The sequence below is a fragment of the Schistocerca gregaria genome, chromosome 6 (genome assembly GCF_023897955.1).
Source record: "Schistocerca gregaria isolate iqSchGreg1 chromosome 6, iqSchGreg1.2, whole genome shotgun sequence".
Lineage (NCBI taxonomy): Eukaryota > Metazoa > Arthropoda > Insecta > Orthoptera > Acrididae > Schistocerca > Schistocerca gregaria.
Window position 1 is genome coordinate 413622509 of NC_064925.1, and position 72089 is coordinate 413694597.

Genomic DNA, 72089 nt, shown 5'->3' on the forward strand with positions numbered 1-72089 from the left:
GGGCAAAGTCACTTGTGAGGTCATACAGCAGCAATGGAAAACAAGGAGAAAGAATACTGGGCTCACACATTGGAGGTAGGCACAGTGCTATAATAAGGGTCACCATGTATGCAGGGTGAGGGTTGGTGTTCATGATTTTATTTCCAATTTTGTGGCCAAGGCTAGGGTGAAGTAGCCAAATTTTCTAAGTTGGTCTCTCGCTTTGTGGGTCCAAGCTAGAACATCCAGATGCTCAACATTCTCAGCCCCTTGCTACACAATATCGTCACGGGCAAAGATATCAAGCTGCAAGTTTCTCAAATTAAAATGAAAAGTGAGTGCGTTCAGTTAAAACATATTAAACTCTATCTCTACGGATGTAGACTTGATCTATACAAGAACGTTGCTCTGACCAAAATACCACTCTCGGATTGATGAAGTTCAATATGTCAGGACTGAAAGGCGATAGGCCGCGCGCGAGCCTTCAGCCGGTGTTTCCGCTTTCCCTAACAATCTGCAGTTGCCTCACCAAATGCTTGTCAAGAGGCCTGGCACAGAAAACCGTCGAAGATTCCGCATGACTATCGCGATTGAGAAATCTATCCGAGCCTCCGTAACTCAGACATGATTTTGATGGGTATCTGTAAGTCATGGGTGTTTAGTAGAGTCTGGTGACATAGGACCTGATTTTCGGAAAAATATGATTCACACAACTCCGAAGAGTGCAAGAGCAGAGAGGAGCCAGAATTATCGCACAGTCAGCTTTACAGGTCAAGCACCCGAGTTGGTGACTAGACTTATATATACAGAAGAAATGAAAAGAAAATTGTGGGATGTATTAGATGACGATCAGTTTAGCTTTAGAAAAGGTAAAACCACCAGTGACGCAATTCTGAGACTACAGTTGATAATAGAAGCAAGACTAAAGAAAAATAGGGGTAAGCTTTAGAGAGAGACGGGTAATATTTTATATGTACAAAAGCCCAGAGGGGATAATAAGAGTGGGTGACTATGAGCGAAGCGGCCGGAATAAAAAGGGTGTAAGGTAGGGACGTAGACTTTCCGTCCTACTGTTCAATCTGTACATCGAAGAAGCAATGATGGAAATAAAGGAAATCTTCAGGAGTGGAGTTAAAATTCTGTGATACGATCCGTTTATGACATTGCTATCCTGATTGAAAGTAAAGAAGGATTGCATGATATGCTAAACGGTATGAACTATCTATTGAGTACAGCATCTGAACAGAGAATATATCCAAGAAAGACGAAAGCGATGAGAGGTAGCAGAAATAATAACAGCGAGAAACATAACATCAACGTTGATGCTCACGAAGTAGATGAAGCTAAGAAATTCTGCTATCTAGGCAGAAAAATAACCAATGGTGAACGGAGCAAGGACGTCAAAAACAGACTAGCAATGGAAAAAATGGCATTCCTGGCCAAGAGAAGTCTACTAGTGTCAAACATAGGCCTTAGTTTGATGTAGAAATTTCTGAAACTGTACGTATGGAGCACAGAATTGTATGGCATTGATACATGGACTACGGAAAATCACAGCAGAATAGAATCGAAGCATCTGAGATGTATTGCTACAGAAGAATGTTGAAAATTATATGAATTTCTCAGGTACGGAATGAGAAGGTTCTACGCAGAATCGGCGAGGAACAAAATACGTGGAAAACATTGACAAGGGGAAGAGAAGGGATGATAGGGCATCTGTTAAGATATCAAAGAAATGTTTCCATAGTACTACACGGAGTTGTAGGGGAAGACAGAGATTATAATACATCCAGCAAATAACGGAAGACTTTGGCTGGATGTACTCTCTGAAATGAAGAGGTTAGCACACGAGTGGAATTTGTGGCAGGCCGAATCAAACTAGTGAAAAACCTGATGACCCAAAAAATAAACATGGAGTCCACCACTACAATACCATAACGGTTCCCATAGCTTTCCCGTGGGACTGATGCGACATAATCAATGAACATTTTGTCCATGGGATCACTTCCTCGCGTGGACTGAAGTAAGCCTTCTGTAGAACTGTTTTTGGGTTTGGCGCATTTGCAATCTTCACACTTACCCACTAATTTACGTACATCTTTATTCGTTGTGGACAAGAAAGATAATGTTTAGCTTTCATAACCGTTTTATTCACTTCCAAATGACCGGCAATAAGGGGGTTGTCAAAATACTTAAAAATGGCCAACACTAGTTACTCTGGTAAACAGATCTTAAAGGATCTGTCACTCTGAGCCGTGGTAAAAATTGCTGTTTTAAAGAGCGCGCTGCAGCGCGTAGCGTGAAACAGTCGCCCTCCGTTTGTGGTGGCGGTGGCGCCGCTGTGGCAATCGCAGCTTTGGTGTCTCCCTCTGGTGGGAAAGGGGAAAGGTTGCCTCTTCACGTGAATTTAAGGGGCGCTATGAACTCGCCATTTGGTCATTCTGGGTCAGTCTCTCGTCCGCATTTGTTAGGCAGTAAGAGAACTCAGCGAGTGGTCGCCCGGTCGGGGATTATTTGCTGCATCTTAGTCTGCGCGTTAGACCGGCAGTCTGCTCGAGTTTGCTCAGGCAATGGTCATTGGCGGTTGGAATGATTGGTTGGTCGGTCGCACATTGAGACACAAGACGACTTGTCGGTCTGGAGCGTCGGCGCATGTGAGGTCGCCACGTGAGCCCAATGGGCCGCGGCTTATAGCGCGGTGTAGTGACTTCGCGGTCGACACGAGAGCAACAGGAGTCAACCCACGACATGAGTCTGGTCGGTGTGAGCTGTGACGCCGTGAGACGGGAGATCGGCGCGCCTTCCTGCGTCCGTTGAAGCGACTGGCAGGGGACGGTTCGGGAGAGCAATTTGGGATTGCTGCCCCAGGTCTTCTCGAGAAATCGCCGTTTATTAAAAGTTAAGTGATTGGTGATATGTTGTTTGGTTTACTCTTGTTACATTCTACATGTTTTCTTGGTGAATTCACCAGTCGTTTGCTTTGGGGGCGGTACTCTCCCTATCAATCTACCGTACGTTAGCAACTACCTCTGTCATGTTTGTCGGATTTGGTGTGTTAACGAATTTATTGGTTGGAGTGTAACGGTCTAATATCTGAAATATGTTTCGATCTTTGGAAACTTTGTTATTATTGCCTATGATCTTAAGAGGCGGTATCTGTGTACTATAAAGCATCTTAACTATGGTCTGGCCAAACTTGTAGAATTCTATATAAGATTGCATATCATGGGCTCTTATTTAAATGATCATTTTAGTATATAAAGTCGCCGCCCTTTCACCTTACAAGTTAAAATCGAACTACTTAAACCTAACTAACCTAAGGAGAGCACAAAACACCCTGCCATCACGGGGCAGAGAAAATCCCTGACCCAGCCGGGAATACAAACGCGGGAACCCGTTACGTGGGAAGCGAGAACGCTACCGCACGAACACGAGATGCGGGTGCTAATGTTCTTGATGAATCGCTAGTAAATAAAATAAATTCTTAAGAATATTCTTTGAAAATAAATCACGGTAAACGCTCTTAGACTTAAAACATATACTTCTTTTCTCAGTTCATTACCTGACACCTTTCCCAGTATCAGGATTTTGTCTCATCCCATGATTCTATGGTTCCTGCATCTAATTTGTCCAGCAACTTCCCAAAGAGCTCATGTACCTCAGAAAACACGATTGAAACCCATTTGGAGTCCAGTGAATCATATTACAGCTGTTATTCCGTTGCATTCTCCTGGAACATACGGCTAAATGAATCTGTTACCAGATTATTTGCTCCCTGGATGTGCCTGACAAGGAAACGGAAGGTGTAAAGATACACAGCCCACCTCGAACCCACCTCGCGATTGGTCCTGTCTTCCTGGATCTCGCGACCACCCAAATCAAAGCCTGACGGTCTGTTCCGAGGACAAATGGCAAAGCTCCAAGTGGAACTTGAACTTTTGGAATGCCAAAACCAAGAAGACTTCCCACTCACACGGAGTACTTCAGTTACATGTGGGACATGGCTCTGGAACCATAAGCTAAACGATCGCACTCCATCGTTTTTTTGTGGAACGACAGCAACGACGCTAGAATTAGAAGCACACGTTTGGACAATGAAGGATCGTTCATAATCCGTAACATCCAAAACATGCAGAATACTCAAAGATACTAAAATTGTCTCAAAGACCGCGTGCTGGGTTTCCCCCATCTGGAGACTCAACCCTTTCTTCCTCAAGCCATTTACTGTTTCTGCAAATTGGACAAAATTCGAAGCACAGTTTATAAAAAAAATGTGAGATCCGGATAAAGAGAGGTATTTCCTTCTTCTCTAAAGATCTTGTCTCTTTCTCTGATATATTTTAACAACACTAGGTGAGACCAAGGTCGTAAAAAGGGAAGCTCCCTTAGTTCCAGATTTTCCATGGATGGTTTAACGGTCAAACCCACTTCCTGCAGGCTAATAAGGACTTTGCTGCACACTGATTTGAATCACGCGTCACCCAAAACAGAGTCTAAGAGAAATGATAGTACTGCCGCTTCGGTGTATAAACTGAAAGGAACACTACCGAACTGGTACAGCTTCGAAACGGTGTAAAAACCTGTAGCACGTATACAGTCCTCAATGAGAGAAATCTTCTGGAACGCCTTGTTCAAATTCAGGACGGTAGTATACTGTGCCCCCTGCAAAGGAAATAGAACAGGTACGGAAGTCCGGGAGCGGTACAGATTTTAAGACGGCTTTTTGGTTAGGAATTGTATAATCAACTACCGATCGCTAACTACCGGCTTGACCCTTCGGTGCCTGAAACATGGGTGACGCTTACGAAGAGGTGAAAACCCGTATCACGCCGACTCGATGCCTCTCATTAATCAGCTGTCACAAAATTTTCATTTTGGGTGGCGCAACCGTTATGGACGTTAGCAAACCAGAATATCGTCCATCAAACCGATGTTATACAGAATCCTGGTGGTGACACCGAGTTTATTAGTCATCACGTCAGAAAACGGCCAGTTCGACCCTAACTCGTGACCATTAACTTTATCACAAAACCTGCCTTTCTATGTCATCCAACATTAACGGAATCTCTACCACATCAGCCACACTCTTACAGAACAAACCAATAGTCAACAAATACGTCAACTGAAGTATCACTGTTGTGGAACGTTAATGCATTCGCAAATTCCTCACAATGTTCCAACACCCACAAAACTTCTCCCACTTGAGGTAATTCATCTACCGCCTTTCAGCCCTGACGTATTAAACTCTTTATCGGCGGCTAGGGTCCTGTCCTGTACAAGGACGTCGTTTTGGCCACTTTTGGGGTGATAGTAAACTCCATAAATTTGAATAATCCAAGATTGATGATACCTTCTGTGCCCTTCCCTATTAATTCATGATGTATTTCGGTGAGCTTGTTAAGATAAACTTCGTGCTTTTCTCCCTAGCATCGTGGTAGTACAGCCAGGTTCCCCTCAACTGTATCGCTGTACTTGTTGCCTGTACGGTTCATTCCAAAATAACTGATGCTCATTTCTTTGGTGAAGATTTTTTAATAAGTCCTGCTCTTTTCATTTAAGTTATTATCGCCAACTGCTGACGAAAAACTTCTGGAGATTGAAATTCTGTCGTGTCTCCTATTTAAAAGCAGTGCAGTTTATCTTAAGGATAGCTACCCTTTTCATTGAAGTTATTCCGGACCAGCTTTAGTACATCTTTTTTGGGCATTTAAAGTTTGTTTGGTCTCCCAATAAAAATATGGGGATTCATTTTTAAAAAAGCTACTATTTTCAAGGCCGTCATTATGTTCATTCATATGGTAAAATAATTTTGGAGCGTTGATGACTTGTCTTCTCGCCTTTTACTGTAATTCTGGTGTTACTGTAATTTTGGTGTTGCAGAGGACTGTATAACCCATTGCAATTCTGAGTTGCGCCTGCAGATAGTTTGCTTATAATCGTGTGTAGTCATTGGGCATATGGTTTTATCAATTTATGTTGCCTTACAATTTGTTATGTACCAGAATTGGTCCTTACTTTGCTGTAAATGGAGTGCACTGTCATAAGTTGTTAAGATTAGTTTTGCGTCTGTTGTAGTTGACCTTGTATGGGATCTGCCCACCTACCAGTACGGTCGTGGATGGCAGCGCTGCACCACCGATGCTGTCTGTTCCATTATCACCGCATAAGCGAGGTCTCAATTTTATTCATATAGCTTCGTCTTATTCTAAACATACGTCACCGACGGGCGTAACACATTTGTTGTGTGTTTACTTCTAGTTTACGGTGAATTTTAGTAGCTTTAATGATTTTCAAGTGTACAAAAAAAGGTTATTTTCGATCACTGCCAAAGTATTATAAACAAAAGACAGGTTTAGCTAATATGGGAAACTTTTTCTTGTTAAGAATTTGGTAAAAATTTAGTTTTTTCGTAAGAGTAAGGGGAGAAGAATTTGTGTTAATGTTCTACTGAATAAAATAGCGTTGGTGTTGTCACCGGCGAATGCTCTTCATTGTTGTCTGGCCCACTCGCAATATTTGTATCCATGCTGTGCAAACAGTAAAGTTGAGCAGTTAAGCATAATGATAAGGCCGGTGGCCTTGGGATACTCCTAATACATTAATATTTTTTCTGTACATAATTAGCTTATACTTTGTGTGTATTTATTAATTCATCTACATACACTAATTAAATTACGCCACGTAGTGAAGTGGTGTTACTTATGTGTCTGTAGGATCGTTTCTGTGTACGTCAACTCTTCTCGTGACAGAATATGGTGTGTGTGAATATTGTCCTTATTGAGTAACACTGGAAGTTGCGCTCGACACTTCCAAACCAGAAACTACGTTTACTGATGATTGATTAAAAAATGTGACTCCTGTAACCCTTAGGCACCCTGTAATATCAGTAACTATCTTAGATACTTGTATGGAATATAAATTTTATTGGTGTGTAGTATCAAATCCCTGCAGTTGAGAGGAGAGCAATGGAGTTTTAAGCAAATCGTTGCCCGCTTTAGTTCCTCGCAAGTTTCAATCGATGTTCAGTTTGATCGTCCTCTGTTTTCACTTCTTTTCATTCAAGCGAATGACGCGCTTTCACTCACAGCTATGTTATAATCTTATATGGCTGTTTCATTTCCGTTAGGTAAAAATACAACTGCACTATGCAGCAATGCAGACAGGTAAAATGCACTACGTGTGTAATTTGTTTGTTAGTTGGTCGTAAGCCAAATGAACTCACTATTATGTGTCATTTGTAATGATGAAGAAGGATAATCTGTGTACTGAAAGTTATGGCAGTCTGTGTATAATATTTCTGTGGGTGATGGGCATCAAAAAAGATAACATTCTCAAATATTTGTCTAAATGCAGTCATACATGTAAAGAGAGAGAAATAATCGTACATCTTTGATTGATATTATTAATTTTATTTCATTACTTGTTTAAATGGAGTTCAATGATATTAAAGCTTCATTAACATTCTTTTACATGGATGCTTTTAAAGTTTCATTTTATCAATTCATTTAATAATTCATTCACTTTAAATATCTGTGAGTCGGTGTCCCCATTCACTTTTCAGACAAACAAGAGATTTAGTCTTGATTTTATCTGCCCGAACCACCAGCACTGTCACTGATGACATGGCATCAATGGGATGTCCTGAGCCAGTGTACTTGGTTCCACATGAATATGTTCACTGGCTAGTGAGCCGATATCCCAATCCACTTTGCAGTTATGCAAGAGTCCCAGTCATGACATTCTCCATCCAGCAGCACGAACACCGTGTCGAATAATGGGGCATCGGTGATTTGCCCTCCTCATACACTGTTCTAAGTTCCTAATGAATATGTTCACTGGCTTGTATAAAAGCTGTTGTCACCACCCACTTTGCAGTCACCCAAGACTCTTAGCCGTGACATTCTCTGGCCAGTATCTCTAACACATCCCCAACGTTGAGGCATTGTTGGGATATCCAATGTAATCAGTTCCTCACGAACATGTCTATTGGTTAGTGAGTCATTATCCCTATCCCTTTGTTACCCGCACAACAGTTCTTGCACTGACTTTTTTTCATCCAGCACCTCCAACACCCACACTGACGACGAGGAAATGGTGGGATGTCCTCGTCAGGAATACGTTTAGTGGGTAGTCAGGCGGTGTGCCCGGCCCCCAGGTGGGCGCACAACGGTCTTCTCCCCGACTCTCTCCGCCCAGCACCTCCGACACCCTCTCCGGCGGCGAGGGATCGGCGGGATGTCCTCGTCACACTCCACCACAGGCGGCTCATGGATCTCGGCAGTCGTAACAACCATCCAGCCATCGTTCACCTGCACACAAAAGCAATTCTTCCCTTTAAAATTCATAAGACTTCCTTTACGCAACTACAGTACCAATAATTGTATAGTGTGACTCGTATGGACAAAGTGTACATTAAGAGAGAACTTCTGTCTATTATTGTGTGTGATCGAAAGAAAGGGAAGTGTGTTCAGGGGAAATCATTAACGGTGACAAGGATCATAATTATTATCTTCCAGTATTAACTATACTTGTGCCACTTTATATTGGTCTGAGAAAAGGGTATGTTGTATGTAATCTAACTTAACCGTTAGCAGCGAGTTATCAATGAAGTTGTGACTTTAGTGCCGCCTTACCTTCCCGATGACTTTGCCGCAGGCTACATCAATGGCAGCAGGCGGTGGCCGGGACTTCTCCGCCTGCGCTGCCAGCAGAACCAACTCGTCCACGTCTGAGCGCAGCCGCCAACGCGCGGCGCTCATCCTCTGTGGGAGATTTGTTTCCAAGGTCACAATTCATCCATTTGTTGATTTTCAGTTTTATTTTCTATCTTTTATGTAACATCTAATATTTTGTGGGCGTTTACTCGCACCATAAGTTAAATTACTCTCCTGTTAGTGTATTAAATTCAGCCGCCTTGCAACATTTATCGTTAGACAGAAAGGTCTTAGCTTTGGTAGCACATACTTGGATTGTTTTCCAGACGGTCATATGGTAACAATACGACAGTATTTTACCTAGGGTCTGGATCGTTAATATGTTGTACTTAGAATAGGGATTGAAGCAAACTGCTTTTAAATTATCTTCGCTTAAATCATCCGTGCTGATAGTCCCTGGTCGGTGTACAAAACTCTCTAATGACTTTTCGTCTCCGACTGCGACAGATATTCTCCGAGGATGTGTACGCACATTCAGTTACAACAGTCGACTTGTAAACCTGCAAGTGGCTAAGCCGCACCTAAAATCATCGCCTACTCAGTTGGTCCAAGTATCAGTTAACGAATCATCATCATGCACAAGTGAGATCTGATACAGTTCTTGCGTTAATTGTATCAGAAGTTAGAGTGAATCTTCAATAGTGATAAATGCTGTACTAGCAGGAGTTGCACGTAGTGTAAACTACGTTGTTACCGATTTCGGAACCAACAGAAACCAGTTTATGAATACATTTCTCCACATTTCGTAAATTCTTGTGCAGCTCTTGTGATTTCGAATAGTTCCATCTAATATTAAATCTCAGAAACTTAAGTGATTTCTGACTATTAATGTCCTGCGTAACCTCCTTTTTTATTTAAAGTACATTCTTCTTGTATAAAGTACAATTTTGAGCGGGCCAGTGGCAACAGAGGTCCTATGAAACGGATGTACTCGTATAGAAAGCCGAAGGATATTTCGTTTTATTAGCGCTACAAGCAAGTTTAACGAAGGCACAAAGGAATAGTTGTTATTCTATGATGACCTATTTACAACTAAGAGTAGCTAAGATAGATTTACTAAATCCAGAAGGTCTTGCAGTAATCAGAGGTCTCAAGTAATTATCTTAGTAAACGTGGGTGCACTTAAGAGTCATTACTGTTTTTCCAATAAATCTCGGTGGTCCTCACCTCTGGCTTTCCAATTAAATCGACGTCTATCAGGTCTCCGTAAAAGTCTTCCTCTGCCTTCCGCCGAGACCGGAGGCAGAACACGCCCAAAAGCCTCCGGAACATCTGCGAAGAAAAAAATAGATATCACGTCACGTACTGATCACACGGAATTACAGCGTGTCCATTATTGACTGTTGGACGGTCAGAAAGATTGGAATGAGAACAGGGAGAGGTCTCTACGAAGATATTTTACTAATCAGTATTCTAGTAGATGGAACCTACAGAAACGTCGAAATGTCTGATAATGGAGTGTTTTTAGGAAATTTAAATATTAGCGCATGAATGATTTACAAATTCTGACCAAAGTAACGGTTTCAGTTAGTATAATAATACATGTACACCGAACATGTTCTAAGAACCAAATCGATGATTGAAGCCTTGTCGGGTTGTGGGGACTTACAGTTCCAATTAAAACAGGTACACAGTTTTCGAACTAGTATTATGATACGTGATGTATAGAGTGGGGGGGGGGGGGGGGGTTCGCATTGCATTTTAGAACAATGTACGAACAGTACGCATGATTTCATGGGACAGAACACAGCTTTATAGTTGCCAACGCTGTACGTTTTCCTTTTTCTTTTCCGTTTCTTTCTCTGTTCTTCACGTTCTTCACTGTTCTTCACGAACAACGGTTCTCACTAGTTACTGTTGCCCTACTTATTTGGCTCTCTGTACAAATTTCCACAAATTCTTTGCCCTGCCATTTTAAAGCCACTTCCACATGCAAAGAGTCTACCACCAATTTGCCAATAAATTGCGCCAAAAGAGGACAAGGTACTTGTGGCAAACGGACGAATGTAAAGCATGTATCGGATAGCTTGATCTATCGACTAGAAGGAATAGTTGCGTGAGGTAGCATTGAGTTATTTGCACTCTATATGGCTTTAAAAGAGTTAAAATTACATTTTGGTGAGATTAAAACGGAGTCTATGATATATTTCGGGATTATTGTAGTTTATGTTCACCTTACTTGCAAAACCTGTTGCTTTCTCCTACGTTTACCTAAGGATATGACCGTGTGGGAAAAAAGTGGATACATCTGACCTCCCACGGTGGATCACCACCTACCGTTCCCTCGGGCCATTCGAGACTGGGTCAGAAAAAGGGGCAGATGGCAGTGGTATATAAAGTACCCTCGCCACACGCCAGACAAGATAGTGAGCTAATATTGCTTTACCAGGTATGTCTGAACAATGCTGGAAGTTTCAAGACTCTACGTCACCTTTAAGTTGATTTAGAATCAATTGTGGAACCTGTACCGAAGAGGTTGACAGACAAGGAAGCGATCTAACAGGAACGTGCTTGAAAGTGGTGCTTTTCTGGTGATGTAATATAAAGGTAAATCCTAAGAAACCATGAATCGAGCTCAACGCAACATACAGATCCTCAGTAATTTGATAAACGCGTCTTAACTCAAGTATAGGAGTCTAAAAACTAAACTCCATCCGAACAGGCCAGGAAACACCAAGTTACCGACCGGCCGCCGTGTCATACTCAGCCGACAGGCGTCGCTAGAAGCGGATATGGAGGGGCATGTGGTCAGCACACCGCTCTCTCGGACGTATGTCAGTTTACTAGACCGGAGTCGCTGCTTTGTTCAAGTGGCACTGAGCACTATGGGACTTAACTTATGAGGTTATCAGTCCCCTAGAACTTAGAACTACTTAAACCTAACTAAACTAAGGACATCACACACGGCCATGCCCGAGGCAGGATTCGAAGTTGCGACCGTGGCGGTCTTGCGCTTCCAGACTCTAACGCCTAGAACCACTCGACCACTCTGGCCGGCGAGCCGCTGCTTCTCAATCAAGTATTTCCACAGCTTGCCTCACAAGGGCTGAGTGCACCCCGTTTGCCAACTGCGCTCTGCATACCGGGTGGCCACCGATCCAAGTGTTAGACCAGCTCGACAGCAGTAAACTTCGGGGATCCGACAGGAACCACTGCGACAAGGAACTTGGCAAGTATGATGTTGTTGTTGTTGCCTTCATCCGGAGACTGGTTTGATGCAGCTCTCCATGCAACTCTATCCTGTGCAAGCTTCCTCATCTCCCAGTACCTACTGCAACCTAAATCCTTCTGAATCTGCTTGGTGAATTCATCTCTCTGTCTCCCTCTACGATTTTTAACCTCCACGCTGCCCTCCAATGCTAAATTTGTGATCCCTTGATGCCACAGGACATGTCCTACCAACCTATCCCTTCTTCTAGTCAAGTTGTGCCACAAACTTCTCTCCTCCCCAATCCTATTCAATACCTCCTCATTAGTTACGTGATCTATCCACATTATCTTCAGCATACTTCTGTTGCACCACATTTCGAAAGCTTCTATTCTCTTCTTGTCCAAACTAGTTGTAGTCCATGTTTCACTTCCATACATGGCTACACTACATACATATACTTTCAGGAAGGACTTCCTGACACTTAAATCTATATTCGATGTTAACAAATTTCTCTTCTTCAGAAACGCTTTCCTTACCGTTGCCAGTCTACATTTTATATCCTCTCTACTTCGACCATCATCAGTTATTTTGCTCCCCAAATAGCAAAACTTCTTTACTACTTTAAGTGTGCCATTTCCTAATCTAATACCCTCATAATCCCTGCCCCAGAAAGCCCAAACTGAGATTAGTAATCAGTGCTTAACAGTCGACTTCAGCATCAATGGAAACTGGATTGCTGTCAACTTACTACAGCAGGCTAAGATAAACAGTACTGAAATATACCCCCGCCATCTTTTGCTGTTAAGGTCTTTTTTTTTTTACACACTAAATCAACTTCTAATTTATTCTTAATCTCTACATATAAGGCACTATTTCCTGATTCACGCTATAACACTACGGAAAAATCTCATTTAGACTGCTCAAATTATTTTGCGTTTAATTTTGGACCGTAGTTTTTAATTTCATTACTGAACTGTCGTCATTTGAGCATCTGCTTATAGCAGAGTGTTAAAACATTTCTCCCTGTGGATCTTTATGCCGTAGCTGATGTCTTTCCAAGTATTGACTAGGTCACCCACGTAGAAGTTGAAAAGAGCTGGAGACAGGTTACATACTTGTCTAATTCTGTTTTATTGTTGTTTATTTATGCAAGTTCTTTATTCCCCATCATAATTTTTGGCCATTTGTAACAGCTTCAAAAGAGTTGATTAGACGAACTGGGTAACCTTTGTTTGCAGGATGTAACGTATCACTCGTCTATTGTATTTCTCAAAAGCATTTTCATAATCTACGAACATTATAGCATCTCTAATTAAATTCTTTCATCGTCTTTAACCGTTGCCTTACCCTAAAATATACTGTCAAGACAGGATAGTTCTCTTCTAAAGCAAAAAAGCGCATGCAACTGTACTCGCTGTTAAATAAAATGCTAAATAGCTACTGGCGAACCTCCCATGTCGTATGTCGAGGCACTTGAAACTCTTTTGTTCCTGACGTATCATCCGAATTGTGTGGGAAATCTATTGAGGGGTCCGTGGTTCCGCGACTTTTCGCGACTGACCACTTGTGTCTGCAAGCCTCAGCGGAATCGAGAGCATCAATGATGTTCAACGCTGCCTGTGGACGGAGAGCCAGGACAAATAAGTCTCATGGATCGCGATCATACTAGCTGTAAGATTCAGCAACAGCTAAACCGACTGGACGTGGAAGTAACCATTACATGAACAAATTTCATGTTTTTTCGTTTGTTGCTTATACACCACAATCAAATATCATTTGTTTACACTACAGAGCAGATGTGTATGTAGTACATCTGCAAAAATAGGGCCATGGGGACGAGATGTAGGAAACTCATATTAGTTTGTAGAATGACAGACTTCACGATTCATGCCACTTCACAGCACCCAATAACTGTGATGCATTTCTTCAAACTTATTCTGACTTTTTTTTCTGTCTCGCTGGAGATACAAGGTATCAGTTAGTTCATAGGGAGGCAAAGCTGCCGCATCTTCTTCTCGCAGGATACACCCATGTTGCAGACCAGCAAAAATTAATTGTGTACCTATATTTGCTGCTGGTGAATCACGCTGAACAAAATAAAGAACCTTTATGGTCTACACTATATGCAGTACGTAACATGATGTAGTATTCTAATATGTCCTAAAACAACGTCGCTAGCTAGCCACTAAATTCACTTGATAATGGAAACAAAAAACTATCGGCATTCACAGAATGCAAAAAATTCCGGGGGTATATCAATTACCGAAACCATGCCCGACAATACTGTGAAACTACTCTCGAAGTATGAATATCAAATCTGATCACCGGAAAGGATCGTTTCCTTCGGTAAAACACACCTGCTCGAATAAACATCTGAATAAAGGTGGATACGAACGATTTCAAATTTTAGATCACAGCGATTAGCAGCATTAGTTTACGCTCGACGTCCACAGCAAATGATAATATTGCGGATAAGAGATGACGGAAACAAGATGTTGGCTCGTCACTTACTGTTTCGTGTAGTGTCCCACCAAACGCTATCTTGTTACGTTTCCCTATCTAAAGACGGTCCTCAAAAAACAGTTCAAATATTCAGTCAATGTCCTTTTCTCACCAACTACAGTACGAAAAATAGCACTACGAAAATCATAAAATCACAGACAATATGTTTATGCCACACGATACACCATCGCAATGTTGCCTCTCATCGACCCCCTCGTGTTGTGCGATATTTCATTTTTGAAAAAATTGTCTAAGACCCACACTAAAAAACTTAGATAGCTCCTCACTGTACCGCAGCGCTTTACTAGCCATTGGTAATACGTGGCTTATCTGTCTTCGTAACCTTCGCCAATGATAATGTTAGTATCGAATTAAACATTTCAAAATCAGATTCATTTTTTCCCTACTAAGCAAGATAAAAGAATAATGTGTACTTGAAAATTTCCCAAATCGAAGCTAATGTGCTGATAGAAGTCTTTTTAATTGAGTGCAGCCGCACACAGTACCCGCAGATGCATACAGAATTGTGCAATAAATTTGCTTTCAAAGCAAGACGTCGACCTACATGACTACAACATATATTTTTGACAGACCGATACCTTAGATAATATTTTTCAATATGCGGCGAAATGCGAGTGGTAACTACTTGTGAGTATGAACAGATGCGAAACAGTCACGTCTTGTGAAGTTTCAGTAACACTGAACTAATAGTTGTACGAAATACGATTGCATCAGACATTTCCCAAGAACTTCTGAGATTTATAAACCGACGCACTGAGTTGGTCTGTGGGTCGTCAGGATATGCAGATACGTCCCTTTAGACCTTGAACAAAATTAGGACGGAATGGAGTAAGCGTCGAAAGAAACTAAAAAACGAAAGCGATGGTGTCAAGGGGCCACCGGAGTTTGCAAGGAAGACACATTCAAAACGACGGTGAATTAATTATGGAGGAATGCATGCAGAAGGCGAAGCTGTGTTCCGGAACAGAATCAAAATGCGCATACTGTAGTAAATAATGGTTCCCTAAGAGAATTAAGACACTTATTAAAGAACATGTACACACATGTTTGAACACTTACAACGTGATGGCACGAAAGTGTTACAGACGTGAGGCAGTGCAGCCAGTTCCTAGGTCAGTTACGTTCATAAAATTTGCTGAAACTGGGTGCATAGTTACTAATAACACGACGGAGATCTTCGATACAAATTAACGGAAATGTTGAATACTATTCATGCACCCAAAAGTAAGTCTTAAACAATAAATGGTGCATACTTTTGACATGATGATAGAAAACCTATAAATTAGTGGATGCGAAATCACAAGATATTATCCATACAACAGTACCCGTATGTAATGTAATTATCAGCAACCAGAATCAAAAAATACGTATTTAGTGGTAAGAAGCAGTAAACCCCAACTCCTTTCCGCTGCAACGCGACATGTAAATAGTAGACACCTTAAGCAATTCCCCTACATATCTGCACCATATTCTTGCAGTAAAACCATAAGAAAAACACACCGACTTCATAAGCACGTCTAAAAACTTTCTGTAACAAAGTATCCACAGTTTCCTCCAAACCTAAAAGATCTAAGGAAAAATCCTGATTTCTTAAAAATGGGCAAAACTTCTATAACAGCAACACGTTTCTTATACACGATTTCTACTGGAACAGAACGTGATGTGCGCCAGCTGACAATGAACATTATTTTACTTGCATGTAATTTGGTAGCAGTTGGGACTTTTTGAACCTCTCCTCCCCTTACGTTGCATTGTGAAGGTTGCAGTGTTTTTCGTTTTTGTTTCCGTTGCTCTTTACCACTTGGCTACTGACGTCCGATAGATGTTTGGTCGTCTTCGCTTTGCTTCATTGACCACTCAGTTACCATCTTCACAACGCCACCTATGAGCTCGTTACACTGTAACTGTAACTGTAGAGAGAGATACAGATAGACAGCCAGCAAGTGACCTAATACAACCATCGTTAAAAGTGGCGTATTTTAGTTTAATGACTCGTGACATAGTAGGGTAGAGAGAGAATGGAGAAACGGCTGGCCGCGCTTCAGTTTGCAGACTAACGAAGACGGAAGAGTTTGACGACATGCCAGCGGCCTCCGTTCCCTCACGTGTGTAGCATCCGCCCACACTCCTCCACCCTGTTACAGTACCAGAACATAATTTATCCCTTAACAACGTTATATTGCACTTTGACAAGCGACATCCATTTAATAAGTTCCTTTATCCCCTCCGTTTAACAATAAACATTAATTTTAAAACGCCAATTATTATTTTCAATAATCTACGATTTTTTTAACCGCTGCAACACTAAGAATATTTCTTCTCCAGAGAATTGAACAGGACAATTTTCTTACGAAATTATAATGCAGCTTAACCGAACACTGGATTGCACTTTTTCTCAAAGCAGTCCGCCTGTCTAGACCATTAGTATAATATTCATGTCAGTCCCTAGTCCTAAGGTTAAATTATCAACTATACCAATTTTTTTCTTGATTCGACCTATCTGTTCTTCGTTGGCTGGGCTGTGACCAATATACACAATCTTGATAATAAATACAAGATTTAAGACATACCATGATTCAGTATGCTAATACGGTGCAGAATAATGTCGGCACAAAGTCAATAAATCATCTCGAAAATGAAAATAAAAAAATTCCGGAATTTAAAGAATGTAAAGAACTCCGCAGGCTACATGACTTACCGAAATCATGGCCACGATTTAGTCAAAGTACTCTCGTGAATTGAATCTCAAGTCGCATTGGAAAGAATTTCTTTTGTCTTTCTCGTTAGAATGTAGCTGGTGTGATTAAACATCCAAAGTAAAACCAAATAAAAGTGATCTGAGGCGTGAGCTACAGCGTTCAGCAGCAGTAGATTACAGTAACATGTACAGCAAAGAAGGTTAGCGGGGATAAGAGATGACCGAGAGAAGATGTTGACTAATCACATACGGTTCCGTATTGCGTCAATCCAACGCTGGCTTTATAAGTTTTTTCGGCGGAAGACCTTTCTCGACAAGCTCAATTAATGAACTTGTCTCACCGAAAAGAAGCTCTAGAGCACAAAGAACAGCACTACGAAAATCACGTAAGCACAGTCAATATGTTTACGCAACACGATTCAAAATCGCAAAGTTGCTATGCAACTGTCCACATAATGTTGTCTGACATTTCATTGTTCATAAATTCCTCTGGGACCTACGTCAAATAGCGACGATTACTTCCGACTGCATCCAGACAGTTTACTGACCATACGTATAATATGTGTCTGATCTGCCAAGCCCACAAATTCCCAAATCAACTGCAGTTCAGAAGTGCATATCTTATAAGCTATGAAATTCCTTGATGACCACGTTAGTTTCAGCTTTAAACTTACACCCTCAAATTTTTCGTTGCCTATTAAGCGAGGTAAAGGAATAGCATTTACTGAAAATATTGATTTCTAATTAATAACAACCTACATTGCAATGATTACCTAGACTTTAGTTGGGATAACCCAACCATCTTCATAATAAAAGGAACTACGTCTTGTCCATAACGGACAACGTCAAGAACTAAAAACTATAAATAGTAATACATCGTTATAGTACGGAAACAACGGATAAGTTATTGCAGTATGACGATGTATTACTATATTATAGTTTTTAGTTTTTGACGTTGTCCATTACGGACGAATCGTAGTTCCTTTTATTCTGAAGAAGATTGGGTTATCCCAACTGAAACCAAGGTAAATCTAGGTAAACATTGCATCTGAGGTTGTCGTTAATTTAACATAAATGTTTATACAGATGCTGACAGAGCCGAGAAATGTTGAGAATATTGAAAATATCCCAAAATGAGCTTAATATGCTGGCAGAAGCCGATAATTTTTCGATCACCTACCCGTTTGTGCCGGGAGAACTGTGTAATAAGTTTAGTTTAAAAACAAGCAGCTGACTTGCACATATCATGTAATTATTTCCTCGATGATTACAACGTGTCCTTTAGCCACAGGAGTACCTGAAATCATACTTCATTGTACTGTGAAATGATAGTGGCTACTACTTATGAATGCGAACATATCCGAATATTCACATCTTTTCAAGTCTGAATAACATTGGGAAAGCAGCTCAGAGAAATATGTTTGCATCAGACACTTAACACGAAATTTTGACATTTATAAACCGACGCCCTGAGTGCGTCTATGGTACGCTGCTATGGGCAGATGACCCTTTCTTAAAGCCTGAATAAAATTAAGATGTAGTCAGAATACGACGATCGTCGAAAGAAACTGTGAAGTAAGATGCAATGATTTCAAGAGGCAACTATAATACCAAAAGACGACACATTTATTACAATGACAGACGTGCAGAAGGTACAGCTGCGTTTCGAAACAAAATCGTAATGCGCATGAGGCAGTATATATTGCGTAACCTGAGAGCATTAATGTCCTTATTAAAGAACATGTACACAAGTTTGTATGTTTAGAACGTGAAATATTGTGTGATGATACGAATTTCTCGGAGACGTGAGGATTTCCACACTATTCGTAGGTCAGTTACGTATATCAGATATTCGTAAACGAGGGACAAAAAGGGGTAAATTTACTACTAACGGCATCCAAATATTTGAGCCATATTAATGGCAATTTCGAATATTATTCGTGCATCCAGAGGTCAGACATAATCAGTCAGTAGAGAATACTTTTGAACATAAGGTCGAAAAACGTAAAAATCTCTTACACGTAATCACAGATATTAACTATACAGTAGTGAACAATTAATGTAACTAACAACATTCAAAATCAAAACATACTTATTTAGAGGTTAGAAGCAATAAACGGTAACTCATTTCCACTGCCACACAACAGATGAATAGTGGAGTCCTTAATTCCCTTACGTATGTGCACCATTTCTTTGTAACAAAACTTCAGGAACACACATCAACGTCACCGATGCGCTTCCTAAAACACATTCTAAACAAATAATCCTTACAATATTTTCCATAGCTTCCTGCAAACATTAAAGATTTCACGAAAGCCCTGATTGCTTGAAAATTGTCAAAACATTTACAGCCGAAACACGTTTCACGTGCTTGGATTCTACTGGAACAAAATGTGATGTGCGCGAACAGACACAGAATATTATTTTCCTTTGTAGCAGATGGATTTCATTTTACTCTGTCCAGCCCCCATGTTGCATTCTGAAGTTTACAATCTGTTTCGCTTTTGATTTCGTTGCTCGTACGTGGTCAGCTGCCGACGTCCAACCCATTTTTGGTCGCCTTCACTTCGCATCATTCACTACTCAGTTACCAACTTCACAGAGCTACCTACACTGTGAATGTACTTTTGTACCAAAGTGGGCAGATAATGTAGATACACTGACAGACAATGTAAAGGAGAACACATGCTCGTCCACTTGATCGGAATCTGTGCGACCCCTCAGAGTACCATCCACTGTGGAATGTATAATGAAGTCAAATTATTAATGGTGTTCACCGCTGACAGATTGGAAACTAGGCATATGCCTTTTGGCGGCAAAGCCCTTTTTAGCTAAATAAATGCCACGCTCTCATTCTGCAACGAAGTGCCTGTAAGTGTATGAGAGAGAGAGAGAGAGAGTGAGATGGGGGGGGGGGGAGGGGGGAGAGATACAGACGGACAAATAGAGAGCCAGAAAGCCACGTAATAAAACCGTGGTCTAATGTGGCGGTTTAGCCGGTAGCGCTTCAGTTTGCAGACTAACGAAGAGGGAAGAGTTTGATCAAATACCAGACAACTACATTCCCTCACGTGTGTGCCATCTACACACCAGCACCACCCTGCTACAGAGTACTGAATAGGACAATTTTCCTAACAAATTTAATGTAGCTTACTGATTACAGAAATACATTTTTGCTTGAAGCAACTCATTTCTATTTATTTAAGATAAATAAAAAATTCATCTTGAACCCAAACCCCTCTCTTCCCCACCACATCCCATGCCATCTCCCTTCCATACGCTGTAGCGCACATCTCGCCGGTCTGGACTTTTAAGTATAATATTCATATCAGTCCCTGCTACCACCTACCACAAATTTTCAACAATATCAATTTTCACCTCGCTTTTTTTGTCCTCGTCGACTATGAACAATATAAAGAGCCTTGGCAATCTCTAGAACATGTAGGACATAAAAAGCGATACATTATGGTAATATGACGCAGAATATAGTCGACACGTAGCCCCTAAACACTCTTGATGATGTACATATACACCTTTCAGAATTTGAAGGATATAGAGAGTTCAGCAGGTTACATGAGCTACCGAAATCGTGCCCACGATTTTGCAACACTGCTCTCATAGGCTAAAGCTCAAGTCGGATCACTGGAACTTTTTTTCCCATTTTTCGTTACAATGTAGCTGGTGTGATTAAACATCCAAATAAAATCAACTACAAGGGATTTCATGTGTGTTAAAATCGCTCAGCAGCAGTAATTTAGAGTGACATTAACGGCAAAAGATATTAGTCTTGATAAGAGATGAAGAAGAAAAGATATCGATAGTCACTTACTGTTCCGTACTGCGTCACACCCAACGCTGGGTTTGGAAGTTCTTCTGTTGGAAGACTTTTCACGAAAAGCACTTCAGATATTCAGTTAATGAGCTTTTCTCACCAAGAAGACGCTCTAGAACAAAACGAATAGCACAACGAAAATCACGCAAGCACAGACAATGTGTTTACGCAATACGATTCGGAATCGCAATGTTGCTACGCAACTGCGCGCCTGATGACCTAGGATATTTCATTGTTGACAAATTCCGCTGGTACCCAAGCTAAAGCGCGACGACCTGTTCTGACAGTACAATAGTATCGTACTAACTATACAAAATAAGTTACTGCAATGTTCATTCTCAGTATTATTGTTTTCCTCTTGAGTAAAATTTATTAATCATCTCTCTTTGAAAATCTAGAAGTGAAGATGATGATGTGATATAAGCTGTTATAAACGAGAACAGCTGCAACCATATTTGCGAAGAATTGGGGTAATAAGTTTTTCTTAATGCCACGTAGGCCGCCCGCGGTGGCCTAGCGCTTCTAGGCGCTTCAGCCCGGAACCGCGCAACTGCTACGGTCGCAATCCTGTCTCGGGCATGGATGTGTGTGATGTCCTTAGGTTTGTTAGGTCTATGTAGTTCTACGTTCTAGAGGACTTATGGCCTTAGATGTTAAGTCCCATAGTGCTTAGAGCGTTTTAAACCATTTGCACCAATGGCACGTAGTCCACTATCGCTATAGTTTGATCTGGCACTGTAGATCCCAATGATGACAGTTTCAGGACGATGGAGAAGTTTCTAAGAACAAATTCAAGTAGCCTGTGTAGTTCCGGTTCAAATCAGTTTTAAAATTCGTATGCGGTAGTAAATACTGGGTCCCGAATGCGAATTACCCTCCATAGTAAATACCATATATACACACACACGATTGAAGGTTTAGAAAGTGAAACATTATGTAGTGGTATGATGTGAGAGCATATGGCGCTGCTGTCGCCACCGTATGACGGCTGTGTACGTTAATCACTGCTGCCATGTTGGTTGTATTAGGAAGCAGTAGGCTCTGCACCAGTGCTGAGTACCACTTGCTCATCTCCATACAGTACAAAAAGGACACTCATTTATGTGTTTTTAGTGATTTATCTCGTGTTTTCTCTCGTATTTTACCTAAATACAACAGTGAACCAGATGTTTCACATGTATTGACATGAACATGGCGCGTAATATTTTAACGTAATTGCAGATGTGTTAGTGTAACTAATCATTGTCTTATGTAGGTTGGAATAATTTACATTAAATATCTGCATAAAATATTAATTGAAAGTCTGTATGAAATATGAAATTCAGTAAATAATAAGTTTGAAAATCAAATCTGTTTTCTAACCTTTAGCTTAAAAGCTAACTATTTGTAGTATCGTTCCCAGAACCGATCGCGGTCCGCTGGTTTGGAGCCGAGTGGAAGGCTTAAACCAGAGGCTCAGACGATTATGCGGAGAGCTGGGGTGCAAATTTTTCGACCTCCGCTATCGGGTGGAGAAATGTAGGGTCCCCCTGAATAGGTCAGGCGTGCACTACACGCCGAAAGCGGCTACGAGGGTAGCGGAGTACGTGTGGAGTGCACATGGGTGTTTTTTAGGTTAGAGAATTCCCTCCCTAGGCCCGACAAGATGCCTCCTGAGACGCGGCAAGGCAGGAGTAGGCAAAATGCAACAAGGAATAACAGTATTAATGTGCTAATAGTAAACTGCAGGAGCGTCTATAGAAAGGTCCCAGAACTGTTCTCATTAATAAACGGTCACAAAGCCCATATAGTACTAGGAACAGAAAGTTGGCTGAAACCAGACGTAAACAGTAATGAAATCCTAAACTCTGATTGGAATGTATACCGCAGAGATAGGCTGGACAGTGAAGGGGGAGGCGTGTTTATAGCGATAAGAAGTACAATAGTATCGAAGGAAATTGACGGAGATTCGAATTGTGAAATGATTTGGGTGAAGGTCACGGTTAAAGCAGGCTCAGACATGGTAATTGGATGTCTCTATAGGCCCCCGGGCTCAACAGCTGTTGTGGCTCAGCACCTGAAGAAAAATTTGGAAAATATTTCGAGTAGATTTCCCCACCATGTTATAGTTCTAGGTGGAGATTTTAATTTGCCGGATATAGACTGGGAGACTCAAACGTTCATAACGGGTGGCAGGGACAAAGAATCCAGTGAAATATTTTAAGTGCTTTATCTGAAAACTACCTTGAGCAGTTAAACAGAAAACCGACTCGTGGCGATAACATATTAGACCTTCTGGTGACAAACAGACCCGAACTATTTGAATCAGTTAATGCAGAACAGGGAATCAGCGATCATAAAGCGCTTACTGCATCGATGATTTCAGCCGTAAATAGAAATATTAAAAAAGGTAGGAAGATTTTTGTGTTTAGCAAAAGTGACAAAAAGCAGATTACAGAGTACCTGACGGCTCAACACAAAAGTTTTGTCTCAAGTGCAGATAGTGTTCAGGATCAGTGGACAAAGTTCAAAACCATGGTACAATATGCGTTAGATGAGTATGTGCCAAGCAAGATCGTAAGAGATGGGAAAGAGCCACCGTGGTACAACATCCGAGTTAGAAAACTGCTGCGGAAGCAAAGGGAACTTCACAGCAAACATAAACATAGCCAAAGCCTTGCAGACAAACAAAAATTACGCGAAGCGAAATGCAGTGTGAGGAGGGCTATGCGAGAGGCTTTCAATGAATTTGAAAGTAAAGTTCTATGTACTGACTTGGCAGAAAATCCTAAGAAATTTTGGTCCTATGTCAAAGCGGTAGGTGGATCAAAACAAAATGTCCAGACACTCTGTGACCAAAATGGTACTGAAACAGAGGATGACAGACTAAAGGCCGAATTACTAAATGTCTTCTTCCAAAGCTGTTTCACAGAGGAAGACTGCACTGTGCTTCCCTCTCTAGATTGTCGCACAGTTGACAAAATGGTAGATATCGAAGTAGACGACAGAGGGATAGAGAAACAATTAAAATCGCTCAAAAGAGGAAAGGCCGCTGGTCCTGATGGAATACCAGTTCGATTTTACACAGAGTACGCGAAGGAACTTGCCCCCCTTCTTGCAGCGGTGTACCGTAGGTCTCTAGAAGAGCGAAGCGTTCCAAAGGATTGGAAAAGGGCACAGGTCATCCCCGTTTTCAAGAAGGGACGTCGAACAGATGTGCGCAACTATAGACCTATATCTCTAACGTCGATCAGTTGCAGAATTTTGGAACACGTATTATGTTCGAGTATAATGTCTTTTCTGGAGACTAGAAATCTACTCTGTAGGAATCAGCATGGGTTTCGAAAAAGACGGTCGTGTGAAACCCAGCTCGCGCTATTCGTCCACGAGACTCAGAGGGCCTTAGACACGGGTTCACAGGTAGATGCCGTGTTTCTTGACTTCCGCAAGGCGTTTGACACAGTTCCCCACAGTCGTTTAATGAACAAAGTAAGAGCATACGGACTATCAGATCAATTGTGTGATTGGATTGAGGAGTTCCTAGATAACAGAACGCAGCATGTCATTCTCAATGGAGAGAAGTCTTCCGAAGTAAGAGTGATTTCAGGTGTGCCGCAGGGGAGTGTCATAGGACGGTTGCTGTTCACAATATACATAAATGACCTGGTGGATGACATCGGAAGTTCACTGAGGCTTTTTGCAGATGATGCTGTGGTGTATCGAGAGGTTGCAACAATGGAAAATTGTACTGAAATGCAGGAGGATTTGCAGCGAATTGACGCATGGTGCACGGAATGGCAATTGAATCTCAATGTAGACAAGTGTAATGTGATGCGAATACATAGAAAGATAGGTCCCTTATAATTTAGCTACAAAATAGCAGGTCAGCAACTGGAAGCAGTTAATTCCATAAATTATCTGGGAGTACGCATTAGGAGTGATTTAAAATGGAATGATCATATAAAGTTGATCGTCGGTAAAGCAGATGCCAAACTGAGATTCATTGGAAGAATGCTAAGGAAATGCAATCCGACAACAAAGGAAGTAGGTTACAGTACGCTTGTTCGCCCAATGCTTGAATACTGCTCAGCAGTGTGGGATCCGCACCAGGTAGGGTTGATAGAAGAGATAGAGAAGATCCAACGGAGAGCAGCGCGCTTCGTTACAGGATCATTTAGTAATTGCGAAAGCGTTACGGAGATGATAGATAAACTCCAGTGGAAGACTCTGCAGGAGAGACGCTCAGTAGCTCGGTACGGGCTTTTGTTAAAGTTTCGAGAACATACCTTCACCGAAGAGTCAAGCAGTATATTGCTCCCTCCTACGTATATCTCGCGAAGAGACCATGAGGATAAAATCAGAGAGATTAGAGCCCACACAGAAGCATACCGACAATCCTTCTTTCCACGTACAATACGAGACTGGAATAGAAGGGAGAACCGATAGAGGTACTCAGGGTACCCTCCGCCACACACCGTCAGGTGGCTTGCGGAGTATGGATGTAGATGTAGATGTAGAAATGGCTCTAAGCACTATGGAACTTAACATCTGAGGTCATAAATCCCTTGGACTTAGAACTACTTAAACCTAACTAATCTAAGGACATCACACATATACATGCCTGAGGCAGGATTCAAAACTACGACCGTAGCAGCAGCGTGGTTCCGGACTCAAGAGCCAAGAACCGCTCGGCCACAGGTGCCGGCTACCATTTGGCCATTTGCCACATAGATATTAACCGTATGTTAGTTTGGAATCCATAGTTACATGCTACTTGACTTTTGTACTATGCTGCTTTGAGACATCAAAAATTTTGTAATTTGTGATTTTTGACTGCATTACTATACAACAGTACACTTTGCAGCACTATACTACATTAACACAACACTAGATTAGAATACTCTCACCCGTCGCACAACCAAGCTAGATTTTTCATTTGTCTTGATAGTGACCCCTGGCAGACTGAGGCACAGCTCAGGTTTCATAGGGACCCTGCTACTGCCACCCAAGTTGTATAGATTGGGAGGTGACTGCCAGGGAATAATCCCCGAGGCTCATCTCCTCCATCCTTGTGAAAAGTTGCTGTAGTTGGATGTTCTGCTATGGTACAACTCGTCGTCTTCATATGTGGCCTTTTCCTTGTTGTCTCTAGCCAGTGTATGCTTGCAGTTCATATGCTAATACATACATCAAAAAAAGTTTTGCATCACTCCGGTTCCCAGAAATCCTGAAGACAGACGTTGACTGTGGATTCCGTATGACACATATACTCAGTTTGACTGTTCAGATAGGTCACTAAACGTGCCTAAAGGTGTAAACAGCCATGCATGAGCTGCTCCCATTTTACGAAGTGTGTCCGATAACAAATCATATACAGTCACTCCGCCAGAAAGGAGGTACACGGCTCATGTAGTCTGTAGTTCCATCGTGCCTAGACGGTCAATACCGCGGTTTGATCGCGTCCGCATTCTTACTTTGTGCCAGGAAGTGCTATCAACAAGGGAAGTGTCCAGGTGTGTCGGAGTGAAACAAAACGATGTTGTTCAGACATGCAGGAGATACAAAGAGACAGGAGCTGTCGATGATATGCCTCGCTCAGGCCGAGAAAGGGCTACTAGCGCAGTGCGCGACCGCGACCTACGGATTAAGGCACAGGGGCACCCTGACAGCAATGCCACCATGTTAAATAATGCTTTTCGTGTTGCAGCAGGACGTCGTGTTACAACTCAAACTGTGCGTAATAGGCTAGATGATGCACAACTTCTCTCACAACGACCAACGCGAGGTTCATGTTTGCAACCACGATACCATGCAGCGCGGTACACATGGACCTGATAACTTGCCGAACAGTTCCCTCCAGACTGGCATCATGTTCTCTTCACTGTTGTGTGTCGCATAAGCCTTCAAACTGAGAATCGCCGGAGTTATGTTTGGTGGCAACCTGGTCAGGCTGAACTCCTTAGACACATTGTCCACTGACTACAGGAACGTGGAGGTTCCCTGCTGTTTTGAGGTGGATTATGTGGGGCCGACGTATGGCATTCATGGTCATGGAAGGCGATGTAACGGCTGCACGATACGTGAATGCCTTCCTCCGACTAATAGTGCAACCATAATGGGCAGCATGTTTACAAGGCATTCGTCTTCATGGACTACAAGTAGCGCATCCTTCGTGCACATCTTGTGAATGACATCCTTCAGAATAACGAAATCGCTTGATTAGAGTGGACAGCATGTTCTCCAGACATGAACACTACCAAACATGTATGGGATATAGACTAACAAGGGATGGATGACGTGATCCATCACCACTCTGAGGGATCGACGGCAAATTGCCGTTGAGGAGTGCGACAACCTGAATAAACAGTGCGCTGATGAACTTGTGGATAGTATGCCACGACGAATACAGGCATGCATCAATGCAAGAGGGTGTGCTACTTTGTATTAGAGGTACCGGTGTGTACAAAAGTCTGGACCACCACCACTGAACGTCTCGCTATACAGTAGTTCAATATACTAAGCTTGGGTTTCATAAGAAATAAAAAGGATGGAAATAATGTTTATGTTTATTTCTATTCCAATTTTCTGTATAGATTCGGAATTCTGGGAACCAAAATGACGCATTTTGTTTTTCATGATGTGTGCATTTTCACTGTCAGCAAATGCCACTTGTGCCACACTTCTTCTTTCCTTGTTATGTCATCGACTATTCCATAACCAACTATCGTAGTCTGCAACGTTTTGTGTAGTGGCACATTCTCACACGATGTGTTCAAGTGTGACAACTGCTCCATATTCACAAGGGCCTGTAATGTCTGGTTGTATTTTCTGCATTAAAGAAGGATATGGGCCATGTCCCGTCAGGTAGCGTGTAGGTTCCTTGGTCGGGAAGAATTATGACTTGTGGATCTTTCTTATATGCCCCACGTATTTTGCAGCTGTGACTTATTAAACTGATAGTTTGGTAACTTTCACATCTGTCAACACCTGCTTTCATTGGGATTGAAGACTGAGGGTATTTCGCTGTCTCACACATCTTGCTCACCAGATGGTAGGGTTTTGTAAGGACTGGCTCTAACAAGGTCGTCAGTAGTTCTAATGTAATTTTGTGTACTCCCGTTGCCTTGTTTCGGCATAGGTCTTTCAGTGCTTTGGCAAACTCTTCACACAGTATCGTATCTCCCATTACATCTTCATCTACATCCTCTTCCATTTCCATAATATTGTCCTCAAGTACATCGTCCGTGTATAGAGTCTCTATGTACTCCTTCCACCTTTCTGCTTTCCCTTCTTTGCTTAGAACTGGGATCCATCTGAGCTCATGAAATTCATATAAGTGGGTCCCTTTTCTCCAAAGGTCTCGCTAATTTTCCTGTAGGCAGTATCTATCTTACCCCTAGTGTGATAAGCCTCTACATCCTGATAATTTATCTTCTAGCTTCATTTACTGTATTTTTATATTTTCTCCTTTCATCAATTAAATTCAATATTTCCTTTGTTACCCAAGGATTTCTTCCAGCCCTCGCCTTTTTACGTACTTTATCCTCTGCTGCCTTCACCACTTCGTCCCTCAAAGCTACCGATTCTTCTTCTACTGTATTTCTTTCCTCCATTCCTGTCAATATTTCACTTATGCTATCCGCGAAACTCTGTACAATTTCTGGTGTAGTCAATTTATCAAGGTCCCATCCAATTAAATTCCCACCTTTTTGCAGTTTCTTCAGTTTTAATATACAGTTCATATCCAATAGATTGTGGTCAGAGTCCACATGTGCTCCTGGAAATGTCTTACAATTTAATACCTGGTTCCTAAATATCTGTCTCACAATTACATAATCTATCTGAAACCTTCTAGTATCTCCAGGATTCTTCCATATATATAACCTTCTTTTATGATTCTTGAACCAAGTGGTAGCAATGATTAAGTTATGCTCTGTGCTAAATTCTACCAGATGGCTTTCTCTTTCATTACTTACCCCAATCATTATTCACCTACTATGTTATGGGAAAAAAGATAGTAATTCCTTTAGATCAATTACTGTTTTGCCCTATGTGAGTGCTCTCTTCTCGAAGATCCGTCATATTCTTGAGAAAAACTGTGTTAAGGCTATCTTACGAAGATTGCAACTTTACTCGATGTAGATTAGCTAATAATTTAATAAACGGAGATAGTGGTTTCAGTTTGGACAAAGCATAGAACCCTGCTCTTGGGGTAACTAAACTGCAGAGAAGTTGTCATAGTTTCATCTACGCCGAACATATATCAATAAGCGAATCGAATTTCTGTACGCTTTCTTCACAGGCGGCGCTTATATAAGCGCATCTTAATGCTGCTGACCAGCGTCTGTGACCCGCATACGAAACACCGCCGCTGTGGAGCATGTAAGGACGCGCATAGCACATTGTCGTCAGCCTTACCGCACGTTCTCTGGATGGCCGGACAATATTCACCAGAACTATCGGCGGAAGAAATTTTATTTGCGCGGCCGCATATCCGAAAATTAGAGGGCTAACATAAAATCTCTTTTGTATGGTGATTTCGGTTAACTGTTTTCTGTGCACCCATTACTTAGTCTTTCGAGAACTTCACTAAAATCCTCTACTCATTTAGCGCTTGTGCTGCCAGATACTGTAATTAGGAGATCATCTCCGTAGGCTACGCAGCCTCTAGTGTCTGCTGTACTATGAAGCTGGTTTATTAATGACTCTATGCCAACATCTCAGAACTGTGGACGCAAAGAGCATCCTCCAAGCAGGCCTTTGGTGATATCTGTCACGATTTTGGTCATCAGTCCCCTAGAACTTAGAACTACTTAAACCTAACTAACCTAAGGACATCACACACATCCATTCCCGAGGCAGTATTCGAACCTGCGATCAAAGCGGTCGCGCAGTTCCAGACTGTAGAGCCTAGAACCGCTCGGCCACTCCGGCCGGCTGTCCCGATTTTGTTTCAAGTACATTCCAGTTCCATCTGAATGTCTGTGCAAAAATTTCGTAGTCTGTTATAGAGACATATGAGGCAGTCCATCTGCTTCATTCATTTTAACAGGGCCCGCCACAATAAATTACCAGAAGCCATAGCTATACCAGTCATTGTGCCTATAACGTACTTGTCCACTGAGGTGGTCACAACATATGCTGGTTGATTTACCGATCATGGGTGGTTTTCCATTTCCTGACACCATCCTGCAGGGGATTAACGCCTATTATATTTCTGTGATCCTTCAGGTGGCAGCACAGAAGCTCTTCTTGTGTTTTGTCTAGAACACACCATATTTTCCCCCTCACCTTACTTTCATTGCGGGGCGGAGCTGAAACTACTCTGATTCCTTGGTTACAATTTCTCCCTCTACTAATTTTGAGGCTAATTATACGCTGCATTACCTCCTTCCCTCTCGGTGTGACGTATTGCCTCTCGTCGCATATAAACTTTCCATGCAGCGTCCTCATTTCTGCTGGCGCTCTTCTAAACTCCCTTCGCACTACGGTTGTCCCGTTCCCTGTTCATACGTGCGAAAGCCACCTCCGAAGTTGCCTTTACTATTGTGACCCGTACCGCTACCTCGGGAATCTCTCTTCGCACAGCTGCCTCGTTCTTCTCACTGTCCGTCATTAAACTTTTCGGTGGGAGAACGTTATCGCGCCTCTGAGGCTTTGGCCGTTCACAAACTGTTTTTGTGATTTCTCTAGTTCAGACCCCTGTTCTACTCATTAATATCGAGACCCTCCTGTTGTGCTCTCTTTCCAACATCATCATCATCTTCTTCTACTCCTTCTTAGCGTAGTCCCATTCGAGCTTGGTCTGCTTTTTTGGACAATGTACACCTTTTCGTACATTCTAACACTAGCTGTGGGTTTATGTTCCTTGATTTTAGATATACGTTTATAGTACCTATCCGATGCGGTTAAGGTCTTCCGCGCTGGTTGTGGTCTTCAACAGTGAGACAACAGGCTAAGCTGATGACTAAAGTAGGTGCTATATAATGTGTCGACACCACCGAACGCTCCATTTTTGGATCTTTTCGTTGATTGGAGCCACTCCAGTTAGTTGTCAGATCGTTTTCTTGTTACTATGGCCGAGCGGGAAATGGCTAATGGTCTTCTCAGCATCCGAATTTTCATAATGTAGTGAAACCTGAAAACTCCTTGGTGTGAGCTTACGCTCAGTATCACATAATGCAACTGTCTTCACCATTGTGCCTTATATCTTTTATTTAATGTGGATGTGCATCTTGTTCTCACAAATAATATCAGTGATGTGTCTGAATCGATTCAGATCACTGTGATTCCTGCTTGCTCATCCCCTTACCTGTAGTCGAGAACCTAGATATAGAAATGTGTCCATCTTGCTAAGTGTTTCAATAGCCTTCGTTGTATCCACCACGTGCATCATGTCTTCACCATATTGGATTGTCATCTATACTATTTTCTACAAGGGGCTTGTTATCGTAAACATAACAGTAAAAAGAGCAAGTATGTAGCTGAATTATTTAAGTGTCTGAATCACACATGATCACTAAATTCACAAAGGGGATATTGGCTACAGGTATGCTACAGATAGCGCAGACAACACATGCTGCAAAATAACTCACGAAAATTAAATAAATGACCGAAGGAGCGTAAATGAGTAGCCATAAAATTTAACTGATACACAGTGTTAACTCTTTCGCGGGCACATTTTTTGTAGCACCTCAGCGAACATAATATTTCGCTATCGTTTTATGAATGTGGTAAACGTACTGTACTTATTTTTAATAACTTTATTTTTCAGATAGAGGACCAAAAACTAAGTTCGTACATATATCACCACCCCGTCTTTGTGAGGTATTTAAATTGGTTGTAAATGGATTTACCACTTCCCTTTTGAGTGCTTTTATGTGTCGCCACTCCACGCAAATAAAATCATAAACAGTGTTTTCTGTTTTTATTTTGTTCTGAAAATAATTGTTACTGATATTAATGTTAACTTACCACAACGTGAAAACAATCCTTGAAACTTTGTAACTGGATAAAGCTACGAGCTGATAAGGGATGCAATAAAGGATATTGCAGGAGGGAAGCAATGTAATCTGACAACAGTATTAATCCCACGACATACAGAAACTAATTGTTGTAGTAGTTTCAGTACACCTTGTGCCGTGTACTACCACAACATGTCTGGCATGGACAGAGGTGGTAAGAAATGTTCCTAAACGTTTTTGGATACCCCTTTGTTGGTGCTAAGTACGCTTACCAAGGACCACAAATGACAGATTAATTTTACAGGAAGTATACTTTCCATGCCACTTCCAGATACTATATTGGTGGTTACCATCATTCAGAATAACCTATTAATACACCGCTTTTTGTCGGGATATATACTTCTCGCAATCCTGAAGGCTGTATTTCACAACAAACTAAAACTACAGCTGGTGCAGCGAACTTCCACTAGATGCCAGGAGGGTTCACAAGCGATAACACAAATTCCCTTACGCACTGTAAATACATACTACAGTGAGAAGTACACACTAAAAGGGTTAAAACAATCGAATAATACATATACATCACATAGGCTCTACACTAAGTGTGAACCTCTACCGAATTTTTAGAAATCACAGAAAGATAAGGTTTCTCTGCACATATTCCAGCAGTGCATTAAGTAACTTGAAATGCAAGGGACGATAATAAAACAGAGTGCATAAGACATTAGACAGAACAATTTAAATACTTTCCTGTAGTCATGTTGCAACATACGAAAAATAATCGATCTCTGAGGCTTTTCAATACCATGTCACTCAAAGCTAGACAGTGCCGGAACTAATCACCACTGCAGGACAGAAAACAATTACAATTTAAATATGTAAACATCACAATATGTAAGTATCCAACGCATTGTCTATTACTATGCACTGCAAACAACTGTAGCCGTCTCACCAAATCCCTAACTGAAATTTCATTCTGTGATCAGTTCTGTAATGTGTTCTGAAAAGATTCATTTCGGGATGTTATAAACTGATGCAATACAAGAGAAAAATATCCTTTATACTCACATAAGGAAAGGAAGCCACTTAACAATGAATATTAAGTTTGTGTGATAATACTGAAGCTAGGTTTTATTAATGCTAACTTCATGTTGAAGACTGCATGCTTGACATTATAGAAATCTAATGCATGAGTACCAATTTTTTAGTTCCACAATAACAATAAAGTCACATATACAACATTGCAACTCAAACAATTATTCGAAGGTAAATATATAAATAGATTTTATTTATAGAAATCTAATTCATGAGTACCAATTTTTTAGTTCCACAATAACAATAAAGTCACATATACAACATTGCAACTCAAACAATTATTCGAAGGTAAATATATAAATAGATTTTATTTATAGAAATCTAATTCATGAGTACCAATTTTTTAGTTCCACAATAACAATAAAGTCACATATACAACATTGCAACTCAAACAATTATTCGAAGGTAAATATATAAATAGATTTTATTTAATCGTTGCATACAGAAGTGCTAAAAGGTATATTATTAGAATGTAGATACTAAACTTTACGTTAAAAGACTGATTAACTCCCGTAACACCAACACATTTTACATAATGTGCATTACCATGAGGATGGGGGCGACACATTGAACACCTTGAAAAAGTTTTTTAAAAAATTCGTTAATTGTTGTTGAACTATATTAACAACATGCTTTTTAAAAGCCAACTGATATGCGATCATGGTCCAGATATGGAAATACCTTTAGCACAGTCTTAGCAATTACTACACACTTTCGATAAGGTGTAATGCTGGTTTTATGAACACCACAAAAAATATAAAAAAGCCATTTCGGTAATTGTTTTTGACGTTTTCTCTCAATATACTTTTTAAGAGATGCTGATGTGTAACTAAGGCCCTATACTTGGAAATACTGGAAACGTCCTTCATTGTAGAAAGTGACATCTACTACTGAGACTAAAATTTTTCGGGTGAGATTACATGAAAAATATGTAATATCCTCGGTATATTAGGAAAGTAATGTGACTGATTTTTGGTCTACCAAGGTTTTTTTTCGAGAATTGGTTCCTACACAGTAGTTTCTTTCGGCAAATTTACGTCGGTATAATCATTCTTCCCAGGCTTGGACGCAGCGCCGAAAGGCTTTGAGTCCTACGGCCTTCAGTATGTTTCCAGAGTCCCAAAACGACGTCCTTTGAAGAAATTCTTAGTTTCGCCAACAGAAAATGCATGGCAGGGACACAGATCAGGTGACTAGGGTTCCTGTGGGACAACAGGAATGCCTTTTGTAGTGACAAGATCCGTGATGGAAATGGTTGTGTTAAATGGAACGCTATCACGATTCAGCGTCCATTCGTCTGCATGTACAGTCGGTCTCACTCGATTTAATCTTCTCCTGAGAGTTTTAAGGATATCCTTGCATAACACAAGGTTGACAGTTCGTCCTGAAGGAACAAATTCATTGTGGATGATGTCCCTACAGTCAGAAAAGTAAATACAAGCTTTTTTTATATTTGATTTTCTCATTCGAGCTTCATTTGGTGGAGAAGATGTCTCAGTGTGCCACTTCTCACTTTGCCCCATTGTCTGAGGATCATACTCAATAATCCTCAATTCAACACCGATGATCACACTAATGAAACATTCGCAGTTAATAGCAGTCTTCTCATGAACACCAACACACGTGTTTCTTCAATTGTTGTTCTTCTGAATTGTGAGATTTCTCAGCACGATTTTGGCACAAAACTTCCACATGTGCAAATCTTCAGTCAGATTTTTGATTTAACGTGAAAGTTGTCAAGTTTGACAGTTCACCCATTATCTTTATTGTTAAATGTCCGTCTGGTTTCGAAAGACCATACACACGTTCGACGTTCTCGTCGGTTTTTGATTTTGAAGGCCTCCGTGAGCAAGATTCATCTTCATCGGGCTATCAGCCTTCCAAAAATGATTTGTGCCAGCGAACAATTTGTGCTCTTAACAAGGATTTTTTCCTATAGGCCTGTTTCAACTTTTGAATGATCGCACTCATTGATTCCCCAAGTTTAACAATAAACGTGACTGAATAACGTCGTTCTAAATTCCGCTGTTCCATTACTGTAAACACAAAACAAAAACTCAACTTCACTGATGGGGGCTACCAAAAATCACGTGATTCATGTAAAGAGCTGAAAACTCAGACTGTCAGAAAGCGACGATCACGCCAGTGTACATAGCACTGCTAGATCGTTCAAGTGCTGTCTGCGACATTACTTTTCTCACACCACACATATACGCAATCTGGTAGTATAATTCCTTAAAAACAATAATATAGTTTGAAGGTGTCAGGTGTCAGCTTGCAAACCTTTCAAAGAAACAGCATCGATATGGGCTTCAGGAGGCGAAGGCCGACTCCTGTACCCTGATGACTGCACGATACAATACTTTACACTTTGACTAGACCAATCAGCACATCATTGGACTGTTGATCACTGGAAAAATTATGCCTGGTCGTCATCAGAGGACTGTTCAAGCTGGTGGAAGCTTGTGTAATGGTGTGGGATGTGTGCATTTACAGTGATATGGAACCTCTTATACGATTCTGACAGATGACAAGTGCATAAGCATTCTGTCTGATCACCTGAATCCATTCATGCCCATTGTGCATTCCGATGGACTTGGGCAATTCCATCAGGACAGTGTGGTACCCCACACGTCTAGAATTGCTACATAGTGCCTCCGGTAGCACTCTTCTGCGTTTAAACACTTCTTTGACCACCAAACTCCCCACGCATGAACATTACTCAACATACTCCATATCACATCGTGTTGCAGCAGTTCTGCGTGCTCGCGGGGCCCTACCCTATATTCCACAGTTGTACTAGTTTCTTTGGCTCTTCTGCGCATAATCCACATGTAATCCATTCACATTAAAGTATTTATGAATGGACTCACAGTGAACATCACCTCAGATGATCAATAAACTTATAGTGTCAACATGTACATCACAGAAAACTTCATCGAAAATTCTGTGCTATACTTGTGGCTCATAGTAAAATCCCTTTATCAACACTATGTAGAAAAATACATATAGCGGTACCGCAAAAATTAATCGAAAACATGATAACAACCAGGGAAATCATGTCCATAATGCAACAACACACACAAAAGAATTTTGTGTCCCTGGATGCACTGAAAATATTGAAGAATTATGTCGCAGTACACTAAATAAATTGCCTTTCAGTAATTTGCCTACCACTTCAGCACAATTACTCCAACTCAATATTTATTGTGAAGTTCAACGACCTCATTGGCAAATGATGAAATAAGACTGCTTAACACCATACTCAGTCACTACAGGCAACTCTTCCCTCATGCTTTAACATACCATCATTATACTTAAAACTCACTACAACACAGCCAAAGGCCATCACTTCTTGGTATTTCAACAAGAAATCAGCCCCTAAAATCGTATAACTAGCCAAATTCCACACAGTTACTAAATTCGAATGAAGCTATAACCTTGACAAAGAAAATCAATACTGACTTGTCCCTTCATCCCTGCTCCTTTTCTGTTAATCATCCCTTTCACTTGAGTCCACGGCAAAGAAGGAATAGTCCATAAAGCTACAACTTCAGATCTGTGAAATGCTGACTCGCTCACCCCAGATGACTGGCTTCCAACACCTTAAACACAAGGTGAAATATATTTGAAACGTTGGACTCTTCAGAGAATTGAGATTTTCCTGTCTATCACTTATCAATATGTAACTCAAACATACAATAGTCAACATATTCAATTTCTCACAGGCATTTTTCAATCTGCTTTCAGCACTCAAATCAGCCGCGCACATCAGTTTTCAATTATGTGGCTATGGGGCTATGGGCTACCCACTTGAACATTTTTCTGTGGATAAAATAAGCGTACTTCTACAAAATAGGGACATGTCAATGTCAGTGACTACCATTCTCTTCAGCATCTTGATTTGACGTAACAGTCTTCTAATCTAATCACTATTACCACTCCTAAAATTGTTGCTTTCATTGCAATCACATAATTCCTCCGATTCCTCCAGTTTCCGTTCCCATATCTATCACAATATGTATCACATTGCTGCTGATCATTATTCCAATTGCTCTGTGGCCTCCGATTAGGATAAATAACTTACTGTTGCTTCTACCACATCCATTCTCTTCAGCATTGTCATATTCTAATTCTTGGAGCAAATTTCAAAACCCACTACTACCCATTTACCTGACCAGGAATAATAATATGACTCAACTTGGGAGGAATTTTTCCACGTCAATTATAATTCAGTTCAATAGGATTGTAAGTATTGTTAAAAATTTATTTTTCCACACCATTCATTCAAAGAATGAAGCAGGATTTATAAAATGAGTATTATTAATATTTTTCATAACCAAGTATGCCAAAGATTATGTCTTGCGCTGCTCAGACCATTCTTCTAACAGGAATATCTGATAAAACTAGTCATATGCTACACAGTTTCACATACTAAGGTCACCCACCAAACAGCCACATACAAAATCAGTTCTGTGATCGGCTAGCAATGTGGAAGGAAATACAAAATCAAACTAGTCTAATCAAGCATGAGTATAAGTACTATTTAATGTAATTATGAAAACTTGAAATTTTAGAACAGGCAATAAATGGTTATATTGAAAACCATGCTTCATTTCATAGTTTCCAGCATCATGATTAAAATGACCATGTTGGTGAAGAATTCACCTCCTTTCATAACGAGCTTCAGGATCTCATTCATCTTCCTGAACAGAATATAAATCACTATTATCTGGCACACGACCTTTGCTGTAACAATGACCTCAACATTTTTTCACTTTTAGAAACTCTCTCATTCAAGTACTGTCATAATTCTTTATTCTCCTGTTACACTCCATTTCATTTTCTCCAAATCTCCAAACGTCTGGAGAGTTTCTAGGACAATAGATTGATTCCAAACGAAATTGGCAACTTCACATTAATCGTGCCTTAGAAAGATATTAAAGCCGTCCTACGTCATACAGAGATTATTTGATCCAGGTGGAAATAAATATATTTGCACAGCTTAATTTGGCTTTTTTAGCTTCACACACATATGGGCTGTTGTTATGTGGTCACTCATGTCATGTCTGTGACGTAGTACTGATTCTGAAATAGCTGCTACAATTAATTATGAAATTAGCCCAAGGGTAAAATGCAGCCCTTTGTTCACTAAGATAAAAATAGTGATGATGATAAAACTTTATCTCTTTTTGTCATTTATATTCACTGAAAACAGCACAGAAGATTTTGACACCACAGAGAACATACTCTATCATGATGCCAGAAACACAAACGATATTGACATTGTTGTTGTTGTTGTGGTCGTCAGTGCTGAGACTGGTTTGATGCAGCGCTCCATGCTATACTATCCTGTGCAAGCTTCTTCATCGTCCAGTACCTACTGCAACCTACATCGTTCTGAATCTGTTTAGTGTATTCATCTATTGGTCTCTCTCTACGATTTTTGCCCTCCACGCTGCCATCCAATTATAAACTGGTGATCCCTTGATGCCTCAGAACATGTCCTACCAACCGATCCCTTCTTCTAGTCAAGCTGTGCCACAAACTTCTCTTCTCTCAGCATTCATCTGTAGCACCACATTTCGAAAGCTTCTATTCTCTTCTTGTCCAAACTAGTTATAGTCCATTTTTCACTTCCATACATGGCTACGCTCCATACGAATACTTTAAGGAACGACTTCCTGACACTTAAGTCTATACTCGATGTTAACAAATTTCTCTTCTTCGGAAATGCTTTCCTTGCCATTGTCAGTCTACATTTTATTTGTTCCCTAATTCGACCATCATCAGTTATTTTGCTCCCCAGATAGGAAAACTCCTTTACTACTTTAAAGGTCTCATTTCCTAATCTAATTCCCTCAGTATCACCCGACCTAATTCGACTACATTCCATTATCCTCGTATTGCTTTTGTTGATGTTCATCTTATTCCCTCCTTTCATCACAGTGTCCATTCCGTTCAACTGCTCTTCCAAATCCTTTGCTGTCTCTGACAGAATTACAATGTCATCGGCAAACCTCAAAGTTTCCATTACATCTCCATGGATATTAATACCTACTCAGAATTTTTCATTTGTTTCCTTCACCGCTTGCTCAATATACAGATTGAATAACATCTTGGATAGGCTACAAGCCTGTCTCACTCCCTTCCCAACCACTGCTTCCGTTTCATGCCCCATGGCTCTTATAACTGCCATCTGGTTTCTGTACAAATTGTGAATAGCCTTTCGCTCCCTGTATTTTACCCCTGCCAACTTCAGAATTTGAACGAGAGTATTCCAGTCAAGATTGTTAAAAGCTTTCTCTAAGTTACAAATGCTACAAACATAGGTTTTCCTTTCCTTAATTTTCTTCTAAGATAAGGCGTAGGGTCAGTATTGCTTCACGTATTCCAATATTTTTTACGGAATCCAAACTGATCTTCCCTGAAGTCGGCTTCTACCAGTTTTTACATTCGCCTGTAAAGAATTCGTGGTAGTATTTAGCAGCTGTGACTTATTAAACTGATTGTTCGCTAATTTTCACATCTGTCAACACCTGCTCTCTTTGGTATTGGAATTATTACATTCTCCTTTATGTCCGAGGGTATTTCGCCTGTCTCATACATCTTGCTCACCAGATGGCCGACAGTAGATCTAATGGAATGTTGTCTACTCCCGCTGTCTTGTTTCGACTCCGATCTTTCAGTGCTCCATCAAACTCTTCACGTAGTATCATCTCCATCCTCTTCCATTTCCGTAATATTTTCCTCAAGTACATTTCGCTTGTGTAGACCCTCTATATACTCATTCCACCTTAATGCTTTCCCTTCTTTGCTTAGAACTGGGTTAGCATCTGAGCTCTTAACATTCATAATAGTGGTTTCACTTTTCTCCAAAGGTCTTTTTAATTTTCCTGTACGCAGTGTCTATCTTACCCCTAGTGAGATAACCCTGTACATCCTTACATTTGACCTCTAGCCATCCCTGCTTAGCCATTTTGCACTTCCTGTCGTTCTTATTTTTGACACGTTTGTATTCCTTTTTGCCTGCTTCATTAACTGCGTTTTTATATTTTCTCCTTTTATCAATTAAATTCAGCCGGCCGCGGTGGTCTCGCGGTTCTAGGCGCGAAGTCCGGAACCGTGAGACTGCTACGGTCGCAGGTTCGAATCCTGCCTCGGGCATGGCTGTGTGTGATGTCCTTAGGTTAGTTAGGTTTAAGTAGTTCTAAGTTCTAGGGGACTGATGACCACAGCAGTTGAGTCCCATAGTGCTCAGAGCCATTTTTGAACCAATTAAATTCAATTTTTCTTCTGTTACCCAAGGATTTCTACTAGCCCTCGTCTTTTTACCTACTTCATCCACTGCTGCATTCACCACTTTATCCCTCAGAGCGACCCATTCTTCTTCTACTGTATTTCTTTCCCTCATTCCTGTCTATTGTTCCCTTATGCTCTCCCTGAAACTCTGTTCAACCTCTGGTTTATCACTTTATCCAGGTCCCAGCTCCTTAAATTCCCACCATTTTGCAGTTTCTTCAGGTTTCATTTACAGTTCATAAACAATAGATATTGGTTGGGGTGCACGTCTGCTCCTGGAAATGTCTTATAATTTAAAACCTGCTTGCTAAATCTCTGTCTTACCATTACATAACCTACCTGAAACTTGTCAGTATCTCTAGGCTTCTTCCATGTATACAATCTTCTTTTATGATTCTTGAACCAAGTGTTAGCTATGATATTCCTAGATTAGACTCAAAAAAATAGGTAACTTTCGCAAAGTAAACGGTTTGAACTTTTTAAATAAACTGACATGTTGTCCAATCAATACCGCTTTCAACAATTTTAGGAGTAAGTTGTATAAGTAAGTTCTATAAGTTGTTAATAATCAATCCACTCTACAGTTCAAGAGAGTTCTTCGAGAGTAGTAGAGTAGAAACTCAGTTTTAGGATTATGATTACAGTTCTGTACAACTGGTTTATATATGTAAACAATTTGTATCTGCAAAGTGAACAGTAATTTTGTCATGATAACTACTGGACTCTCATCTACAGAAACCACTCTTATTTTTTTCACAGCAGAGAGCCTCTCTGCAGCTCTTACCTTAACCGAGTGGTAAGTGCACTAAATTTTCTTGAAATGTCTTCCACAGTGCATTCAAACTTCTGCACTAAATGCTGAATTCGTCTCTGTAGTAGAATAGCACTGCCTCGTTGTTGACTGGGAACATCCAGCAAGTTATCATTAAACCAATTCGTACTAGTTTGTAATTTCACTCTACGTTCCTTTCCACTAGTTCTGGGGCTAACATTTAATTAGGCCCCTTCACATTAGACTCAAATCCCATAATTCTTGGAACATTACCATATAATTCATTTTTAATTGTGTTTTGAAACTGAATTACGTCTCAATAGACCATCAACAGGAGCTGTAGTATCATTTTGCAGAATACCACAAGTAGTACTAGATTCAGAAATTGTATCAAATCGACACATCAGTGTAAACATTAAATCCTTGTAGGAGTGATGTACTAAAAGTTACATTATCGCTCCACAAACATTAATTATTCATTGGAAAAACTGCGTTGATGATCACAGAAGCACAATCAGCCCTAGCTGACAGCCTCTTTCCACAATCCACCGCATGGCCACTCCAGATTCATACTAATAGTAATGAAACAAATAATTTTAATATAAATTGTTCTATATTCCATTATACTCGACATGCTCTCTCAATGCACAAACGACTCAAGTGTCTAACGTCTTCACAATCTCGCCCTGTTCAAACAAAGGTGAGTGTAGAGGTGGTAGTTAGAAGGAAACTTTAATTTTCAAACACTACTTTAGTAACCAAACTCATGTCCTTTTCCCACTACAATATCATCATGTTTGTAGGGTACTATTCCTACTCCAGATATGACTCCCTGTAATAGAATCTGAACTATTGACTCCTATGTAGGAGGTAGAAAAACCACAACTCTAATCTACATTGCAAATCCAGTTCCCTGCTGAGGTCATCAGTCCATAACTTTACACTCTACTTAAGCTAAATTATCCTAAGGACAAACACATACACCCATGCCCGAGGGAGGACTCTAACCTCAGCCGCGAACAGCCGCACAGCCCAAGACTGCAGCGCCTTAGACCACTCACTAATCAAGCGCCGCCAGTGGCCAAAGACGTCTAGGTTTCTAGGAGACCGCGAGTGAGCATCTCTCGCAGCTAGACTGTAGACATCTGGTAGTCCATCGACCAAAGTAGCTCAGGGGGTGGAGATTGACTGGGCCCAAACTCCCCACATCATCAAACGTCGCGCAAATACCGCAGCCATCACGCCACAGACATGGTGTGCCTCGTTGCCAGGTTTGCCAGCAGATATCCATCACCAAGGCTGGGTCATGGTTTCTCTATAACACAGATGACAGCATTCTCTTCAGTTTAATAAGCAGACAGAATGGAGGCATTATTTCATGCTTTGAGTTCCTACGCTCGATCACTTATAACCATACAACGACGAGTGCGACGTAGTACTATTATAGGGGGACGAGTATGTTTATTTCATGTTACTTGGCTTTCAGCTTTTACTAGCTCGCTGTGCCCCGAGTACGGGCTCCTACATCCAGTGAAATTTGCAACGCGTTAGTTTCTCGGTAGTGCGCAACTGTCTCTTATGAAACATCAGCTCACTCTTGGTCATACTATGATTCGGCATTGAAGTTCAACGTGGCTCGCCCGTCCAAGTCCAAAGGCTTACTCTGTTAGCACTTCGGACAGGCTTGCCTCTACTGCGTAGCCGCGAGTGGGAATAACACGTGTAAGATAATCTGAACTCGCGCATCTAAATTTTTGGTGTGCAGCACACATCCCCTCTTTCGAAAGATTCGTCCAGAATCTTCCAGGACCGAGCCTTCCATTCCTGAGGTGTACCACATGGGTCCTTCCTTATCCATTTACAGCATGAGCTGACTCTTAATGGGAGGTCACCAGGACCTTACTACAATACAATCCTGAATGTAAAGTTTATACCACATAATACAGAACTTCTACGACCCATCAATCGTTCCCACGGCCATTGCCTGCTAAAAACTCGTCTGGCAACTGGTGTCTCGGCTGATCTGTAGGTTGTGCCCTTCTGCGATTACTGCATAAAAGGAATATGCAAATACCTAGTAAAGACACGACATCTTGGTTGCTGAAAATCATCTATGTAATCATGATTTGACGATTTTCTTGAATGTTGTGGATATAATGTAACATCCGCCCCACTGAAATTTCCACCTGCTGTGAATCGATAAGTATGTGTAATGAATGTGTAAGTACAGGGGTGAGGGTGGCCTCAAGGTGCTCTCAATTCTGGAAGTGTAACACGCTTAATGGCCCCTCTGGCCAATGCAGTGAATTCCGCGTTAGTGTATTGACAGTCACATAAGTGAGTGTACACCTAAGACAAAAACCCTTCCCAGGATGAAAACCAAAGCACCTCACTCTTCATAGCAATACCGCTTTTTCAAAATGACCAAGTACATCATTTAGTTTAGGAACTTGTCCTACTCTGCTATCGTGGACAACGTTTTTATTAATTTTTCTCCCGCATTTAACCAAGTTCACTTCCTACAAACACCGAGTCAGGTGGCGCAGTGGTTAGCATACTGGACTCGCATCCGGAAGGACGACGGTTCAATCCCGTCTCCGGCCATCCTGATTTAGGTTTTCCGTGATTTCCCTAAATCGCTTCAGGCAAATGCCGGGATGGTTCCTTTGAAAGGGCACGGCCGATTTCCTTCCCCATCCTTCCCTCACCCGAGCTTGCGCTCCGTGTGTAATAACCCCGTAGTCGACCGGACGTTAAACACTAATCTCCTACTCCTCCTCCTCTACTTCCTGCAAACAACAGGTTGTGGCCAACATATACAAGCTGTGATAGGTGTGCTCTTAATTTATTGTGATTATGATACTCCTTGAGCACCTCCCTAAAATTCGTTACTTCCCTGTGAATCTGTATATCAATCCGAAACAAAATCTAGCAGTCTCAGAATTTCATTTCTCTGATGTGATGATTTCAATGACCACTGATGTCTCATAAGGAAGGCATCTGACTGCCTTGTGATATATATATATCTTAAACAAACATATGAACGACAGCTAAACATTCTGCTCGACTCCCGATGAAGTATGGCAAATCCAGGACCATTCCCATCATCCGGGATGACATACAACTTCGCCAACTGAGGAAAGGAACCATCTATCACTCCTGTCCTCCTTCCGAAACAAGTAACTAACGACAGATAGCAACAAGAACAACATTAACAAGTACCTGACAATGAAACTACAATAATAAAAAACACATGTGGCAAAGACATGAAAACAATAAATACCCTGAAATCAACACAATGCAAAAAATACCCATAACACAAATATGAAGAATAAATCCAACACCAACATAATATTTCAAATATTTATTTATTTTTTATTTATTTATTTATGCATTTAGTTTACCTGGCAAGATTAGGGCCTTCAGGCCCTCTCTTACACCTAACCAGGCATACTCAGATTGAACGAGTTACAGTTTCTAAATAACATTAAGGACATTTAACGTATTATGCAGTATTGATGTTAAACAAAAAAATTGAGATTATAACAGTAGTACAATGATAATTATAACGATAAAAATAATTATGACAATCAAGAATAATAATGATAATAATAATGATAATAATAATAATAATAATAATAGTGACTATGTATATGAAAGTAAACATACTTTTCTCTTGTGAATGTCAGTCCCATTGTTAGTTGGGAATTTTCTCGTTATATTCTTGCAGCTTGTGAGTTATTCTCATCGAGCTCAGATATAAGACGATAGAATGGGGTGAAAGAGATATATAAGAGGTAGATAGGTTAGAGGAAGAGAAAAAGAATGGTAAAATTCGAAGCTGTGATGGAGAGGAGAAAGAAATAGATGGGAGGGGCACAACAATGGTGGCTATACCGTCCCTAAAATGTAAGTTTTGAGTTCCCTCTTGAATGTTGAGTAGTTCTGGATAAGACGCAGATCACAAGGGAGTGCGTTCCATAGTTGTATGGCTGAGATGGAGAATGACACAGAGAAAGATTTTGTGTTATATAAAGGTACAGCCAAGATGATAGACGTAACCGATCTGGTACTGCGATTGTGGAATGATGATAGGTGTTTAATGTGAGAAGATAAGTATTGGGGGCACCAGTGGCTAAGAAATCGATGAAGTAAGCACATCGTGTGGAGATCGCGTGCCTTATGTGGGCGTATCCAACCTAGCTGGGAGTATGAAGGGCTGATATGATCATACAACCGAATATTGCACACGTATCTAACGCAAGCATTCATCACTAGCTCGAGGCATCTAGAATTTTCACTATTTGTGCCGTGTTGAACTACGTCGCAGTAGTAAAGATTAGGCAAGACTAGTGTTTGGACTAATTTTTGTTTAACATGGGTTGGAAATATTTTTCTAAATTTTTGAATTGCATGTAGGGAGGAGAGTGATTTCCGGCAAGCTGTGACTGTTTGTTCTTCCCAGTTTAGGTGTTCATCCAAGATTATTCCAAGGTCTTTTACTGTTTTTTGGTATGGTAGTTGGGTACCATTGAGGAGTATTTTAGGGACCGTTTCGCGAAAGTACCGGCTGATTAACTTTGTATGAGATATAAGTTGACCTGGGATTTCTTGGGGTTTAGTTTCCGACCTAGGTTCTGTGCCCAGCGAGAAACAGAGCAAAGATCTGCGTTCATACTCGCTACTGCGCCAGCCATGTTTTTGGGGCTTGCACTTATGTACAGTTGGATGTCGTCAGCATATAGATGGTAGCTGCAGGAGTGAATCACTGAAGAAATATCATTAATGTACAGTGAGAAGAGTAGTGGACCAAGGACGGAGCCTTGGGGAACTCCAGAGTGCACGCTTTTCCATGATGACTTTTCCGACCCACAAACGACTTGTTGACTTCTGTTTTTAAGGCAGCTGTCGAACCAGTGTATTGCGCTGATTGAGAAATTCAGCTGTTTCATTTTAATTATTAATATATCGAAGTCAACTGTGTCAAAAACCTTGCTAAATTCAAGCAGTGTTAGGATAGTAGCTTCACGTCTGTCCATAGCAAGTTTAATGTCATCAGTTACTTTGATTAATGCAGTTGCTGTACTATGGTGCTTTCGAAAGTCTAACTGATATTCGTCATGGATGTTATGAGTTTTGAGGTAATCTGTCAGCTGTTCATGGACGATGTATTCTAGGGCTTAAGATATTACAGGTAGTATGCTGATCGGCCTGTAGTCACCTGATGACTTAGAGTTATCAGTCTTGGGTATAGGCTGGATTAAACTTTGCTTCCACTCAGTAGGATATATACTACTGACAAGAGACAGGTTGAAGATGTCTGTGATAACTGGAATAATAGTGTCTACGACGTTTTTAATCATGCCCATGCTCACTCCATCATTTCCTACTGCCTCGGAAGAGATTCTCATAATTGCCTTGTGTACTGTGCCGGTAGTGACATGTTTTAGGAAAAACTTGTCTCTCGAGAGATTGATATCTTGGAGCTGGTAATTTGTCGCTGCGTGGAAGATTACAGATGTTGAGAAGAAATCGTTTAATTCTTCTGCAGACGCTTGATAACTATAGTCAGTGATACAATATCTGCCAGCTGTGATAACTATGCTCATAATTTGCCGTAGATAAACTGTGACTAACACAGCTCACTTGTAAGTCCCGAAATAACCGTCACTTCCCTGTATCTCTTTAAACAATTCCGAAAGAAAATCTTTCAATCTACCAATTTCATTCCTCATTTCAATATCCGCTGATGCCTCATAAGGAAGACATACGATTGCCTAGAGAACAACACAAATCATACCAGTTGCTGACCGTCAACCAAGCGTTCTGCTCCACTCCCGATAATGTATGACAAACCCAGGACCATTCCATCATTCAGGATGACATCACAAAATCGTCACCTGAGGAAAGAAACAGTCTATCAACGCTCTCCTTCCAAAGACAGGAACTAACGGCAAGCAGAAAGAAGAAACAATAGTAACAAGAACCTGATATTAATAGTATAGTAATAAAAGAAAAATATGTCTTGCAATGATACGAAAACACTAAATCCACCCGAACACAAGACAATGCAAAAAGTATACATATGAGAAATATCAAGTAAAAATTTAACACTAACATACCACACTAAATAATCCAACAACATTATTAATTACGTGACCTCAAGGTATTAGGCATCCTAGTGCCTCTAATTGTCTAACGGACGAGGTTCCTACATTCTACCTTCTCCAGACTATCCCACCAAGGACACAGGTAACTGTGGCACAGCATCCAAAATACTCTTAAATAGTTTCACCAGCCTGATGTGCACGACATACATTTTGGTAGGAACCTGTACCTTTCCGTTAACCGGCGTGTTCATCCCCACGACCAGATATGGTCTGTGATATTTGATCAAGATTTTCTTCGTCTTTCCTTCTGGCCTACTGGGATTAGCGACCAATACCCACTGCCGTACACGGTACTGTGGTAGTCTGCCCATTAGCCTATTCGGCGGTCCATGGCATTCGTGTTCGCCTTTTGTACGTTTTTCCACACCTCCCGATTTCTTCTCACAAACTTCTTCACTGGTTCGTTGTTGGCGCCTAATTTAGGACTTAAAGCGTCGAAGTGGGACAGCATTTTCGGCTCGTATACTGGCTCAGGTAGAGACATAACTGTTACCATGTGGACCTTCGAGTTGCACGTGCAAACTATATATAGAAAATAGATATCCCAGTCATCATTAAGGCTTTGCATTTTGAAAATGGTCTTATGGTGGTGCTCCATTCAACTTTTGTTTTGCGGGTGGAACGGACTCTTTTGTAACTTCCGAATACGCAATACATGACACATCTGCTCCGTAGCTTCCAAAACTAAGCTCGTTCTCTGGTCGGCAGTTAAGTTATTGGGGACTAAAATCCCCAATATCCAATATAATACTAGTGCCACTGTACTGGCCTCTTGATCTGGAATTGATATCATTACTATATCCCGCAAAAGAGTTCTATAGCCATACGTACATGCGTACAGGTGTACTGTGGATAGTAAATGTCGAGCTCAAGCATTTAAAATGGCTTCAACGCCTCTGTTGACCTCGGAGAAGGGATTCTCTAGTGCAAAATATCCTCTCCCTCAGGGCATGGTAGACATTCTTTGACACGCTTCCTATTCCTCCACCAAAACCATTCCGTAATAAGCCTGTCTGTTGTCCGTCGGCAATCAACAACTGATAACAGCTGGTCATGAGCCTCTTGTATCAGTTCCTTTTGAAGAACTCTCGGGGCCGCTATACGTGGCCCCTATTTCGGAAGTTTGTACAACAAATCTTCAAGTATTAAAGCGTGCGGCTGTGACTTAAAGGCTTGATAATCGTTATCGTCTGCCTATGCACCCTGCTGTTCCAATAAACTCTTGCCCAATACACTAAACAAGGCTGTTTTGCGACTTAATGTAACATCGTTTGTGTGTCTTATGCCCGACAACCTCGTAATTAAACGTATTAGCTTGAGGGCCCAATGTGGCAAACGAGAAGAGGGATCATTTAGACTAAACAATCAGTTCAATGACGCATGATCAGTCACAACTTTAAATTTTCTACCATTCATAAAACATCAGAAATGTGTAATAACACATATGACCTTTAACATTTCCTTTTCATTTGTTGAGCCGTTACTTTACGCCTTATTAAACCGTCACGGTTCATAAACTACTAGGTGCCCTTGTCCATAAAGCATCTAACCCAAAATACAGCCGACTGCCTTATTTGAGGAATCATAAGACGGGATGAACTCTTTGTCAAAATCTGGAATAGCAATACTACATCGGAAATCATTCTTTCCCCCAATTCCTCCATTGATACCTGATACTCCTGCGTCCACTGAAACATTACACTCTTTGTGAATTACCTAGTTAAGAAAATTACACATTCTCTAAAACATAAATCTTATCTGGTTTTGATGGTGTTCCTGATAGAGTAATAAATGTTAGCTCCCCAAATCTTAGAAGCATTAAATGATAAATAGCACCATTTGGCATTTTCTGCGACCTGTCTGAGGCGTTTGACAGTGTGAATCACAGTACAGTCCTAGATAAATTGCAGATTTATGAGACTGGAGACACAGAAAATCAAACGATAATGTCATATGTAACCAAATCAATAAGAAAAGTTGTACTAAATAAGTCAACCAGTATAGTCCAAGGACATGATTCCCCAAGGTTCAGTATTAGGCCTATTATTGTTCCCTATATATATGTAACCGATCTGTGGTCTGATACGCCACAAGCAGAAATAATTCATTTTGCACATAACAATAGTAGCGTAACCAGTCCAAGCATACACAAGAAACATAATAAATGATAAACGATGTTTCTAAAAGTAGCATTGGTTATCTGTGAATGATCTCACACTCAATTTTAAAAAGGCACAATATAAACAGTTCTTCATATCTATGAGTACAACATCAGTGTTAAGGTAACAAGTAGTAAGGAAATAGCGAACAGGTTGCAACTTCAAAAATTTCATGTGTCAGTATTGACGAGCATTTACACTGGAATAAGTGCATTTTGGAACTCCTAAAACAACATAGTTCAGACACTTTTTAATTAGAAACATTGCAAATCTCGGGGAGAGGCAAATCAGTAACGTGCTATATACCCCATATTTTCATTCAGTGACGACAAATGGGATAATGTTCTGGGGCAATTCATCTTTAAAAAAGAAACACTTCATTGTTCAAAAACCTACTGTACGAATGATATGTGTCGGTCACCCATGATAGTCATCTGTTTAAGGAGTTGAGCATTCTGAGCATTCCGACAGTACAGTAAAGTAAAATTCAGAAACAATCTGAAAAAGTTTCTTCTTGACACTTCTGTTCAGTATAAGAATTTATATTTAATGGGTAAAAGTTGATGGACAGGAGCTACTAGCTTAAATCTGTAAATTTTACAGTTATAAATGATTAGCATGTAGCCATCTTTACAAATTAATTGGCGATGTGTATGTGAAATGCCTGATTACACATCATTACTATTTGTTGTACAGAATTATCTGTGGAACATAAATCTAACTTACTAACTAAATTGTTCAAATGTTCAGTTGTATTCAAGAAATCCCTTATGAATTTACGATAGCTCAAAGCGACAAACGACTGCATGTGCTTGTTAGATGTGCAGACTTAACCTACTAAAAGCATCCTCCAATCGTCTCACATGTTCCGGTTTAACCGAAGAATACACTATTAAGTCATTCAAATAGATCATGTATGGGCCTTAGGATTTAACCCTCTTAAAACTCCGTCCAATAACCCCTGAAAAGTAGCAGGAGCGATTTCCAAACCGAATGACATTCGCTTCTATTGATAGCGTCCGCATGATGTGGTAAACGCTGTCTTTGGCCTATGCTCAAGTGCTACTTCCAACTGATGACAACTTTTGAGTGACATGCAGTAAAATAACAGCACTCAACACTTATCCAAAATTTCAGTAAGGTTAGCGATTGGATAATCATCTACTATATCAGAAAAAAACATTTATTCCTTGGTTCTATCCAATGATTTCCTAGGGATGATTACGACATGTGTACTTCAGAGCCTGCTACTTAATTCTTGATCCAATCTCGTAGTTTCTGTTCCATGAACTTCTCTACTAATGTCTGTAAATGTCTCGCTGTACGAACTGTTTGCTGTAAATTGGTGTAAAATCACAATTTTATACAGTGCTGAGTTACTAGAGTAGCTGGTAACACCCCATCTCTACAAAACAAGTTGATAAATTTCAATAATACACTTTCCTTATTTGTGCGATCACTGGCCTACAAGTGACACAGCTTCTTGCGTAATGTTTGCTTATGACTCGTGTCCAAACTCAACGTATCGACGTTTTAATATTTAGTAGTGTCATTATACCTTTTGACAGATTAACTCCTCCTCTCCCAAAATTATTTACGCTAACTGAAACCCTTATATTATCCATTAACATTACTCAGTGAGCCACGCTTCTGCATACAAAACAATGTGAAACATCCAACTCTTCATTACACGAGTGAGATTTAACTAGGTTCTGGTCTTTCGGATTTAGTGGAAGATCTGATGTGACCATCAGACTGCAATTCTTGGAGTCGCCTGTTCTATTGGGAAAAAGACTGATAGGTGCGGTTACTGCTGGATCAAAAGGAGAAGAATCTACCTCCAACTCTGCCTATTTTCCCCCGACAGGCTGTGACTGAACCTCAAAGCTTTCCAAAACCACAAATCTACGAAGAAGGTCCTCATGCTCGTACTTTTGGTAAAACGTTTCTTCTGTTAACATCCGCAATTGCTCTGTTATAGCAGCAACAGATTCTGTTGTAATACCAGCACTTGATTTCACCACTACCAGTACCAGAAACACAAGTAACTCACTACTGAAGAAAAACCTTATAAGTTACCTTTTCTCATGTGTCGTCACCCATCTATAGTCTGCACTATGGAGAGCCAAATGATCAACACGTGTACATGTAAAAAATGTGCCTGCTACACCTGTAGTGCGTGGCAATTCGTGCCCTGCAAAATTGCAAAACAAACAATGATAAGTTCAGGGATTCACATGAATTCGCAAACGTAACCTTATCATATTCCACCCAGTACTCGACGTTGTGGGTCTCTTAACTGAGAAAAAATACTGAATCAAACATAAACAACGTGTGGTTCAACGCACCCCATTGTAATGAGCCAATGCTAGTGAAATGGAGATACGACGAGTACCACTGCTCGGATGTAATTTACTAAATTACCGAGTCTTACTGCCCGACTCCAAGTAACGTTCTTTGGGCTTAAGTGTTACCGAACAATCACCTCTCTCGGCTAACTCTACGGTTTGTATGCTGTAAAAACACTTCCCCAGACAACCCGCGTCGTGAAGCGGAACGACTAATTCATGACACCAACAGTTGGGCCTATTCCTGACCGAGCGAGGTGGCGCAGTGGTTAGCACACTAGACACGCATTTGGGAGGACGACTGTTCAATCCCGTGTCCAGCCATCCTGATTTAGGTTTTCCGTGATTTCCCTAAATCGTTTCTAGCAAATGCCGGGATGGTTCCTTTGAAAGGGCACGGCCGATTTCCTTTCCCATCCTTCCCTAACCCGAGCTTGCGCTCCGTCTCTAATGACCTCGCTGTCGACGGGACGTTAAACCGTAACCACCACCACCGCCTATTCCTGACCTCTGCCCCTCATGATGGGTGAGATGGTGAGGGAGAGGGCAGATTACCGCGGGGTCATGTACTCAAACGATTGTAGTATCTACAGATCTTTATGAAAGCAGCCTTATAATGCATTCCAGCTGCCTTCACGGACGCGCTTTGTGCTTGAAAACACGGCCGATCGAGTAATACGTCGACGCCCATTCCCGTTGGTGACGTCTGTTGACCTGAGTCATGAGTGGCAGCTACCGTGATGCTGAGTTGCCCACGAGAAGTGAAGAACGAGGGTATGAGTCAGTCATTGGGCAGCTAGTCAACAGATCTTCATCAAGAAGCGTGTATTGTGGTTACTCTGAAATTCAAAAGCACATCATTCTGTTTGGTTCAAACTCAGGCAGAACGACGGCACTACTCAATGCTTTGAGCAACGAAGTTCGATTATTTACAAGCTTATAGCTATGCTTCTGATGTAGACTTATCGGAGCGTCATGAGTAGGTTTTCTTTATATTACTTGTTCCGTTAGCGTTTTCTAGCTCGCTCTCTACTGAGCACGAGTTGCTATACCCAGTTAAATTTGCGAAGTATGAGTTTCTTGGTAGCACATACCTTCCTGAGTAATAAAATATTACTTCACTCTTGGTCACACTGTTCCATGCACTCGGCCGTTGACAGGTGGTGTAAACGCCACTCTGCCTGGACTGTTTTATCGTAGTGGTAACAATACCGTCGAGTGGCTTACTTAGTTATCACATAGACTGGGCAGGCCTCTACTGCCTGCAGGCGGTAGGAATAAAATTCTAACAGTTCACATATCCCAAGCCGAACATTTAAGGAGCGCAACAGCACAAAGTGTACTACACATTTTGAAAAAAATGGGGCAGAAAAGAGAATGTAAGTGTCGGACCCAAGAAAACTGATGTAGCACCATTTATGAAGAAGAAAATTCATCACACAGACCGTATACTTGAATATCAAGGTTAATGATGAAACTCTACAAGTAGAGGGATGCGAAACTATCATGGGTCCCTCACGTAAAGAATCAACATTTTTGGGCAAAATGCACTCTTTGCAGCACTATAATGGCCAGTTGTAAAAAATAGCATCTAACTGAGGGGGCTACAGTATGGAGGAATAAACTAGAGAGTGGTTGTTAGGGAGCTTAGTAATCTACAGATATTGGACTGGTTATCTGTAAAAGGAGGAATCAGCAGCACAGCTTAGTAATGTACAGACATTGGACTGGTTATCTGTAAAAGGAGGAATCAGCAGCACACCCACTACCTGGTATGGAGACCATGGTGGACATCCCACCTAGCATCTTTTGATTACAATGGAGGCAGCTGCAGGGACATACAGTTAAAAAACTAGAAATAACTTGATTCCTTTAGCATAAGGAAACTTCGAATCAGTATAACGAGTTTGATAAATATAGGAATTGTCTATGAAATGCCGACATTCCATACAATAACATTTTGCTATTTCATAAACGTTTCGCTCTAACAACTGCAAGAAGGGAGCAGTCGAAGAATGAACCACAATACCTTGCAGGAGACATAATCTGGTCTGGTAGAAGGTCTAAAACAGATAAACCTTTTGGGGCCAGAATTTACGGGGCACAGCGTAGAACAGAGAGAGCAGTATCTCGAGGGGAGATAGCCACAGGCGAAATTCCCCGTTTTCTGGGTTTACAAGGAGGAGCATTTCCGTTGGTGCTACAAAGATCGTAGCACCTATTTTTGTAAGGTGGTCATGTCGTTTTCATTTTTGTACACGCACTTTAGAGAGAGAGCAATTTACGTTAAACAATGTTTGGTATTGTCGTGGCAAAGTATTTGCCTCTGCGCGCTCTGCTACGTTATTTGAAGTAGGGTAGGTGACGGACGTATTTCGTAGTGCTGTGTGAACCGTGTCTTTTGGCACGGTTCCTGTTTTTCCCTTGGTTTACTCCTGTTTGGAGTTTCTCGTAGAAGACGTTGCGGAGCCTCCGCGAGGCCGCTGCTAGCGCGCCCTCTGGGAGGAGCCGCGGTGTGCCGTGCCGAGCGCGGAGGCGGCAGTTGAGATGAGTGTTCAGCCTTGGACGACCGTTCTGTAGCCGGACGCTCGGTCCCTCTAGGTCCCTCTACGCTAAGTCTGGATGAGCCCAAAAACCAGGGCTGTGAGGACACAAGAGGCTGTAAATCTGTGGACAACGTTTGGTTTCCGTTCATGGGCTGGGGAAGCTATGAAGTCCGTCTGCGACTGCTAATAACCTCCAGAAAGTTGTGTCGTCACTGAAAGTAAGATTTTTCATCTAGTTAGTGCAACGGTCGTCGTCTGGCGGGGCCAAACTCCAGTGTTGTGGGAGCTATTAATAACTGTGTGGAACGTTTCTCTGCTTTGAGTTTGTGATCGGAAATTGCGTTGCGTGAGTGTTACTGCCCCGTGCATGATCGTGTATTTGAACGCCATGCTGACTTAAAGGGCGCGTAGATAAAAACAAAAAAAAGGAAAATTTTTTTGGCTGTGGCCCTTCTGCAAGCTGTTATTTTACCATGGACGGCGTAGGTCACTGTTTGGATAAGCACGTTGTAAGATATTAAATAACCGTGTATTGTCTGGCGGAGAGACAGAGAGGATTGTAGCCAATTAATTTTATGGATGTCTGACTTGCGAGATTATGTTAATGTTCGCCAATATTTGTTGTGTTTTAGTACGTAGGTATATTTAACTTTAGTCTTTGTTATTGTGTGTATATTCTTGTGTGAAGGAGTTTATTCCCCGTGGCATTTAAGTGCTCTATGTAATTACATTTATGGTAGTGCCACAGTTTCTATTCGGTAATCCGCCTAGCCACGACTGATGTCGGTTGCTCGATCTGTCTGAAATGTTACGCCTATTGGGTGGAGACCGTTGTTGACTTGCTCTCCTTAGCTCCGAAGTCCCGTATTGATACTGCGGCGGTAGTTGTGCTGGAATCTCATTTGCAGAAGTTACCAGTTCTTGTGAGCACAAATAAAGATACCTATGCCTCTGTAATTTTCGTCCTCTGGCCAGCAAGCTTTGATTAATGATTAAAATTCGCCATCTGGTCTTCGTCCAACCTAGTGGCTCGTGTTAGACGAGTTCCCTTTCCAGTTCGGGTAAATGTTTCCTCCTCCTGGTGGAGCCATCCTCTTTCCCGAGCCACGCTGGATAAGAGTTGCCCGAGTGTCTATTGCCGCTCAATGTTCTAGGAGCATGAAATAAGAGGTTATTTATCTACTCCACCGTTTTGCCCAAGAAAGGCGAATTATAGTATTTGCGGATAACCTAAGTATTTTACACTATTAAGATGGTTCTAGCTTTGGAGAAATTGTTGTTTGGTAGACTTTAGCCTTCTGTGTCGGTAATCCGGCGTATTCCACAATCCAACAGTGTTATAGAACTGAAAGATTTGATTTTCATACATTTGATGAGACGTGACTTAGTTATTTGCTATTGATGTTAATTGCTATAAATGGACATTCTTTAATTTGTGTTTATAATTCTTAATGAGTGATCATTCTTATTGGTTTAACATTTAATGTAAGTCCTATTATCCCCTATGTCACCTACTGACTTCATTTAGAGACTGAAAAAGTGATCCTTGCTCAAGTTTATTGGACTTTCTTAACCGTTGATCTTTATCGTTTATGGTCTTAAAATCATGTTTGTTAGATAGGAATAATCTTAGATTCCTATTGCTTATTAAATAATTCTTAAGTTATATAGGAAATATTACGAGTTCAAATATTCTCTCATTGTTACTTTGCTTGTTCTGTTGTTTACACTGAAGGGTGTGACAATAAATGCAAAATCTAAAGAGAGGCGTTGGGGCGAATTAATCCTTTCCCTTATCATTACCTTTCAAGATAACGGTTTGTCACTTGTTATTGAAATTGGTTGGGAAAATAGTTTATTGATTGACCCTGTAGAAACAGTACATCACTGTGTTGACTTGTGGTTGTATATTTTAGATGAAGAAAGATGCAATTTAAAGGACAACAAAGATGAGTATGAGGTATATGATGAAAATTGAAAGGAATATAAATTTTGGATACGATTTTTTTGATTTAAAAGTGAAGGAGTCTCACATACGACTGCAGCACTGCGCACCTAATTTGTAGAAATGATTATTGCCAGATAGTTAAAGTCGTGCATTTGCCCAGAGCTGAGAGAAAGACCACCCCACTTCCCTGATCATGAATTAAAATTTCAACTGATCAAGTTATTTCATTTTTATAAGAATTCTCTGTAAATTTTGTACTCTTTTGTACGTTGTTCACATTGCACCAAGAGGTAGGAAACAGTTTGAATATAATTTGATAATTTCATTTTGAAATAGGAATCTACCTCTGATGCTGTCTGCTTGCCGTTGGCTGTTGTACTTTGGAGAAATCTGCAAAAGTGTTGTCACAAACCGTGCGGTAAGTGGAAATTTTGATTACAGGCATGCCACTTATTTACTTCAGTTGCACATTTAATATAAAGAGAGGTTGTATTCAGCGCAGTTACATTTCAGATCAAATTACGTTATACTTTGTTAAAAGTTAGCATACGAGCTCAAGGTGGATTACAGTTTGTAAAGAAATAGTCTTCGTAACAACTATTTTTTTAAGAGTGGAAATTAAAGTAGGGCTAAGTTTCACGCAGCGTATGTGTTTAAACTCAGAAGAGTATTCCTGTACCTACTCTGCAGCAATTCTCGACGTGTGGGGTGTCACATTGTCCTGCTGGAATTGCCCAAGTTTGTCGGGATTCACAGTGGACATGGAGGGATGCATGTTATCAGACAGGATGCTTACGTACGTGTCATCTGTCAGACTTGTATCTAGACTTACCAGGGGTCCCACATCATTCCAACTGTTGACGGACAAGGCGAGGCGTAAAGCTTTGCATTAATATTTTACCGGATTCCTAATATTCACGGTACACTCGTGAAATGGTCGTAAGGGAAATTCTCCATTTCATCGTTACCTCAGAGATGCTGTGTCCCATCGCCTGTGAGCTTACTGTAATACAAAGTCCAAACTCTCTAAGGATGGCCTACCTCCGATCGACCATGACATGTTAAACTTTTTCTCGGAGGGTGGAGACCTGATCAGTACGAGGGTGGGTAATTTGGTCGTAACAACGTCCTTGCACAGATCAGGTCTGCATCCTTTGCAACTCAGTGCAGTTCGATTATTTGTACGCTTACAGCTATGCTTCAGATGTACACCTGTAGGAGGATGACGAGTAGCTATTTCATATTACTTTTCTCGTTAGCTTTTCGTAGCTCGTTCTCTAGTGATAAATGGTTGCTAGACCCAGTTAAATATGTAAAGTGTGAGGTTTTTTGGTATCACGTACGTTCTCGAGTAATAAAATGTAATAAAATATTACTTCACTCTTGTTCACACTTCGCTTCATGCGCTCGGCCGTTGATCGGTGTCGCAAATGCCCCTGTGCCTGCACTGTTTTGTCATAATGTCTACAATACCGTCCAGTGCCTTACTTAATTAGCGCATAGGCTGGGCTGGCATCTACCACCTGGACGCGGTACGAATAAAATTGCAAAAATTTACAAATTCCGCGACAAAGTTTTCCAAGTCGCAACAGCACAAAGTTTTCAACACACTTCGGAAAACTGGTGCAAAAAACAGGATCTAGGTGTCAGGTCCAAGAAAACTGATGTAGCACCATTGATGAGGAACCAAATCCGTTACATACATCGTATACTGGAATGTCAAGTATCTCGATGAAGCTCTAGAAGTAGAGGGACGCGAAACTGTGTAAATAATAAACGTTACGAGGCAAAAAGCGCTCTTATGAGCACTAAAAGTGTCTGTGGAAAGAATTAATCTAAATCCCTAGGAATATGTTCTGGATATTCACTACTGTAATTAGATATATGAGAATAGATAGGGTTATAGTATGACGGAATGAAGTGGAAGGTGGTTGCTGGGGAGCTCGGTAAGGTACAGAGATTGGACCGCTTAGCTGCAACAGGAGGACAGCTATAATGAATATGATGTATTCATTGAAAAGTGAAAGAAATATAAATTTTTCATAATAATTTTTTGTAACACAATAAGTTTGACTCATACGTCAAGATTTCAATTGATTAAGTTGTCATATTTTTATATAAATTCTCTCTCATCATTGTACACTTTGTAAATCATTATCCACATTCCACCATGAGATAAGCAACAGTTTGAATATTGTTTGGAAATTTCATTTTGAAACAGAAATCTAGATTAGCTGCGGCCTGCTTCCCGTTTGCTGTTGTGCTTTCGAGAAATCTGCGCCAGTGTTGTCACAAGACGCGAGGTGAGTGGAAATTTTGATTAGGAGCGTGCTGTTTTACTAGTTAAAGGCTACCTAGCCACTGACCTTCGTCTGTGCGATTGCGCACAGGTTGCCCAAACTCTTACGGGAATCGCCAAAGCGTGCGCGAGTAACCAGTGAATGGGCAAATGTCTATAAGGTACATTACGTATGTAGAATTGTTGGAATGAGTGTCTCACGGGAAGCGTGTACGGGATACGTCGCAGCAGTCGAACTATTCATATGTGTCCACGGTGGCTCAGATGGATAGAGCGTCTGCCATGTAAGCAAGAGATTCCGGGATAGAGTCCCGGTCGGGGAAAAACATTGTCAGCTTTCTATATCGAGGTATATCAACAACACCTGGCGGCAGCAGAGGATTTCACTTAGTCATCATTTAATCACCCATTCGTTAATCGTTTAGTTTATTAGCTTGTTCCGTTGTGTCTTCAATAAGTGTGATATTTTTACCAGAGCACGTATTCTCTCGCAAAACTTTCATTTTTACGTCCTACTGCTATCCATTACGCAACTATCGTAAATATACAGATCGAGCAACCATTTCATTTAAACATTAAAGGTTTTTATTTCATGTATATGCAGTTACCGACTCCCCACCCTTCATGTTAACAGATACCTCATTATAATGGACACCATCAACATGAGCACCGATCTTGTTCATGGATGTACAGATTGAACAGTAGGGCGGAAAGCCTACGTCCCTACCTTACACCCTTTTTATTCCGGCCGCTTCCCTCTTAGTCACCCACTCTAATTATCCCATCTGGGCTTTTGTACATATGAAATATTACCCGTTCCTCTCCATAGCTCATCCCTATTGTTCTCAGAATTTCGAAAAACCTGCACCATATTACATTGTCGAATGCTTTCTCCAACTCGACAAATCCTATGAACATGTCTTTGATTTTCTTTAGTCTTGCTTCCATTATCAACTGTAGTCTCAGAATTGCCTCTCTGGTGCTTTTACCTTTCCTAACGCTAAACTGGTAATCATCTGAAACATCCACAAATTATCTTTTCGTTCCTTCTGTATATTATTCTTGTCACCAATTTGGATGCGTGAGCTGTAAAGCTGAATGTGCGATAATTCTGGCACCTCTCAGCTCTTGCAGTCTTCGGAGTTGTATGGATCATATTTTTCCGAAGTCAGGTCGTATGTCGACAGACTCTACTAAACACAACGTGAACAGTATTTTCGTTGCCACTTCCCCCAATGATCATAGAAATTCTAATAGAAAGTTATCTATCCTTCCTGCCTTATTCGATCTTAGTTTTCCTGAGCCCTTCTGATTCTAGTTCTGCTTCCCCTATCTCTTCTAAATCGACTCCTGTTTCGTCTTCTATTACGTCAGGCAAATCTTCCGAGTCGGTAAGGGCCTACAATGTACTCTTTCCACCAAACTGCTCCCTCCTCTGCATTTAACAGAGGAGTACCCGGTGCACACGTAATGTTACCACCATTGCTTTTAATGTCAGCGAAGGTTGTTTTGACTATCCTGTATGCTGGGTCAGTCCTTCTGACAGTCATTTATTTTCCGATTTCTTCACGTTTTTCATGCAGCAGTTTTGTCTTATGTTCTCTGCACTTCCTATTTATTTAATTCCTCAGCCATTTGTAGCTTTGTATACCTGCCTTTCCCTAAACACTTTTATAGTTTCTTCTTTCATCGATCAGCTAAAGTATTTCCTTCTTAGCCATCATTTGTTCTCAGTTACCGTGTTTGTACCTATTTGATTCCAGTTTTATAGATGTCCATTCTTCTTCAAGTGTACTGCCTACTGTGTAATTATTTATTGCTGAATCTATAGCCTTAGAGAACTTCAAGCGTATCTTGTCATTTCTTAGTACTTCCGTATCCCATTTCATTGCATGTTGTTTCTTCGTGACTAATCTCTTGAACTTCAGCCTACTCTTCGTATCTGCTACATTGTGATCAGAGTCTATATCTGATCCTGGGTATGGCTTACAATCCATTTCGGAATCTCTGTCAAACCATGAAGTAATCTAACTTAAATCTTCCGGTACCACCCGCCTTTTTCCAAATGTACCTCTTTCTCTTGTGATTATTGAACAGAGTATTCGATAACTACTAGGCGAAATTTGTTACAGAACTCCATTGACCTTTCTCCTTTCTCATTCTTGACCAAGGCTCATATTCTCCTGTACCCTTTTCTTCTACTCCTTCCCCTACAACTGCATTGCAGTCCCACATGACTATTAGATTTTCATCTCCATTTATGTACTATATTACACTTTGAATATCATCATACACTTTCTCTATCTCTTCATCTTCAGTATGCGACGTTGGCATGTATATCCGAACTATTGTGGTCGGTTTTAGTTTGCTGTCGATGGTGATAGGAAGTACTATATAACAGTAACAGTCTATCTCCCCTACCTTCCTATTTATACCGAATACTTCTCCCTTTAAACCATTTTTTGCTGTTCTTGATACTACCCTACACTCATATGACCACAAATGCATGACTTCTTTCTCTTTTTAAACTTTCTACCATCCCTACTATGAACAACCTTCTGACATTCCACGCCATGACTCGAAAACTTTATCCCTTATCTGAGTATTCAATCTTTTTCTCATGGTCACCTAGTGCTGGCAGCCCCCTCCTGGAGATCGGAGAGGGGGGACTGTTCACGAAACTTTTTCCAACGAAGAGATCATCAAGACACTTGTTCAGTTAGAGGCCAAATGTCCTCTGGATAAGCGTTATGTGATCTGATGCAACGGTTCCCATTGCCTTTCGCATCCACATGCCATTGGCCACTGCTGATTCTTCCTCCTTTAGGGGTGTTTCCCATCCCGAGGAGAAGTGGGGTTATAAACCTCCGTTCGCTCCTCCGCCCTCTTCAACAAGGCCGTTGGCATAATGATGGGGACTTCTTACCCCGAAAGTCTTCGGCCGCCAATATTTATTATTAATCAAAATTTAACCCGTTGCGGGTTTCACACAGGGAGCCGAGAACGTTTCGATTACTACACAAGCGCGTTACACCTAGACTACAGGGACACTATTACCTGGTGTATAAAGTTGGTTCCATGCAGTCGAATGACTACTGCCTTCACCATACGCCAGTTGTCTAGACTATTCTCCACTTTTTGCCCTCCTGCAGACAATGGTTGGTTACAGTACTGAACTTTTCTGTCCAGCCAATTTCATCACCCTACCGTACTGCCCTCGGCGTTCTATTGACGAAACAATGAACAGTAATTTAAAAACTGCACTGATCATGTATGACACAGAATCTCAGCACTAGTGGACTTTTTCTATTCCAAGGTTCAACTCAGCCTTTGATACGGGTCTTCACGAGATACGTAAGGCAACACCCCTCTGCTTGACGTGGAGATACCCTCTAAATTCTCCACTGTCTACTTTACGCTATTTGAACGATCTTTCACCGGGCAAAGTCACTTCTGAGGTCATACAGCAGCAATGGAAAACAAGGAGAAAGAATACTGGGCTCACACATTGGAGGTAGGCACAGTGATATAATAAGGGTCACCATGTATGCAGGGTGAGGGTTGGTGTTCATGATTTTATTACCAATTTTGTGGCCAAGGCTAGGGTGAAGTAGCCAAATTTTCTAAGTTGGTCTCTCGCTTTGTGGGTCCAAGCTAGAACATCCAGATGCTCAACCCTCTCAGCCCCTTGCTACACAATATCGTCACGGGCAAAGATATCAAGCTGCAAGATTCTCAAATTAAAATGAAAAGTGAGTGCGTTCAGTTAAACATATTAAACTCTATCTCTACGGATGTAGACTTGATCTATACAAGAACGTTCCTATGCCAAAATACCACTCTCGGATTGATGAAGTTCAATATGACAGGACTGAAAGGCGATAGGCTGCGCGCGAGCCATCAGCCGGTGTTTCCGCTTTCCCTAACAATCTGCAGTTGCCTCACCAAATGCTTGTCAAGAGGCGTGGCACAGAAAACCGTCGAAGATTCCGCATGACTATCGCGATTGAGAGATCTATCCGAGCCTCCGTAACTCAGACATGATTTTGAAGGGTATCTGTAAGTCATGGGTGTTTAGTAGAGTCTGGTGACATACGACCTGATTTTCGGAAAAATATGATTCACACAACTCCGAAGAGTGCAAGAGCAGAGAGGAACCAGAATTATCGCACAGTCAGCTTTACAGGTCAAGCACCCGAGTTGGTGACTAGACTTATATATACAGAAGAAATGAAATGAAAATTGTGGGATGTATTAGATGACGATCAGTTTAGCTTTAGATAAGGTAAAACCACCAGTGACGCAATTCTGAGACTACAGTTGATAATAGAAGCAAGACTAAAGAAAAATAGGGTTAAGCTTTAGAGAGGGACGGGTAATATTTTATATGTACAAAAGCCCAGAGGGGATAATAAGAGTGGGTGACTATGAGCGAAGGGGCCGGAATAAAAAGGGTGTAAGGTAGGGACGTAGACTTTCCGCCCTACTGTTCAATCTGTACATCGAAGAAGCAATGATGGAAATAAAGGAAATCTTCAGGAGTTGAGTTAAATTTCTGTGATACGATCCGTTTATGACATTGCTATCCTGATTGAAAGTAAAGAAGGATTGCATGATATGCTAAACGGTATGAACTATCTATTGAGTACAGGATGTGAACAGAGATTATATCCAAGAAAGACGAAAGCGATGAGAGGTAGCAGAAATGATAACAGCGAGAAACATAACATCAACGTTGATGCTCACGAAGTAGATGAAGCTAAGAAATTCTGCTATCTAGGCAGAAAGATAACCAATGATGAACGGAGCAAGGACGTCAAAAACAGACTAGCAATGGAAAAAATGGCATTCCTGGCCAAGTGAAGTCTACTAGTGTCAAACATAGGCCTTACTTTGATGTAGAAATTTCTGAAACTGTACGTATGGAGCACAGAATTGTATGGCATTGATACATGGACTACGGAAAATTACAGCAGAATAGAATCGAAGCATCTGAGATGTATTGCTACAGACGAATGTTGAAAATTATATGAATTTCTCAGGTAAGGAATGAGAAGGTTCTTCGCAGAATCCGCGAGGAACAAAATACGTGGAAAACATTGACAAGGGGAAGAGAAGGGATGATAGGGCATCTGTTAAGATATCAAAGAAATGCTTCCATAGTACTACACGGAGCTGTAGGGGAAGACAGAGATTATGATACATCCAGCAAATAACGGAAGACTTTGGCTGGATGTACTTCTCTGAGATGAAGAGGTTAGCACACGAGTGGAATTTGTGGCAGGCCGAATCAAACTAGTGAAAAACCTGATGACCCAAAAAATAAACATGGAGTCCACCACTACAATACCATAACGGTTCCCATCCCTTTGCCGTGGGACTGATGTGACATAATCAATGAACATTATGTCCATGGGATCAATTCCTCGCGTGGACTGAAGTAAGCCTTCTGTAGAACTGTTTTTGGGCTTGACGCATTTGCAATATTCACACTTACCCACTAATTTACGTACATCTTTATTCGTTGTGGACCAGAAAGATAATGTTTAGCTTTCATAGCCGTTTTATTCACTCCCAAACGACCGGCGATAAGGGGGTTGTCAAAATACTTAAAAATGGCCAACACCAGTTGCTCTGGTAAACAGATCTTAAAGGATCTGTCGCTCTGAGCCGGGGTAAAAATTGCTGTTTTAAAGAGCGCGCTGCAGCGCGTAGCGTGAAACAGTCGCCCTCCGTTTGTGGTGGCGGTGGCGCCGCTGTGGCAATCGCAGCTTTGGTGTCTCCCTCTGCTGGGAAAGGGGAAAGGTTGCCTCTTCACGTGAATTTAAGGGGCGCTATGAACTCGCCATTTGGTCATTCTGGGTCAGTCTCTCGTCCGCATTTGTTAGGCAGTAAGAGAACTCAGCGAGTGGTCGCCCGGTCGGGGATTATTTGCTGCATCTGAGTCTGCGCGTTAGACCGGCAGTCTGCTCGAGTTTGCTCAGGCAATGGTCATTGGCGGTTGGAATGATTCGTTGGTCGGTCGCACACTGAGACACAAGACGACTTGTCGGTCTGGAGCGTCGGCGCATGTGAGGTCGCCACGTGAGCCCAATGGGCCGCGGCTTATAGCGCGGTGTAGTGACTTCGCGGTCGACACGAGAGCAACAGGAGTCAACCCACGATATGAGTCTGGTCGGTGTGAGCTGCGACGCCGTGAGACGGGAGATCGGCGCGCCTTCCTCCGTCCGTTGAAGCGACTGGCAGGGGACGGTTCGGGAGAGCGATTTGGGATTGCTGCGCCAGGTCTTCTCGAGAAATCGCCGTTTATTAAAAGTTAAGTGATTGGTGACATGTTGTTTGGTTTACTCTTGTTACATTCTACATGTTTTCTTGGTGAATTCACCAGTCGTTTGCTTTGGGGGCGGTACTCTCCCTATCAATCTACCGTACGTTAGCAACTACCTCTGTCATGTTTGTCGGATTTGGTGTGTTAACGAATTTATTGGTTGGAGTGTAACGGTCTAATATCTGAAATATGTTTCGAACTTTGGAATCTTTGTTATTATTGCCTATGGTCTTAAGAGGCGGTATCTGTGTACTGTAGAGCATCTTAACTATGGTCTGGCCATAATTGTAGAATTCTATATAAGATTGCATATCATGGGCTCTTATTTAAATGATCATTTTAGTATATAAAGTCGCCGCCCTTTCACCTTACAAGTTAAAATCGAACTACTTAAACCTAACTAACCTAAGGAGAGCACAAAACACCCTTCCACCACGTGGCAGAGAAAATCCCTGACCCAGCCGGGAGTACAAACGCGGGAACCCGTTACGTGGGAAGCGAGAACGCTACCGCACGAACACGAGATGCGGGTGCTAATGTTCTTGATGAATTGCTAGTAAATAAAATAAATTCTTAAGAATATTCTTTAAAAATAAATCACGGTAAACGCTCTTAGACTTAAAACATATACTTCTTTTCTCAGTTCATTACCTGACACCTTTCCCAGTATCAGGATTTTGTCTCATCCCCTGATTCTATGGTTCCTGCCTCTAATTTGTCCAGCAACTTCCCAAAGAGCTCATGTACCTCAGAAAACACGATTGAATCCCATTTGGAGTCCAGTGAATCATGTTACAGCCGTTATTCCGTTGCATGCTCCTGGAACATACGGCTAAATGAATCTGTTACCAGATTATTTGCTCCCTGGATGTGCCTGACAGGGAAACGAAAGGTGTAAACATACACAGCCCACCTCGAACACACTTCGCGATTGGTCCTGTCTTCCTGGATCTCGCGACCACCCAAATCAAAGCCTGACGGTCTGTTCCGAGGACAAATGGCAAAGCTCCAAGTGGAACTTGAACTTTAGGAAGGCCAAAACCAAGAAGACTTCCCACTCACACGGAGTACTTCAGTTACGTGAGGGACATGGCTCTGGAACCATAAGCTAAACGATCGCACTCCATCGTTTTTTTGTGGAACGACAGCAACGACTCTAGAATTAGAAGCACACGTTTGGACAATGAAGGATCGTTCATAATCCATAACATCCAAAACATGCAGAATACTCAAAGATACTATAATTGTCTCAAAGACCGCGTGCTGGGTTTCCCCCATCTGGAGACTCAACCCTTTCTTCCTCAAGCCATTTACTGTGGCTGCAAATTGGACAAAATTCGAAGCACAGTTTATAAAAAAATGTGAGATACGGATAAAGAGAGGTATTTCCTTCTTCTCTAAAGATCTTGTCTCTCTCTCTGATACATTTTAACAACACTAGGTGAGACCAAGGTCCTAAAAAGGGCAGCTCCCTTAGTTCCAGATTTACCATGGATGGTTTAACGGTCAAACCCACTTCCTGCAGGCTAATACGGACTTTGCTGCACACTGATTTGAATCACGCGTCACCCAAAACGGAGTCTAAGAGAAATGATAGTACTGCCGCTTCGGTGTATAAACATGAAATAACACTACCGAACTGGTACAGCATCCAAAAGTTGTAAAAACCTGTAGCACGTATACAGTCCTCAATGAGAGAAATCTTCCGGAACGCCTTGTTCAAATTCAGGACGGTAGTATACTGTGACCCCTGCAAAGGAAATAGAACAGGTACGGAAGTCCGGGAGCGGTACAGATTTTAAGACGGCTTTTTGGTTAGGAATTGTAGCCGGCCGCGGTGGTCGTGCGGTTCTAGGCGCTACAGTCCGGAGCCGCGCTGCTGCTACGGTCGCAGGTTCGAATTCTGCCTCGGGCATGGATGTGTGTGATGTCCTTCGGTTAGTTAGGTTTAATTAGTTCTAAGTTCTAGGGGACTGATGACCACAGCAGTTGAGTCCCATAGTGCTCAGAGCCCTTTGAGCCCTTTTGGTTAGGAATTGTATAATCAACTACCGATCGCTAACTACCGGCTTCACCCTTCGGTGCCTGAAACATGGGCGACGCATACGGAGAGGTGAAAACCCGTATCACGCCGACTCGATGCCTCTCATTAATCAGCTGTCACAAAATTTTCATTTTGGGTGGCGCAACCGTTATGGACGATAGCAAACCAGAATATCGTCCATCAAACCGATGTTATACCGAATCATGGTGGTGACACCGAGTTTATTAGTCATCACGTCAGAAAACCGCCAGTTCGGCCCTAAATCGTGACCATTAACTTTACACAAAACCTGCCTCTCTATGTCATCCAACATTAACGGAATCTCTACTACATCAGCCACACTCTTACAGAACAAACCAATAGTCAACAAATACGTCAACTGAAGTATCACTATTGTGGAACGTTAATGCATTCGCAAATTCCTCACAACGTTCCAACACTCACAAAATTTCTCCTCTTGAGGTAATTCATCTACCGCCTTTCGGCCCTGACGTATTACACTCTTTATCGGCGGCTAGGGTCCTGTTCTGTACAAGGACGTCGTTTTGGCCACTTTTGGGGTGATAGTAAACTCCATAAATTTGAATAATCCAAGATTGATGATACCTTCTGTGCCCTTCCCTATTAATTCATGATGTATTTCGGTGAGCTTGTTAAGATAAACTTCGTGCTTTTCTCCCTAGCATCGTGGTAGTCCAGCCAGGTTCCCCTCAACTGTATCGCTGTACTTGTTGCCTGTACGGTTCATTCCAAAATAACTGAGGCTCATTTCATTGGTGAAGATTTTTTAATAAGTCCTGCTCTTTTCATTTAGGTTATTATCGCCAACTGCTGATGAAAAACTTCTGGAGATAGAAATTCTGTCGTGTCTCCTATTTAAAAGCAGTGCAGTTTATCTTAAGCATAGCTACCCTTTTGATTGAAGTTATTCCGGACCAGCTTTAGTACATCTTTTTTGGGCATTTAAAGTTTGTTTGGTCTCCCAATAAAAATATGGGGATTCATTTTTAAAAAAGCTACTATTTTCAAGGCCGTCATTATGTTCATTCATATGGTAAAATAATTTTGGAGCGTTGATGACTTGTCTTCTTGCCTTTTACTGTAATTCTGGTGTTACTGTAATTTTGGTGTTGCAGAGGACTGTATAACCCATTGCAATTCTGAGTTGCGCCTGCAGATAGTTTGCTTATAATCGTGTGTAGTCATTGGGCATATGGTTTTATCAATTTATGTTGCCTTACAATTTGTTATGTACCAGAATTGGTCCTTATTTTGCTGTAAATGGAGTGCACTGTTATAAGTTCTTAAGATTAGTTTTGCGTCTGTTGTAGTTGACCTTGTATGGGATCTGCCCACCTACCAGTACGGTCGTGGATGGCAGCGCTGCACCACCGATGCTGTCTGTTCCATTATCACCGCATAAGCGAGGTCTCAATTTTATTCATATAGCTTCGTCTTATTCTAAACATACGTCACCGACGGGCGTAACACATTTGTTGTGTGTTTACTTCTAGTTTACGGTGAATTCTAGTAGCTTTAACGAATTTTTAAGTCTACAAAAAAAGGTTATTTTCGATCACTGCCAAAGTATTATAAACAAAAGACAGGTTTAGCTAATATGGGAAACTTTTCTTGTCAAGAATTTGGTAAAAATTTAGTTTTTTCGTAAGAGTAAGGGGAGAAGAATTTGTGTTAATGTTCTACTGAATAAAATAGCGTTGGTGTTGTCACCGGCGAATGCTCTTCATTGTTGTCTGGCCCACTCGCAACATTTGTATCCATGCTGTGCAAACAGTAAAGTTGAGCAGTTAAGCATAATGATAAGGCCGGTGGCCTTGGGATACTCCTAATACATTAATATTTTTTTCTGTACATAATTAGCTTATACTTTGTGTGTATTTATTAATTCATCTACATACACAAATTAAATTACGCCACGTAGTGAAGTGGTGTTACTTATGTGTCTGTAGGATCGTTTCTGTGTACGTCAACTCTTCTCGTGACAGAATATGGTGTGTGTGAATATTGTCCTTATTAAATGTTCAGTAGTCTTCAGTAACACTGGAAGTTGCGCTCGACACTTCCAAACCAGAAACTACATTTACTGATGATTGATTAAAAAATGTGACTCCTGTAACCCTTAGGCACCCTGTAATATCTGAAACTATCTTAGATACTTGTATGGAATATAAATTTTATTGCTGTGTAGAATCAAATCCCTGCAGTTGAGAGGAGAACAATGGAGTTTTAAGCAAATCGTTGCCCGCTTTAGTTCCTCGCAAGTATCAATCGATGTTCAGTTTGATCGACCTCTGTTTTCACTTCTTTTCATTCAAGCGAATGACGCGCTTTCCCTCATAGCTATGTTATAATGTTATATGGCTGTTTCATTTCCGTTAGGTAAAAATACAACTGCACTATGCAGCAATGCAGACAGGTAAAATGCACTACGTGTGTAATTTCTTTGTTAGTTGGTCGTAAGCCACATGAACTCAATATTATGTGTCATTTGTAATGATGAAGAAGGATAATCTGTGTACTGAAAGTTATGGCAGTCTGTGTATAATATTTCTGTGAGTGATGGGCATCAAAAAAGATAACATTCTCAAATATTTGTCTAAATGCAGTCATACATGTAAAGAGAGAGAAATAATCGTACATCTTTGATAGATATTATTAATTTTATTTCATTACTTGTTTAAATGGAGTTCAATGATATTAAAGCTTCATTAACATTCTTTTACATGGATGCTTTTAAAGTTTCATTTTATCAATTCATTTAATAATTCATTCACTTTAAATATCTGTGAGTCGGTGTCCCCCATTCACTTTTCAGACAAACAAGAGATTTAGTCTTGATTTTATCTGCCCGTACCACCAGCACTGTCACTGATGACATGGCATCAATGGGATGTCCTGAGCCAGTGTACTTGGTTCCACATGAATATGTTCACTGGCTAGTGAGCCGATATCCCAATCCACTTTGCAGTTATGCAAGAGTCCCAGTCATGACATTCTCCATCCAGCATCACGAACACCCTGTCCAATAATGAGGCATCGGTGATTTGCCCTCCTCATACACTGTTCTAAGTTCCTCATGAATATGTTCACTGGCTTGTAGAAAAGCTGTTGTCACCACCCAATTTGCAGTCACCCAAGACTCTTAGCCGTGACATTCTGTGGCCAGTATCTCTAACACATCCCCAACTTTGAGGCATTGTAATCAGTTCCTCACGAACATGTCTATTGGTTAGTGAGTCATTATCCCTGTCCCTTTTTTACCCGCACAACAGTTCTTGCACTGACTTCTTTTCACCCAGCACCTCCAACACCCACACTGACGACGAGGAAATGGTGGGATGTCCTCGTCAGGAATACGTTTAGTGGGTAGTGAGGCGGTGTGCCCGGCCCCCAGGTGGGCGCACAACGGTCTTCTCCCCGACTCTCTCCGCCCAGCACCTCCGACACCCTCTCCGGCGGCGAGGGATCGGCGGGATGTCCTCGTTACACTCCACCACAGGCGGCTCATGGATCTCGGCAGTCGTCACAACCATCCAGCCATCGTTCACCTGCACACAAAAGCAATTCTTCCCTTTAAAATTCATAAGACTTCCTTTACGCAACTACAGTACCAATAATTGTATAGTGTGACTCGTATGGGCAAAGTGTACATTAAGAGAGAACATCTTTCTATTATTGTGTGTGATCGAAAGAAAGGGAAGTGTGTTCAGGGGAAATCATTAACGGTGACAAGGATCATAGTTATTATCTTCCAGTATTAACTATACTTGTGCTACTTTATATTGGTCTGAGAAAAGGGTATGTTGTATGTAATCTAACTTAACCCTTAGCAGCGAGTTATCAATGAAGTTGTTACTTTAGTGCCGCCTTACCTTCCCGATGACTTTACCGCAGGCTACATCAATGGCAGCAGGCGGTGGCCGGGACTTCTCCGCCTGCGCTGCCAGCAGAACCAACTCGTCCACGTCTGAGCGCAGCCGCCAACGCGCGGCGCTCATCCTCTGTGGGAGATTTGTTTCCAAGGTTACAATTCATCCATTTGTTGATTTTCAGTTTTATTTTCTATCTTTTATGTAACATCTAATATTTCGTGGGCGTTTACTCGCACCATAAGTTAAATTACTCTCCTATTAGTGTATTAAATTCAGCCGCCTTGCAACATTTATCAGTTAGACAGAAAGGTCTTAGCTTTGGTAGCACATACTTGGATTGTTTTCCAGACGGTCATATGGTAACAATACGACAGTATTTTACCTTGGGTCTGGATCGTTACTAAGTTGTACTTAGAATAGGGATTGAAGCAAACTGCTTTTAAATTATCTTCGCTTAAATCATCCGTGCTGATAGTCCATGGTCGGTGTACAAAACTCTCTAATGACATTTCGTCTCCGACTGCGACAGATATTCTCCGAGGATGTGTACGCACATTCAGTTACAACAGTCGACTTGGAAACGTGCAAGTGGCTAAGCCGGACCTAAAATCATCGCCTACTCAGTTGGTCCAAGTATCAGTTAACGAATCATCATCATGCACAAGTGAGATCTGATACAGTTCTTGCATTAATTTTATCAGAAGTTAGAGTGAATCTTCAATAGTGATAAATGCTGTACTAGCAGGAGTTGCACATAGTGTAAACTAAGTTGTTACCGATTTTTGATCCAACAGAAACCAGTTTATGAATACATTTCTCCACATTTCGTAAATTCTTGTGCAGCTCTTGTGATTTCGAATAGTTCCATCTAATATTAAACCTCAGAAACTTAAGTGATTTCTGACTATTAATGTCCTGCGTAACCTCCTTTTTTATTTAAAGTACATTCATCTTGTACAAAGTACTATTTTGAGCGGGCCAGTGGCAACAGAGTTCCTATGAAACGGATGTACTCGTATAGAAAGCCGAAGGATATTTCGTTTTATTAGCGCTACAAGCAAGTTTAACGAAGGCACAAAGGAATAGTTGTTATTCTATGATGACCTATTTACAACTAAGAGTAGCTAAGATAGATTTACTAAATCCAGAAGGTCTTGCAGTAATCAGAGGTCTCTAGTAATTATCTTAGTAAACGTGGGTGAACTTAAGAGTCATTACTGTTTTTCCAATAAATCTCGGTGGTCCTCACCTCTGGCTTTCCAATTAAATCGACGTCTATCAGGTCTCCGTAAAAGTCTTCCTCTGCCTCCCGCCGAGACCGGAGGCAGAACACGCCCAAAAGCCT